This window comes from Phyllostomus discolor, chromosome 10 (genome assembly GCF_004126475.2).
Source record: "Phyllostomus discolor isolate MPI-MPIP mPhyDis1 chromosome 10, mPhyDis1.pri.v3, whole genome shotgun sequence".
In the NCBI taxonomy this organism is placed as follows: Eukaryota; Metazoa; Chordata; class Mammalia; order Chiroptera; family Phyllostomidae; genus Phyllostomus; species Phyllostomus discolor.
Window position 1 is genome coordinate 13,398,294 of NC_040912.2, and position 69,126 is coordinate 13,467,419.

At 43.4% G+C, this 69,126-nt stretch overlaps 2 protein-coding genes across 2 annotated transcripts; both read left to right on the plus strand.

Moving 5' to 3' along the window:
* Positions 1-26,417: 26,417 nt before the first annotated feature.
* Positions 26,418-56,640, plus strand: C10H7orf31 (chromosome 10 C7orf31 homolog). Its single transcript, XM_028525937.2, has 10 exons — positions 26,418-26,708; positions 27,353-27,510; positions 36,696-36,863; positions 42,772-42,843; positions 46,581-46,610; positions 48,235-48,416; positions 50,213-50,301; positions 52,061-52,235; positions 52,523-52,614; positions 55,592-56,640. The coding sequence occupies exons 2-10, from the start codon at positions 27,377-27,379 to the stop codon at positions 56,411-56,413; spliced, it is 1,764 nt and encodes a 587-aa protein (XP_028381738.1). The 5' UTR covers positions 26,418-26,708; positions 27,353-27,376; the 3' UTR covers positions 56,414-56,640.
* Positions 56,641-64,061: 7,421 nt separating this feature from the next.
* LOC114508100 (cytochrome c) lies at positions 64,062-66,327 on the plus strand. Its single transcript, XM_036010487.1, has 3 exons — positions 64,062-64,199; positions 65,295-65,471; positions 65,582-66,327. The coding sequence occupies exons 2-3, from the start codon at positions 65,303-65,305 to the stop codon at positions 65,728-65,730; spliced, it is 318 nt and encodes a 105-aa protein (XP_035866380.1). The 5' UTR covers positions 64,062-64,199; positions 65,295-65,302; the 3' UTR covers positions 65,731-66,327.
* Positions 66,328-69,126: the final 2,799 nt, after the last annotated feature.

Consider the following 69,126-nt stretch of genomic DNA (forward strand, 5'->3'; position numbering starts at 1 on the left):
TCTACATTTCTGAGTCTATAGTCATTTTCTCCCACATCATCTGGTTTTTTTTTCTTCATAGTATTTACTGCTCTCGTAAATTTCCCCTTTTTTTTTTTAACTTTGTTGATTGTCTCGCTGCCCGTAGAATGCAAAAAAGAGAATCTTATCTATCTTGTTTACTGCCTCATCCCCAGCACCTGCGATGGTGACGAGTGGGTGAAAGACGTTCAATAACTGTAGGGCAGGTAGATGACCTCTGGGTTTAGTGCCTGTTCCTCCTCACTGTGCCACGTCTGCGTCCAGTCACTTCCTGGGTGGTGGGCATGGCAGATAGCGATCAAGGCGGCAAACACGCTCCCGAGTTTTCCTCTTACAGGTAAACCGTGATTGGGTTTCCAGGACACCGGACATCTCAGTGCGGCCACTCATATAATATGTAAAAATCAAAGTAATCATTAAACATTCCCGTGCCTCAGTTGCTCCATCGAAAGGGCTCGATGACCTTTGAAAGAATGGCTTTAGTTTTCACTGTGGTCTCTGAGTCCACATAGCGCTGGGTATGTATCAATGACAGGTTTTTTTTTGTCGTTCCTTTCTGATGACATCCTTGCCTCTGGAGGGTGATGGGAGGGCAGAGGTGCATAGAGGTTGTCTTGCTTTTCTGACACTTAACTGAAGTGATTCAGAAATTCTGAAGAGTCTTGGAAGGCAACTTCTCAGCTTCTCTTTAACCAGAATTCAAACCGTTACTCCGACAAGTTTCCCAAACTCACCACTCACTCATCTGTTTTCTCAACTATAAAACAGGGCTAACAACACCTACCTCACAGGGTGGTGGTGGGAGTTAGACAACCTATACCCATGCTTCCCAAGGTGGGGTCCCTGGTCCAGCTGCACTGGCATCACCTGCCAGCTGATTAGAAATGCGAATCCTTGGGCCCCACCCCTAATGCGGAAAGGAGTTACCGCCCTGCTCCCATCTGTGGTTTAACAAGCCTTCCAGGTGGTTCTGAGGCATACTGAAGGTTCGGAGCCACTGGCAGATGAAATCACTTGACACTTGTTCGGCCCCCAAGCGTCTGCTTTTCACTTACTCATTCAGATTTATTAGCCACTTGAAGGAATCCCAGCTAAGCTGCAGAATTATTTCTCCTCCCCTGACTTGGCAGATGGGAACTGGGGCGGGAGACTGAGGAGCAGACCTGCTCCGTAACCCAAGTGTAAATGCTTGTTTTGGCGGCTGTTCCTCTTCTTCACAGTTATCACAAGTTCACTGGTCCTTTCCGCCATGTTTGCATCTTTCTCTTTCCTCTATTTCTTTGTCAAGGAGTCGCTTCAATAGACCATTTTGTACATATATGAATAGCTACGCATTTACATAGATGTATGTTATCTAAATGAAAACTATGATCGTTCTGCTTTAAACATTTTATTAAATACTTCTAACAGTATGATTTTGCTGGAATGTTCAGGGCCTATCCTTTCTTTTCAATGTAATCAAAACAAACACACTTTGTGGGAAAGCGGGACTTACTAACTAGCTTTTCGGCAAACCGTTAGAATGCCTCGATCCTGTTGAGTGAGTGATGCCAGTTTGAAAAATAAGGCTAATTTTGCTGCAGGTTTAAAGAAAGTGGAAATAACCTGTAAATAGCGGTGTGTCCGTGCTTTGCAGTAGAAGGTTCTTAGTTTATACTTAATTGAAAAGGCTGGTTGCTGCTGAATTTTGAAAATCCTGGTAGAGTTCTTTAAAGTAATTTAATGTAGCGTTTTACGGTTGCTTTTGTAGTTTGGAATTTGCGATGGATATCGAGGGATGCATATCTCTTCCGATCCCCTAGATTTAATCAGACTTCTCACTGGCTTGCCTGCATAATGGTTTACGGTACCTTTGATGATTTGCAGCCAACCTAGCACTTTTAATAATTTACTGTAAATGCATTTAATTTTTAATGGACAAGAATGGGTTCGAGGTACCTTTTACATTGGTAAGTGCTCTCCTGAAGACTGGGAAAAAGGAACAGCATATTTAAATTCCAAACATTATTGAAAAGCATGCGTCTTATTACCAAAATCGAATGCATAATTGAAGAACATACCTAACCCCAAATTACTGCTGGTGCTTTATTTAACCAGAAGATAACATTGCATTCACAAGGCTATCATGAGGACATTTTTTTTTCAAATTCTCATTTTTTTTTCTTATCTTCCATGCTGTTTTCAATATACTGCCCCACCAGATAAAGCAGACTGGCCACAGGGTGAGAATAGATGTCATTTTATTACGCCTTGCTAATCAAGAAAAGCTCAGTGAAAGAATGGCTTGCAATGTCCAGTACATAAAAGAAATAGCATCTTATGTTCATTTTCCTTAAAAGTTTTTCTAACATCTCCATATGATGTGCATACCTAGTAATGATTTCACAACTAGTCTTAAAACCATAAGGTTTTCATGTGGAAAGAAAAATGGGAAGAGGCCAGGATAAATATTGTTTAAGACTTGATGGAGGACAAAACATATCTTGCCTTCAGAGGCACATAAAAAACGTTCCAATGGCCGAATAATCCCTTTTTCAGATCTGCCATATGTAAAAAGAAGAATGGCTTCACAGGACTGCTTTCTGGGGAATCGGCTAAGAGCCTGTAGCCCTGGAAACGGCTTCTTCTGCGCTAACACTCCAGGGTGGATCGCCCCCAGGCTTAGCCTGAAATGCGCTGCAGGGAGAACACTGATGGTCAAGGGTCCAAGTGTGAGCTCCGTTTCTGAAACACCTTCGGAATGCAGACAGCAGAGCGGCCACATTCTCTCTGTTTCAGCCTTCACACGGTCTGCGTCTCAGCCCTGCTACAGACATCGGTTCCGGGGACTTTTGGTACTTAGCCAAAAAGTGTCAAAATAACCCCGCGTTAAGGTGAAAGTTAGAGCATCTAGTCACCGGTTCCACATTTGGTTTCCTGGGATGAACCTGCAGGTACATGATTTACCTGGTTAACCAGGACTGCGGGCCACCATCTTTTGGCTTCCTGGCAGGGGTTATATGTAAAACAGCTTCTTTCTCTCTTAACCAGCTTCTCGGCTCCACCCCAGCTAATGAACAGAAACTTCTAGATCTGATCAACTGTCCCCCCAGATTTGAGGAAGCAGGAACAGCTCCCGAGCAGACAAGTTCAGGGGCACCTGACGTGGGTGACCTTTACCGGCCCCATACATGTCTCTCTTTCCTCCAGCGCTCCCAAACTCTTTATCTCGCAGCACGAACATTGACATTTAGAATCCTTAGAGATCTTCCAGCAATCCATACATTTTCACATGAAGAAACGAGAGGTGAAGTGATTGCCCCAGGTTACACAGAAGCTGAAAATCTAGACTTTTCTAAACTGCGTGCTTTCCAAATAACTATTTGAAACATGCTTTCTGAATTGAGTGCTTTGCCTCCTATGTCATAGAGTTTCCCTCTCCCCTTCTTCTGTTTCTTTCTTTCTCTCCTCCCCAACTACTCTCATCCCTTTTGCTTTTGTTTTAGGTCTCCCCTTGGTACCAGGGGTGCCCAGGAGTGTCACTTAGCTATAGTGGTAGCCATCATTGCTAAAAAAAAATAATAATTAAGGAATGGGGTCAGGGGGGCAGATAGTGGGCATGCCTGGCCCCAGTCTGACCACCTTTCTGGCTTAATTCCTTTTTTCCTCCTCCTCTTCCAGGCAGGTGAGCTGCCTCTTTCTCACATTCCGACAGCACTGCCACATGAGCTGACTGAACCCTAGCTTGCTGCCAGCCTAGTCTCTATGACAGGAACATAATTAAGTTTCTTGTGCATATTAAGTCCCCTCTTTTGATGTCCTTACCAGGTCCAACTTGGAGCTTTGTGAATCCTCTTCAAAACACAATAGGAGAAAAGAGTCGATATTATCATAATAACTTTGTGTGGTAACAAATCACATTACTAGACTTACTGTGGGCATCACTTCATAAAGACTATAAATGTCCAATCACTGTGTTGTACACCTGAAACATAGAATATTGTGTACCAACGATACTTTAATTTTTAAAAAGATAGAAAATAAGGAAATACAGAAAAGAATATTGTAAATGTAGCCTTCTAGGCTTTAGCCTGGCCTGGGTCTTCACATCCCCCAAATTAATATCAACCAAATACATGAAGTGATACACCAGAGTGTTAACGCTGGCCATCCCGTGGGCATACAACCGCAGTGGGGTAGAGCCAAAGGAGGCTATTGTTATCTTTATTCTAGTACACCTTTTAAAAGATTTTTAAAAGGGGAGGAAGGAAGGAAGGAGAAAGGAAGGAGTGAGGAAGGGAAATAAGAAAAGCATATCTAAACCACAATAAAATTTATAAGTCTGAAACCTAGAGGATATCAGAAATAAATGTTTTAAGTAGTATAAACAAAAAGGCTATAAGGATAGTATAGTCAAATCTATAATTCTGCAAATCAATAATGCTAGGTTTTTCAAAGATCTACAGATTCTATTTTTCCCCATAGCAGTTAAAAAAAAAAGGAAAATTCCGAGTTGTGGGCCGATTGTGAGTATAAATGTTAAAAAGTCTCTGTTATAACTGGGTGGTAGAATTCCTCATCTATTACCGCTCCTGTCTATATGCAGACATGGTCAACCTTGTATTTTTCACAGGCTAAATGATTAACCATTTAACATCAGAGTCAATCTCAATCCCATCAACTGTGTGGAAATTAGTCTCTATAATGGAAAAAGTACTTAACTCGAAAGAGTTCATTCATTAATCACATATCAACACACCAGAAAGATAATCTTTCTGCTTAAGTTCCCAGGCTCTACTTATTCATCCATCCCTTCGGCAGATGTTTGCTGAACTCTTACAGTCAGGCCAGCACTCTGTAGGGCACTAAGAAGAAAAACACATTCCTTAAAATAAAGGAGATTGTAGATTAGAAGGGGGAAATAAAATATAAATAAATTAGCACATGATTTAAACATTAACACAGGTTCACCCCTGCACACACACCCACACACACATATACACAAATGCCAAGGAGGTAGGGAGAAAAAAGGAACAATTATATACCTGTTTTTGCATAAGTGGAAACGTCTTCACAAAGAAGTTGACACGTGAGGCAGGACTCAAGAGATAGATCGGGGTTCATCATAAAGTTTCCAATAAAAATCAAAACCTAGCCCTGGCTGGCATAGCTCAGTGGATTGAGCACAGGCTGCGAACCCAAGTGTCGCAGGTTCGATTCCCAGTCAGGGCACATGCCTGGGTTGCAGGCCACGGCCCCCAGCAACCGCACATTGATGTTTCTCTCTCTCTCTTTCTCCCTCCCTTCCCGCTCTAAAAATAAATAAATAAAATCTTTTAAAAAAATCAAAGCCTGAAAACAGAAGAGGCCAACTCCATGTAGACCCCTGTTTGGCCAGCGTTTCCCAATGTGTTCACAGTCTCATTTAGAAAGAAAAAGAAAAGAACCCCACAAGGAAATGCTGGATCCTACAACATTAAACAGCTTTATTTACAGCAGAACCTCTTAGAACCTCTGCACCCTCAGAATGTATGCCAACAAAACACATGAGATGATACCCGCAAGGGTTAACATTGGTTACTCCGAGGCTGTGGAACTGGAGTGGAGCGGAGACCACAAGCATCGGAAATCTAGAGAAAAGGGACATTGTGTGCAGTGAGTCCTGGGCCTAAAGAAAGGTCCGTTTTCTCTATAGAACGTGAGGGTCTAACTTGTCCCTGTACACCCTTTCTGTCTGTATTTATGGTCTGTCCTCATGGGTTTATTTTCATGTATATTTTACATGACGGTAAGAAAAGGTCATTGTGCGTACCTCTAAAGAATGTCCGAATCCCTGTTGGGAAAAGCAGCGGACAAGTCTTAACGTTTATTATTACTGCTGTGAACACTATAATCAGTCTCATTCCGAAGGGCTGCCATTGTCCTGTAGGATGAATTCCACAGAGGCTATGCCACCATTGTCCGATGTCAGTGTAACAAGAAGGCTGGGAAACCCAGAGTGGGGTGGCTGAACAACACACGTGCATAGGGTTGGTGGTCGTTTACTAGACAACTAAACCAAACCCTTTTCTTCTTTATATAATAATCAAGAAATAGATTAATAACCAGATCGTTCCTTCAAACTCACTGCATGTTTGTGAAATGCTATCTTTTTCTATGTGTGAAAAAAATGCAACTTAAGCGTACTTCAAAGTGTACTAAATATTAGTAAAAAGGGGAGAAGTGCAGATGGTCTAGATAACATAGTAAAAGATGAATGACTTAGTGGGCCACCACTCCTGTGAATAGAAGTTCAGAAACTACCGAGAAAGAAGGACTTCAGGCCTGTTATATGACACTATTTAAAGCAGGCGCTACCTGTATAATAGGCTGGGGAAGGGCTGCTTCAGTGGATGAAGGGTGATTTAGATCTATGACTTACATTATCATGATGAATCCTGTATTAATATTAAAGTTCTATCCATCACACTGGAAATCTCCCTGCAGAGCTTTTAACATTTCCCTCGTGGCTCCCTTAATATGTAAATCACTGCCATCCTGCAAGGCCAGTGCAGAATCTCTGCTTGTAACTTTTTCTCCATTTCATTTTTTTTCCCATTTTCTTTGTGGACACATTGAGTCCTTTTCCGTTTTAGAAAGAAGAACGTCACCCTCTCTACCGATGACCTGAGTGGGCAACACCTTCCAAAACCCCTCTCGTCCAGCTGTTCCACAGTGCTCACGCTTCCCCCCCTTTTGTCCGCTGATTCAAAAATAAACAGCAGTGAGAGGTCTGCTCTGTAGGCTTAGGAAACTGGGTCCAAGTGGTTAGTACAAGCAGTAAATGCTGGCCGGCTTATATTCTGTAGCCTGTAAAGTGTTGGATAACGTAGCTCAGATTCTTCGGTTAGTGGCCACAGTCTGCAAATGTCACATCTCCTCAACATCACTTAGGCAACTGTTGTTCGCAGGCCCATCCAAGGAGAGGGAGGGCACGAGGGTGATGCAATCAGACCACGCGCCGCAGCAGTTACGGTCTCTGGGTGCTCGTTTCAGCGCGTATTGCAAACAATGCTGCCCCAGGTTCTCCGGTGTGACAAAAATCTGAGGATCTCCTTGGCCCTAATTACAAGATGCTCCAAATTCAGTAACTTTTGGGATGGGGTGGCGGGGGTGTGGGGGTAGATGAGGAAAAAGAATAACAGGCCAAACATTATTCACTAGCCTGGTTCTCTCCTCAGTGCCAGAAAGAAAACCTGTAAGATAGCAGTTCATCTTCTACCAGCCTTCTAATTATGCCCTTCTCCCACGGCTTCTCCCTCCCGCCGCGCAATGAGCTCCGCACAACTAGCTCTAACGGAGGGCAGCAGCCAGTCACCGACATGCAGGGGCAATCTTCTGGGAGGATGACTGGGTCAGCCCTGCTGAGGGTTTGCTCCGTGTTTCCCCCAGATGAGCCGTTCGGAGCTGACCGGCCCACCGAACAGCAGACAGCGGGCACTGTGGCTGCCCTTCGGCCCGGGGCTCTGATTTGTTCCACCGTGCGGCCAACCCCCATCACTCGCCCCCACTCCAACTGTGCTCCCGACTGACCCCTCAGAAGGCTTCCCCGGGGGAGGGGAGCACGTGTCCTCTGCTCAGGCGCTACCCTGAGGAAGAGGGTCGGCACACCCCAGGGCATCCTGAAGCCCCTCTGCGAGAGGTTAGTCAGAGGAGAGGCCGTGGAGCCAAGTGGCCGGCCTCTGAGATGGTGAGCACCCATGGCTAGCGCCGGAAGGGAGAAAGGTCCCCGCAGATTTTTCATTTAAAAAACTTTATAAATTTTTAAATCTTACTCTTTCAAAATGAGCCATAAATGGGTCAAATGATATAGAATAGTGAAATGGATGTGATATGAATTCTTTATAATTATGGAAATGGCAGCTTCCTTATTGGTTACATGAGTCACGTAATATGTAATTCCCTGCCTTGGGTTATTAATAATGGATACACAGTTATCAAATTGTTTTAATGAACACTTCTAAAATACTTTCTGTCACTGAAAGCAAATATTTTATTGTAGACAGATATGCTTGCAGGACTGAACTAGGATGTCCCAGTATTACCATTTCTAATTTAATGTAAATACTGTCAAAAAATATGACAGAGAACAATGACGCTAATTACTAAAAGAATATATGCTTATATTTGGAATTGTACTCAAGAGTCCTATTTCTACCATCTCCAAAATAAACACTCCTTACTGATCTCTACCCAGTTCATTACATAATGAGAGGGAATTCTGGATTGTTTCCAGGGGAAGACTGTTCAAGTGTCAGGAACGGAACGGCAAGTCTGCCAACTTAATAAAAAAAAAACAACAAAACTTCCTTTCTCAAAAAACAACAAGCCGCTCTACTCCAGGTCACAGAACTGGCTCGACCCTAATAGACTCAGTGGGAAGAAATGAGGCAAGAGGGTATCGCCGCAGCAAAACAAAGGACGTGCGACATTCAGGAAAGAGGCCCAAGTTGAAAAAGAGGTTAGGACTATTTAGGGACCAAACCACCTGGCCTTGAAATTCTCAGGACAGCACTTCGTAACTGGTGCTGAGAATAACACTGGAAACGGGAGCACCTCCCAATGCCAGACAAAGACACCTGAGCCAGGGCTCTCACCTGCTGGGGGAGAAAGGGAGTCGTACAGGCCCTCGGAGTTGGCACTGCTTTTGATGGATACGTAGAGAAATGGCTGGGAATTGTGCCCTCAGCTGCCCCTGGGGGAGGAAGATCCAGAATTTGTTTTGTTTTGTTTTGTTTTTATCATCAAAGCCCCACATGAGCCACAAAAATATCGCTCAAGAACACCTGCTTGCAAAAACAAAGGCCCAGATGGCACAGATGAAAGCAGTGTCTGCTGCAATCGCCGGGCTAGGATGGAGACCTTCTTCAGCATCTTCAGAGAGAAACAGAGAAACGCCCGCACCGACAATAGCTAAGTGGTCCTCTGACTGCAACTCAGAACTTAGTTTTTCATCAACTTGGGAAGTGGTTTTTCTCTAAACAGGGAAATGGATTCAGGGAGAGAAGAATCCAGATTTCCCTTACATCTATCCAGCTGTACCGGACACCTTTTTGATCTTAGTCTTCCCAGTAGCATCAATGACCCCCAACTCTTTCACAGGTTTGCAATTGGATCTTATATGTTAATGCAGTTTGATTCACCTCTGGTCACCGATGATTGGTTCCGGATGGGGCACCTTATCTAGATGGGGCCAATCAGAATCCTTCCCTGGTATTTTGCATCTGTAACTGAGATAAGGCAGTTTCTTGAGGGAGGGAGGGGCTGAAATTGAAGGTTTACAAATTGATAGAGAAGTAGAAAAAATCAGGAGCAGGGGGAAATAATGAAACTGATATGCTGAGAGAAAGAATGAGAATCCAGGAGAAAGTCCCAATGGTGATCTGAATCCTAGGCTTCAGATGTTCTATAGTCTGAATCACATTCATAAGACATCCTAGTATCCTCATAATCAATTCCCCATTTTGCTTAAACACATTAGAAAATTCAGTAACGTGCAACCAAGGAGATCTGAGTAATATATCAGGTAAAGGAGAGCCTGGTTTTGCAGCTGTGCCAATATGAAAGCCACAGCTACAAAATGTTTACAAGAACAGGAAACTGCTCCAGAGGCAGGGAGGTCCAAAGTGAGCCCACAGTGAATTCTCCCCTGTTCCAGCTCTCACCATGCATCGCTCAGCCCAGGATTCTGGGGCTCCTTACCCCTGCATATTTTCATCCAGATCAGGTCAAGGTAAGATATACAGGAAGGGAAGTTTTGAAATAGTAAACTTAAACAAACGAATCAGGCCTAAGAATATGGAAACATAGGAAGGACTATTCCACCGCTCTTGACCCAGAGGTTGGCAGGTAGGGGGTGGACAGAGGTGGTGTTCACTGGAAGATCTACATGAGTCTTTCCAGTTGGATGCTTCTAGACCATGAGTCATCTGACTACTCCTATGAATGAGTCACGAACACACCCCTCTGGAGGGGGAAATAAAAGCAGTGTTGAAGAGAAGTGTAAACCCCTTCTCAGTGATGAAGCCCAGACACTGTGATCCCAATGATGCAGGAGGCCACCAGTTCAAGGTACCTGCATGAGCTCAGACCTGGAGCAGAGGGGCAGGCGGGACGACCAAAGCCGAAAGACTGGTAGCAGAACGGAGCGAAGGCCAAGTGCCAGTGTGTCAGTGCAAGGGCGCAGAGCTGGCCCTGCTCCCTGCTCACAGCCATTGCAGCTGCATGCATGGCTGCTGTGAGCCTTTGGGGAAGCTCTTAACAGCCGTCCAAGGCCCAGACACTGCAGAAGCCCCGATCCAGGAAAAAAAATCATACACATATTTCAATTAGCCCTGTTATCTTTTTTCAAGAGAGGCAGAAGAGCAACTCGCAGGGTCCGCATTAGTGATGATGCTCAGTTTTTTACGCTACCTACCCGCCCTTATTCCTGTTTGAGATGGGAAGACAGTCATCCTTTCTAAATGTCCTGCAAACCCACACTGGTGTAGCTTTAAGCAACAGATTTCCTCCCCATTGTGGCTAGGCTAAGCCTAAGGGAAAAGCCTAAGGATTCAGCTAAATTCTTCCTAAACTATTACAATTTGCAAGTTTTCTTTTATGAAAGCAAATTATTCTTTGAAGAGCATATGCCACTTTTCAGAGCAGGATCCTCCAAAACAAAGATAAAACGAAACTCAAAGAATTAAAAATTAAAAACCAAGATCTTGAAAAAGCACACACTCTGTGAGAAATTACATTATTTGGCTTAGGTTGGAATAACAAGGTGGCTGCTGGATTATTTTAAAAAATATCAAAAGCAAGACTAGCCAAAGAAAAAGAAAAAAAACCCAAGTAAAGGTCTTGGTTTCCATTACCTATATTTGTATAAAAGCTATGTGTTGTTTTAACTAAACATATGGTCTTTGTCCCTCATGTACAGAATTCTGAGTTTTCCTGACACTTTGGCAAGAGGTACCACAACCCCCTGCCAGGCCAGTAAAAATCACACATTTTTTTTTCTGCAAGGAAAAAAGTGTCAATAAAAATGAACATTAAAAAGCGTAAAAAGCTTGAGTTGGAAAGCTGTGCTGGAGAGAGGCTGCTTCCTAATCAGCCTTGCACAAGCGCTTTAACAATTTGTTACAACATTAGTGCTCCACTCCGTCTGAGAGATCTAATGCTGATACAGACAGTGTGTTCAATACGTTGTTCTAAAACACGTCCTTTAGACATAGGGACCTTGCCATTTAAACAACTTTCTAGAATAAATCACATGGATTAATTTTTATAAATATTTAATGTTTATTCTTGTATTGTACAAATTGATTCTTTAAGTTACTTCAACTAGAATTGAATTCCAACGGCTTTTAGTACATGAAGGAATGAATAATCTTTGTCTCACTTTCGTGCGGGCACCTTTCAAGGCCTTGGTATTGTAATCTGTCATCATAAAAAGCAGAGAAGTAAATACAATGCTGCTATCAAAATATGACAAGCTCATTATAACAAGCCACTCATAAATCTTGAAACAAAGGCACCACCATACATTTTACAAATAGTCATTTGATGCAATTTGCATAGGATGATTTTATTTGAAACCAAGGCAGGTATTTCTTTCTCTCTGCACACATAATGCTGAAATAAATTATACAGTAATTCCACCACCCACCTCTAAAGAGGGCCCGAAATTAGTTAACAAATGGCTGCAAAATACTTTGCAATCATGAAATGCAAAATAAAACTATAATGCCCATAAATTCTTCTGCATAGCACAACTGGATTGTGCTTAGATGGAAAGGAGGAAAGAAAAAAAATCAGTGTAAAAAGGCAGATGCCCTGGAAGTAATCTGTTGGGTCAAGGGTGAGAAGAAGGGTTCCATAATGAGCTTCCTCTGGATATTAAAATTCAGCTCCTCTCTGGGAAGTCTCACCATGGCTTCAGGAGACACAAACAAATGTGTGGAGTGAGCTGGCCCTTCTACATAAAGACTTAAATAAAAACTTGCAGCCTGTGGTGCAAAAATAATCTCTAGTTTTAAATATTTAACTAGAGCCCTAAAAAGTCTTAAACCCAACTGAAGTCAGCTCAGTCCCTGATTGGTGGAAATGATGTCCCCCTCTTCTCTACCTGCCTGCCAGAGGTTAGGATGCATCCTGTGGGCGTGGGAAAATAATCAGCAGTCAGAGAACCCTTTCCTGCCCCCAGCCAGAAGAGCCAGTGGGCCTGTGAAGTCCGCCCAATGGGAGAACCGGAAGCGTCATCACGAGGCCCTCCGTGGGGCTGTGTGGTTCCTTCCCACACCCTTCCTGCCGTTTGGGCCCATTGCAGTGGCCAGATCCATACTGAACCTAATAAGCAGTGGGTTGCACTACAATACAATAAATCTAAACACACATCCAACCTACTTACATCTGACTGTCCAGGTATGGGTCTTCGTCCTGGAAAGCCTTCGATGTGAATCCTCAACAAGAGAACATTAAGATGTTAGGATTTCAAGATAACCCAAAAAACATAAGCTCCGATAATGTGTAAGTCACAGTAAAGAGCCAAAACTGGGAAAAACAATTAACCAGCAACTTCAGTTTTAACTCCTATTTCCAATACTAATGAAAACTTTAGTCATTCGCTTAGAAATATAGTATCCTGAGCACCTATGATGACGGAAAAGCCACCACGATCTGCACACGCTAGGTCCTGCCCTCATACAGCTTCCAGAGCACCAGCGAGGGAAACAGGGAACCAAGACAGTGAGAGTGAACGGAGCGGTGATTAGGGAGGAATGAAGAGCCATTTGTCGGAGCAGGAAGCCAGGAGAGACTTCTCAAGACACATGATGCCTCAGCTGAGACTCAAACAATGACAAGGAGTGAGAGGCGGATGAATATTCCACACACAGGAAAATCACAAATAAGAGGCTTAGAGGCAAGAGATGGCACATCCGTTTGGCAGAACAGAAAAATGATTGTCATAAAGCACAGAGTTGGTAGGGTGTAGAGAGAGATAATGCTGGAGAAATAAGAGTATGAGTGATGAAAAGCTGGCTCTCTAAAGATGGCTAGAGAAGTGGGAAATCATAGAAAGGTTTTAAAGAAGAAATCATAAATATTTGTATTTTATTTTAAAAATTCTGATGGCATTGTGGAGGAAGAATTGGAGAGGACCAAGGAAAAGGTCTGGGCAGGAGAAAAATGGTAACTGCATAATGGCAATTGCTACCAAGAGACATGAACCGATGTCAAAGCTATTTAGTAGTGAGAAGAGACCAGACCCAACTGGGCAGGCTAGCACAGTGAGTTAGGTATTCAGACAGCTTGAGTTCAAACCCTGACTCTGCCACTTACAGGGAAACTTACTTAATCCTTCTGCACCTCAGTTTCCCTTTCTGTACTTCAGTTTCCCTTTCTGTAGTGTAGGAAAAATAATATTAGTACCTGCTCATGGAATTATAATGAAAGATTAGCTAATTCACAAAGTACTTAGGAGAGTTCATGGCACATTGTAAGTGCTCAAAAAAAAAATTGTCCATCGAGTGTAATGGCTCAGAACTGGAAACAGTGGTTCCTGCACTGTAGATGGGATGGGATGTGGGAGACACGAGGAGGAAGCAGTCACGGACCCACGAAGGATCTGGGCTTGGACAGAAGGGCGGACGGATGCTAACTGTGCCAGCGGCCAACCTGCTGCCTCTCCGCTCCAGGTCCGCTCTTCGTTTTCTGCTCTGAGATCCTGGAGACGGGCCCAGTAAGCACTTCTCCTTCGCAGCTGGCATTTGACTTTTTCAATAAAAGGCAAGGAAAAAAAACTTTCTCTGGTTCAGATGTGCTTCCATTTGCTGGTTTTTGCTCCTGCACACGGCTGCCTATGGTGCATGTGGGGACATCCAGGAGCACCCACCCCCACCAAACTCCAGCGGCCCAGGCCCACCGAGTCCAAGAAAACCCAGAGGTCGCCTTCCCAGCCTCGGCCCATCTGCTCCCCGGAAGGGTGTCTCCCACTGGTAACTGTGGCCAGGCGCAGCTGGGAGTCACTCAGCAAACTCCTCCGCCATCCACACCTTCTTCCACAGGGTCTGAATTCCGGGCACTTTGTCCTTTCCTTGGATGATCTCCCTTGGCCCTGGGGTATCCTTTACCCTTTTACGGCTAGTCCCTGTTATAGAGCATAATTCTTTACGTTAATCATTTCCTGGTCAAATTACTGTGTGTTTTCTGTCTCCTGATTGGACCCTGCCCAATACAGTACTCTTCACTGAAGTGGAAAGCATAGGAAGAGAGACAGGTGTTGAAAAGATAAATTCCATTTTGGACATACGGGGCTTGAGATGCTTCTTGGACACCCCGACAACACTGCCTGGTGGGAAGCCGAAGACCTGGGGGTCTAGAGCTGAGGAGATGTGTCCAAGCTAGAGACATAGGCTTAGCAGAGAATAGCTTTAAAGTCTCCAAAATCTCAGTAAATGAAGCATGGATGTAAATGCCAAGGGCCAGGGGGAATATATATTTTTAATCTTTCGTGTGCTCACATGTCTCATCAGGAGCCCCTAGATGGGCTATATAAGTGGCAGCACGTTTCATCAAAAGACTTACGGTGATTTTGCATTGCGTGTGTTAGGTAATGTGGTTTTATATCTATTAGCATTTCCAAAGCTAACTGCAAATAGGGTTGAAAACAGCCAAGCCTCATAATAACATCCCTCTAATTACACTCCCAACTTGGAAGCTTCACCCTGGTGGAGGGAGGGGAATCATCCGTCATTCAGCTACTTCGGCTCTGCAAGTGGGAAAACTGCGAGCAGCACTAGAAACGGTGAGCTGCTAAAGTGTGAGACAACTGGACACAAACGCATTTTGAAGGAGACCCCAGACCAATCCCTTCTACTGCTTCCAGAGTGTGAACTCGACGGACACAACTTGCTCCTTGCTTCTCCCATTTCTCAAAAGTTCGGAGCTCCTGGCCACAAAAAAAGGAAGTTCCATCAGCAGTTTGCAAAGAACAATTTAGAAGAGAAATGGATCAAATCCTTAGGGAAATTAAACCCAAATAATCCAATAACAGCTTTACAAAGTTAACAATAGGCTATGAATTGAATCAGTGGCCTCCTACTGTGGGGGTCCTGTGGCTACCCACGGACCAAAACAAACGCCGCTGATGGTGTCCGCTGCCTTCAGAGAGGCGGTGGGCAAGGGTGACCTGGGGGCCCCTAGAGGTTACCCACTGGTGTTTCCGGCTTGCTGGTTGATCCTGGACATCGACAGTACAGAGAAAGGTCTTCACTTCTGCCGGTTTCCGGCCTCAGACCCTGGCAGGTTAGTGAGAGAGGCCAAAGGTGGTACTACTCTTGAGACAAAACGTGCAACTTTATAACTTGCTCTTCTGTGAATTCCCCTCTAAGTGTCTGTGTCTAGAAGTAGCTCGAGTGTTGGCAATGAATCAGTGTAAGGCTCTTTTCTCCTGAGAGGGCTGAATGGACAGGTGGGAACAGGTAATGGTTTCTCTAGAACCCAGGCAGTCTAGTGGTCAGGTGGGTCTTTGGGAACACCAGGCATCTGCTCCAGAAGAGACTCAGGCAATTCAGTAAATAAGCATTTATTTCTGCAAATTCTTCTCTTATGCTCTGAGGTCTGTCTGCCCGGGGCAATGTGAGATTACTTAACAATGAGGGCCAGGGGGGCCACAAAAGCAGCCTGTGAGTGACTCACCGACCTCTGCGCGGGTTCTTAAGGGCTTTGAGGAGGAAGGTAGGACATGGCAACGCATAGAAATAAAATCCCGGTGATTTATACAGCTTTGCCACATAAGGCCCGCAGGGCAAATACAAATGGCCTTGAACCGCCTCCAGCTTCCCCGGAGACGGCTGGTTTGTCATAACGCCCGTCACACGGTCTTCTGCACACCCTTCACGTTGCCGCTGACATTTACTCCTGAAGCTTTTTAATAACCAAACAGCATTTCACAAAAAGTTAATTAAAGGCATTTTATTTGGCCATTATGTGACTCAGAATTATTTTCACATTCTTAATTTTGTTTGACATTTTGAAAACGCTATGCCTAATTCTTTTGTGTGGATAAAAAAAATTTTTTTTAACATGGTTAGCATGTACTGAATACTATTTTTTTTCTTCTCCCAAGAACTGACGCAAACACCAATATACTTTTTGTTTGAGCTTGGAGAAATAAAGCATTCTGTTTGGAATCTTAATTACCATGGCCCCAAACTGACCAAATTAGAAGCTCCCTTTTAATGAGAAAAAATGATTTTCAAAGTTAATGAATTTGTAAGCAGAAACACTGCGGGCTCCCAGAATGAATTACCCACGTTCTTCACAGGCATATTTTAGTGAAACACTCTAATTAGTATTAGTACTTAAAACATGTGGGATTGATTCCCCTGTTAAAGCAAACTCTCCTTTGTTTTTAGACCGTCTAAAAAGACCACGGTTTCCTTTCCTGGAGACACCAGGCTGCACAGAGAAACTTAATTCTAGATTTCGGACAAAATGGATGTTATTTCATCAAAACAATTCACTCTACTGACTTGAGCCACTTGGAGCTTGTTACCATCAAACATCTTTTGCAGATGAGTTCACGATGTCCAGTCTTCCCGGCAAAGAAAATTATGACGAATATTCTCAGGTAAGTTTTTTTTAACTCTCGCGTGGCTAGCACTGACTGTGCGTTTGCCCGGAGCCTGGCGCCTTCACGAAGGGCAAGGGAGCGTCCCTCGTGCTTTGTTTTCTCGTCCCGCGTCAGCCTTCCCCTGATGGTGGGTTGATGTCACGCGTCTTTTCGAGCCCAACAGCGAATAGCTTGGCCTCTCTGATGACGGCGTGCATGCAGGGTGTGACACTGAGCAAGCACGAGGTGCGTTACTGGTTTTTAGTTGGCTCCGAAGCACCCAGTTGTAATAAATCATTGCAGAATTAAGATCTGGATACATCGCAGCTGGACATCTGAACTGTCTTCAACTACAAATGAAAAATATGACATTTATACTTTCTACTTAGCAAATGCAAACTGGTAAGTTTGTGGTAAATCTGACTAAAGTGTTTATCCCTGGATGATGGAATTGCAAGTCGTGTTTATTTCCTTTATGCTTTTAAATATTCCACATTTGCTGAAACCAGTATATATTACTTTTTACAATCAGAAAGCAATCATTTAAAAATCCTTATATGGACAAACCTTCATGGTTAAACTACATGTAATTATACAATTGCTGTTTTTTACATGGTTTCTTTAGAGTTGGCATATTACTGGAGCAGTAACCCACAAACTAATTGGTGCTTTGCTGAAAATGTGATTTATATACCAGCAACAATACACTCTGTGTCTTGAGAAATGCTTTGAGGCTAGAACTCTGAATACGGACTGGTGAAAATGAAATTCCGTGGGGCGTCCTCCAACTGCACCCCAAAACCTGGCTCGCGTCTCTGTTTGCATGTACCTGCCACAGAGGGGGGAGATGAGGGACAGGAAGAAACGAGACATCAACAACGTGACTCAAAACCCAGAAGAGAGTAACTGCAGTCAAATGCACTTTTGCCTCATTTCCTACCTCATTATATTCCTGCTGCTCAAACACATTGCCGTCTTCACTCACTATATTTTATTAATATTTTATAGTTGTCTTCCAATAGTCCAGGGACAGAGCGACTAGATTGCTTTAAGAAGCTTAATGCGAATTATTTATTCAAATATTCTGTACATGAAAACACAAACTTTGTTTATAGCTCTAACAATTCTATAGATTAAAGTTTGGATTTCAGTTCATTTTGGGTTCAAGTCTATTGCTTATAATAATAATAATAAGTAATTTTAGTGATAATGTCTAATGGTAGCCTAGAGAAGACCTTACAGGGGAAAAGAAAATAAATCTGTTTTAAAGAATTAAAAGACTGGGATCCAAAAAATGTCATGAGGACGAGCACACCTGCCGCCAACAAAATGCCACACCCTGTGGCCACCCTGTCCTCGAGGTTGAGGAGGACCACGGGAGAGCGATGACCCACCCTCCCCTTTGGCTTCAGTCGCTCACCCCTGGGTGGCTCCATGGGCTTGCAACCCATGTGGTCACACGGGGTCCTGGGTCTGGTTCAATACCCTCTTGATCCTGTCTTGAAATTCTCCATAACTTTGGACAAAGGGGCCGGTATTTTTATTCTGTACTGAGCCCAACAAATGACATAGCCTGTCCTGCTCCCCCGAAACTTGGTCCCACTGGCTCCTGTGCTCCTGTTCCCAACATCCAATGCCTGTCCGTGCTTATCAACCAGAGTTCCCTACGTAAAACCCAAGGGCCAGCCTGCCGTGCAGGCCCGGCAGGTCCACTCACATCCTACAGGGAGTATAAATATAATGGTACAACTTGTGAGATGTGGTTGAAATGCAAATTTATTTTTGCATCCCACAGTCTCCCTTAAAATGTAAGGGACAAAGAGAGGGTCGTGCAGAAATCATCCCCAGCCCTGCATGGAAGCTTGGCCAGAAGCCATGAACTTCCTTCCTGCTTTTAAGTGATGTCAGAACTTTGACCTCTCTGAGTCAAAAACACACAGTCTCAACTGTACTGTAATCAGCATTTCAATGTGTTCAGCCATTCAGTCATTCATTCATTTATTCACGCATTCCCTGGTCCTCTAGTGTTCCTGAGGGAGGCCTGAGTTCAGGGACAGGAGCGTGGCCCAATTCTGTTTATTCTCTCTTCCAGCCTCACCTGGTTTCCTCACTCTCCGCTCTGCAGGACCTCACTGGGATGGAAGAGAATTCAAGACGAGAGGCAAAGATGGTACAGTTCTTACCAGGGTGCACAGATTCACTCCTGGGACCCAGAGGGTGGTACTGCCCACCACTGCAGGACCCTCTCCCTGCACTTCTTCTGTTTCCCCCTAACACCTTTCAACCCCCAGGCTGGCCTCAGCTGTCACCCAGGGGCACAGGCACCGATGCCACCCATGCCCATTTCTCTTTGGGGGTCCTCTTCGGTAAGACTCAAAACAGCCTCTCTTTCCTGAAGCCTTCCTCTGCTCGCCCCCCCACCCCTCCGCCCTGGCTCACCCTCCACATCGGAGGCCCTGTTCCATTCTGCCTCCCCGAGACACGCGTTAGCTTTCTGGCCTGGAGTCGGGCACCAGGCCTTCAGTTCTCTGAACCGCGTGGAACACGTTTCCTCATCCTGTGGAAGCCCCGCCCTGGTGAAGCGGAAGGGATGGGGGGGACCCCCAGACACCTGGGTATGTGGGAGGGGCATTCACAGCAAGGTCACAGCGCTCTTCAGAGAAATCCTCTCCTAAACCCAGATCTTGTCCTTTAATCATCTCCCAGTGGGTGAGGGAATTGAGAACTAGAGAACAACTTTCCAACCACTTCCTTCAAAACGTCTGCGACCAGGGATGTTGCTTTGGGAATCTGACATCTACTAGATGTTGGTGTTTTAGCTGGGACTTCACTTTTGACATCCTTTGCAACAAAGATAAATCGGTCCTCATGTGAATGCTTATAGCTGGTAAAAATGACAACTTCTCTGAATCATTTCACATATATGTGCATTTTTCTGGGGAGAGAGTTTGGAGTTCTGGGGTTAAATTTCTCCTTTATTTTTATTTCTTATTAATTTTGGAGAGAGAGAGAGGAAGGAAGAGAGAGAGAGAGAAACGTCGATGCATTGTTTCACTTACTGATGCATTAGTTAGTTGATTCTTGTGTGTGCCCTGATCAGGGATCAAACCCCCAACATTTGTGTGCTGGGACGACACTCTAACCATTGAGCTACCAGGCCAGGGCACTGGAGTTAAATTCTCATGGGGTTTTATAATCTCACAAAGCTAAAGAATTACTGCAATAAAAGGTTTTTATTTCTTGAATTATTTTAAATTAATATCTAATTCAATTTGTAAATGAATAGTGTTATCTGACTGGCCATTAAAATGATACGAACATAATGCCAAAATAATCAGCATCATTCAAGTGGTTTAATCCGACCCTCCTCCAAAGGCTGGCTTTTTAACAGCAGCATAAGACAGAATGAGCAGGTAATGATACTCCTCTCCTCCATGTGCTTTCCCAGGCTCACCCCCAAATACCCTCTCTTCCAACACTTCCCTTCCCCAGGGAAATCCCACCTGGATCGGTCCTGACCTGAAACCCAAGCAGCCTGTAAGGGTGAGTAGAGGGTAGGGGCTTTCAGGGGAAGCTGGGGACGACGCTGGTTATATGTCAACCACTGCCACGGAAGGCAACTACCACGTGATCTCAGACCCCCCCCTTTCATACATCATACCATGACCGTGACCTTGAGAAACACGAAAAGGGAAAAGACAGGCACCGACTCGGGGACCAATTTCTCAGCGAGAAAAATGAAAGGTCGGCGCTCACCTAAGTGTGACCAACAAATGAAATAGGTGAGGTAGGGGTGTCTGTGTGTGTGCGTGCTCCACTCCACATCGTGTGTGTGTGTGTGTGCGGGTGTGTGTGCTTTTTTCCAGAATGCAGACTTTATGGGACTCTTCTCCTTCAGGCAGCCTCAAACTACATGTTATTTCTAGAAACATGCACTTTCACATTCCTGTATCTTTGTCCATTCCAATTCCTTCACCTCAAAAGCCCCTTTTCTGTTAAACTCCTGCAAGATGCAGTTCAAAGTTGGATGCAGCTGCATATAACAGAAAACCTAAATAACCTTGTTTTAACCAAGAGAGACTTTTTTTTTCCTTGCATAAAAATATCTGGAAGGAAGCAGTGCGGGGCTGGCACGGAAAGTCCACAGTCATCCAGAGCCTGCCATCTTTCTCATCCATGGTCCTAAGCACGTGGCTCCCACCAGGCCATCAGGTCCCCTTCCAGGCAGCAGAAACAAAGGGACAGGCAAAGGGGCTCTTTTTTCCAAAGGGACCCTTAAATATCACTGTCCAACATCTTTCCTGTCATTGGCCACCCCATCCAGCAAGTGTAGCTGGGAAATGTAGTTTCTCCACTGGACGCACTGCCCGGGCCACTCTGACTGTGGCTGAAAGAGCAGGGACGTTGGATGGACAACCAGGGTCTGCCCAGCTCCATAAGCTCACTTCTTGGTTATCTAAAATGTACAATATTTCAATTTTTTTCTTTCACCAGGTCCAAGTCAGCACTATTGACACTTCCGATAACTCTTTGCTGTGGGTGGCTGCCTTGTGCCGGAGGGTATCTAACAGCACCCCCAGCCTCTACCCACTAGATGGCAGTAGCGCCAGCCCACAACTGTGGCAACAAAAAAAGTCCCCAGACATTGCCAAATGGTCCCTGCGGCTCAAAATCCTTCTTAACTAGGACCCACTGCAGTAGGCTGTCCTGCTCTTCCCCAGCTTAATACTGCAATGAGAGTGACTATTTGTCGTTATGATAACTATGTCTGTTTTACCATTTAATGCTGTTTCACCCGTTTCTGTTATACTTGTTTGTATGCATGTGGACTGAGCTCAGAAGGGACTTTCTGAAGAACCAGAGGTAACAAGGGGGCCCCACTGAGACCCATCTGCTCCACAGTCTGTGCGCTTCTCCTCCAGCCACTGCCCGTCCACAACCGCCCCCTCCGGCCTGGCCCTCAACATTTTAAACATTCAGGCTACATTTGTTAAATTCAGCTTTAAAAAGAAAACATGAGTGCCCTGGAGCCCAGGAATAGATCCAAAGTGTTTTATAACGCCATACACAGATTTCATAAAGAGGAAAGGGAGAAAGAGGAAGGGAGGGATGGAAAGAGGAAGGAAGGGAGGGAGGGAGGGAGGGAGGGAAGGAAGGAAAAAGGCCATTGATTCCTAGACAGCTTTAATAAAGTATTTATCTTTAAGAGCAGGTAAGGAGGGGACTACCTCCTTAGTAAGGCTCAGAACAAATGCTGGACCACTTTGGTCTTACTCCCTAAAGGAGCAATCAATGATTCCCCCTCCCTGAAGCACACCAAGTACTATTGTTGAAGATTCGACTCAACTGCCAATTTCTTCTTCAATGGAGAACTGAACTGCTGGAGAGCGAGCCACTGAATGTGCAGTCATTGGCAGGTGGAGAGGGGGAAAGGCGTCAGTAGACAAACTCCTGCAAGGATAGGCCTTTCCGTCTCTGGGTTATTTCCAGTCTCTTACGGGTCTCATTCGTGAATTAGGACAGAGCAGCAGAGGAATGAAAATAAATCAGAATACAATTCACCGACATGAATTGTAAGAGTGTTCCAGTTTGTAGCCACCCCTTCCTTTCCCCAGACTGAGGTTTGTTCCCAGCTGCTCTGTGGAAAAGACAATCGCTTTGCTTCCTAGAGTCAGGCTTGAATTGGGAAAATACTATGCAGCGAATGAATGTTCATCCCTCTTTACTACGTCCAATGTTTATGTTAACTTACTGTTTACTAAGTGGCCCTGAGTACCGAACATATTTATTAGGTATGGCACATTTTATTCATTATTGTTAGAAGTATTAAAAATCAGGGAGACTTCACTTGCCTTTTTTATGTATTTTTTTACTGTGGTAAAATATGCATAACATAAAATTTACCGTTTAACCATCTTTAGCGTACAATTTGGTGGCATTAATTGCATTTCGCTTCCCTTCCTATGTAGTCTGTTCTCTAATTACACTCACACTATTAATACCTAAATAACCACACCCAGCACTCCAGTGTTGTTTTGACTACAAAAAAGAATTCCTACAACAATAAGGTTAATGCTTTCAGAGGTGCCCTGACTCTGACGGATTCACATCTCTTTCAGGAGTGTCACAGTTTCCATGAATGTTAAATTTCCCCTATTTGTTTGGAGCCGGGTAATCGTTGCCTGTATCTCCCCCTGCCCCACCACCAACAGTGTGATCATCCCACCAGCTCAGACGATACTGGGTCACCTGGGGCCAGAGCCAGGGCTTCTCCGGAAGTACCTGGGACAGTCAGGCATGAGGCAGTAACAGCAATTTCATAACGGTAATGAAAATGGAAAGTTTGGTTAGTTTTATTTTCCTGAGAAATGAAGAGTGGTCAGCAAATACCCATAAGCTGTTTTCTAGCCCTTCCCTTTGAGCCTCAGTGCTCTCCCCCATTCTCCCTAACAGTTCGTTTTACCATGTGTCCTGAAGTTCTCCTCTCCTAGCATAGCATGCAGTAACGCATGTATTCCTGTGTGTAGCTTAGGAAACGGGAAGTATCATTGCCCATTATTCTCTTTCTAAGTATAGGAACTAACATATGAAAGGAGTGAAACAGGAAAGCCACAATTAGAATCAGGAGTGAAATTAAATTATGTGAGATTAATGTCAAGTTAATACTCTTCATAGAGGTAGAAAAATATTATTTAATCCTGAAGAAAATTATCTCAAAATTTATTTACTTCTTGCCAGATTTCCAGGCATTGGCATATTGTGGTTAATAAAATATAAAACTATTGTGTCTCTTAAAATATGCAACAATACTAACTAGCTACAGCAGTGCACCTACATAATTTTCAAACTGCGTTAAAAATGACGTGTAGCTTTTTTTATGTTATTGTATTTTTTTATTGTTTTTCCGTTACAAGTTGTCTTCATTTTTCCCCGCTGTTCTCCCCTTCTAACATAAAGCACTGAAATGTAACTGACACTGCAAAGCTGCTTTTAACCACTAGAGGGCAGAATATGCTCCACATTTGTACTTAACTAATTTTAAATTACTTGACCAAAATAACGAAAACCACCACCACCTCCACAACAAAAAGTCCCTGAGATCCTCTGGTTGCATACTGTATAATACACTGTATACTTAAGGCCCAGTCAACAACTTTAAAAATTTTAATTAATGTACAATTACCTACATTGAGCAGTTTACGAAAGGCAAAATTAACAATTTCACAGCCTGAGTCTAGCTGTGAGTTAAGGGTGATTGGCATTGGGCAATCAGTCCGTACTGAAGGAAAGGCAGACTTCGAACAAACAAACTGCCACTGAGAACCAGCCGTATTCTTTCTATGTTAAAATGTCTGCAATGAAATGCAAAGGTTGTATTTATCATAAAATTGAAATCGTCACTGAAATTACAAGGTGATCAAATGTGACAATACTAACATTTCACTCTTGAATTTCCATGTGTACCTTTTTTTTTTTTACCACAAACCAACTGTAGATCTAACAGTGGCCAAGATGTTTTTAGTTTCCTCTTAATGCATCTTTTGACCTAATTAACTTTTGTTTCCCTCCAAATTAGGCCATCTGCATTTCAGTAGCTAAAGCACTACTTTGTTTGATTAGAAACCACAACCTCTTCACTTTTTCACTCTCATTAATTAAAAGGCATCATGGTAAATTAAGCCGTTTGGGTTTCAGCCCAGATGGGTGACATTTTAACAACTGCCCCTTCAACCTTCTCTCGCTGTCAATCTTGGCCATGCCCCACATCACAGGACAGCGCAAAGGCAATGGCGGCAGCCTGACAGAGGAGCGGAGCAGGCAGGGACCCAGGGGCGATACATCACCGAAGTCAGCGATTTCTCAGACCCACGAGCCATTCACCTGCCAACCAAACTTGATAAGGCTTCTACCTTATAGGGTTATGCATGACCTTACCCAAAACACTAAATCATTTCTGAAATCTCATTTCTTAACCTACACAAACCTGCTCTCCCCACTTTTCAGGTCTGTGGGCCCTATTCACTCTCACACTAATAAACACAAGGGGTGTGGCTCGGAAAAGCTGGGGGACCAGACAAAGCAGCAGTGTCGCTTCTTTTGGGGCTAAGGAAAGCAATGCACTTTTAAAATCAGGGCTAGTCATAGATGAGAAAGGGTTCTGTGTTATTGCCCACTGGTGGGATTGGCAAGTTTCAAAGAAACTGCTCACAATCACAGCTGCCCTGTAACAGATCTAGCGTGAGCCAAGGAAAGCTGTGTGAGCACAGGCTGGGAGGAGGTACATGAGGAATACCGCCCATGACATTTCTGCATGGACTGTGAAGCTGTACTAATGGACTTCCAAAGCCTTATCAGTCTCCTTTTAACATTAATTCTATGTTGGAAAGAAATACATGCACCAAGTTTAAAAAGCCATAAGAATTCTACAGGGCTTATAATTAGGGTGATGGCATCCCGTTTTCCAGGAACATTTCTGATTTACCCTCATTATCGCAGTGTAGTTTTAAGAGTGCCCCCTTTCATCCTTAAAAGTGTCCCAGGTGAAGTGAAAAACTACTCTGTCAAGCCCAACCTCATCACCCCCGATTTCTATTCCCCAGGACCAACTACTCTGAATTTGTTTAGAATTTTTTTCTATATGACTTCAAATTTCTAAAACAAACAGGAAGCAAACAAAAAATTATTATATTACCTGTACTGGTTAAAAAATTGCCTTTGAATTCCAGGGGGTAGGGGATCGACTTAAATAAATAGAAAGAGATGCCTGGAAGGCACATTGTTTGAACACTTACTCCTCTAAAAATGATTCCCCCTCCTTCACACTTTGCTGAGATTTCCTACACATACAAATTCTCAACAAAATGTTAGAATTTTAGATCAACAAACTGTAGAGGCAGGGAAAGAAATGCCATTCTTCACACATGGCACCGACATCTCCCTTCAAAGTCAGATATGGTGCTGTCAGCTGTTAACATCTTACTTACTCTTTAAACTTGATCGCAGGTATGTATATATGGGAAAAACATAGTGTATACAGGGTTCAGTACTGTCCACAGTTTCGGGTATCTGCTGGGGCTCTGGAAACGTGTCCCCCCAGGATAAGGGGGTACTACTACAATGTATTTACCCTAGGCTATGTAGATGTGATGATGTAAGTCCGTATGTGTGTCGGGGGAGGTGTATGCAATTTTAAATCTTACAACACCCCTAAGAGGTAGATATTATCCTCATCTGACATGAGGAAAATAACTTAGGTTTGCCTGGAGATCAAAGCTATGCTCTTATCCCCTGTACTATCCTGATTTTCCTATCTTCCCCATGGAGAGTTCAATGTTCCCTCTTCTGTTCCACCCTTAGTGACGTGCCTCCGTACTACAGCACTAATACTGCAATCCCTATTGGTTTATGTGATTCACCTCCCTCGATCTGGCCTCATCATCCCCGATTAAAGCGAGGAGAGAGGAAGGACCGGTCGAATGCTCTCGTCTCACTAGGGTTTCCTTCCACCCCTTTTCCCTGGCCCTGCGCTCTTCCTCCGTTCAGTAGACACAAAAGAAAGCTCCATCCCAGAGACACCGCTGGAACAGGTATCCCTGCAGAGAAAGGATGTTGCCGCCAGAGGGCGCCTGTGGGCTGGTCAGTGAGCGGGGGGGCGGGGCGGGGCCTAGGGGGGCGGGTCCGGAGTCGAGGGCCTGATTGGAGGTGGATAAGCCTATTTCACCCCCGCCCCTCCCCCGACTGAACCTTCCGTCTTCTTTCCACACTTCCGGTTCCGCTTCCGATTCTCACACGTCTGGGAGCTGCTGGGCTGGTTTCCAGCGAAACTTCCTGGCGCAGCCGGCCGCCCCGCAAGAATGCATTACCTAGTGCCACGGTCATGGTCGCCGTCACAGGCACCCACGACCCCACCCCTGGCCTCCTCGCAGTCCCTCTCTCTCCCTCACCCGCACCTGCCCGCAAGCTCCCCGGGGCCGCAGGTGCGGACGGCGGCGGAATTCCACGCTCCGCGAAGGCCCGCCAGCTCTGGGGAGGGGAAGGGGAGGCGTGTGCCGCTCCCAGGCTGATGTCTCAGGTGCGTGGGAAACCCCGAGGTACCGATCGGCGGGGCCTCAGCTCCCGGGGCCCGCGGTCCTAGCCACCGCGCCTCCTTGGCGTCCCCCTTCAAGTCCCAGAGAGGGGTGGGATTTTCACCCTTTGGGGTCCAGCTCACGCTTCACCCACCTCTCTGCAAATGACTTAACCTTGTTCAGGATACTCCAAACTTAAGAAGCTGTTAATTTGGTTGGATAATGAATCTCCCTACTTTTTAGAAAGGCAGCGAGAGGCTGGGGGAAGGGGGTGGTGGCGTGATCAGCTAAGTTTTCTTGAATAGTTATGGTTAAATTTGAGGCAAGAATGAAAGGTCAGCCCATGTCTGCGAAGTAGACAGGTCTTGTGTGGACCTAGAGTACCTTGGAACATATTCCACTTCGTGGATTTGTTTCCGCTGAAATTAATTTCCACAGAACTTCAGTTGCTACTTATTACTGATGTGACATCTGGGGATCCACAGAGGAGCCCTCGGTGAGGAAGGAAGGCCCCTGATTCTCTCTCTGCAGCGTTGGGCTGAACACTTCAGCGGTACAAAGCTGGCTCCTGCCTGCTCCGAGGGAGGAGCAGTGTGACAGGGACCCAGTCAGTCCACTCCCAAATCAAGCGTGCCCTCCTCTTTTCCAGGTCGTGCCTTTTTAGCCAAGAAGCATGGAGGTCATCCACCACGGGCCCTGCTGCTGCAGGGAGCTAGAAGGAGCTGACATGCTGTCAGACACCTTTTACTCGAATGCGGTGCACACTCCGCTGCAGACGGCTACTCGCCCCACTGCCTCAGAGGACAGGTGAAACAATGGATTTATATATTTAGAGGTTTAATAGATTTATATATTTTTATATATGAGAAAAAACTCTTAGGGTTATGGGGCTCTTCTGTTTACCACACCATAGGGAAGGCATAACGTGACAATCATCTAAAATCTTAACGTGCTCACACCTGTTAGGAACTTGATAAAAAGTAAGTTGGTGTATGTTTTTAAAAGGAGACATCAGCCCTGGCTGGCGTAGCTCAGTGGATTGAGTGCGGACTGGGAACCAAAGTGTCCCAGGTTCGATTCCCAGTCAGGGTACATTCCTGGGTTGCAGGCCATAACCCCCAGCCACCGCACATTGATGTTTCTCTCTCTCTCTATCTCCCTCTCTCTTTCCCCCTCCCTTCCCTCCCTAAAAATAAAATAAATAAAATCTTTAAAAAAATTATATAAAAAAATTATTTAAAAAAAAGGAGACATCAAATTCATCCACTACAGTCTAGAATTCTAGAATGATTGGTTCCTTCATTTGATAATTAATCTGTTTAATTTTTTTTTTGTTTTATAAGACCATCTGGTTAAAAATACTCCCATAGTCTGTTGTTCATAGTTGCTGCCTGAATTTTTGCTTTACCACATTTGCTGTAGCACATTAATTACAGGTTAGGATTAAAATTGCTTCTAATATATATCTAGTCATCACTCTGTGTGGGCACTGTACCAAACGCTTTCTACAGAGTAACTCGCAATCCTCAAACAACCCGGTAAGGAAAGTATTATTATTACCCCCATTGTACGTATGCAGTAACAGGTAAAACAAACTTTCCAAGATCTTAGTGCCAGCTTTTCTGTATTCTATTTCCTCAAATCATTTTGAGGGGGGGAAAATTCTCAGAACATGTGGATGGTGAAAAACTAGCCCGTGTGGTTGTTTCCTTGTTTTTATTTTTTTAATTTCACTTTACCAGACCTCTTATTTAAGAATGATTTCTTTAAGAAACCAGACTGGGAGTCACCTAGCCTCCGTTTAAAGGCTTGCAAACAGAAACCTCACTGCCACCCAGGCAGATCCATTCCAGTTCCAAACGCTGCTGATGGTTAAGTTTCTTCCCACGGAGAACATTTTTCCTCCTTGTAAGTTCCACCTGCTGACCCTGGTTCTTCCCTCTGAAGGCATGCAAAATAAGAAAAACCAGTGATTTCCAGGACAGCAGCCCTTGCTCAGAGTTCCCTTTGCCAGGCTGAACACTGCTCTCAGCAGACATTCCGACAGCATCTTCTTTCTTCTCGCATCTGAGCTTTCACTGTCCTGATCAGACATGTGCGGGGCCTGTTCCGGTTTGTCCACATGCTCTTTACGTGAAAAAGGGAAAAGGCAGCTAGTTATAAAACTAACCCATTCCTTGTGAACAATTTAGAACTCCTGGAAATCTACAACGAAAACACATTTTTTTGACAAAAAACATTATGAAATTAAAGCACAAGGAAGAAAACCTGTACTTCCTTTGTTGACCACTGTTAACATCTCAATGTGCATTCTCTCCATTCTTTTTCACTTAAAGATCATATTCAACTTATTTTTTGGAAACTGCTGTATTCATATCTGTGGGGAAGAGGGTTCAGCTCACTTCTACTGAGTTAGTCCTTACTGCACCTGCTTTTCTACTATGACATGATTCCACAAAGTGGCTGTCGGCCCAAAATTCCTACTCAGCTCCAAGGGCTAGTAGATTACCCAGAGCTTTCCTGGAGTCGGAGGGGACCCCTTACCAGGTCATGTGTGGTCGGGGGATGAGCAGGTGACCCTGGCTCATAAGCAGCATTGTGAGGTTTTCTACTTGGCCAAAAGGGACCTGAGAAGGACTTTAGGGTGGCCGTATCTGATTGGTTCTTTATCCCCTCACAAGTCCTCATCCAGCCTGGCTGGCTGTGGCTCAGTGGGTTGAGTGCCAGCCCGAGACTCCCAGTCAGGGCACATGCCTGGGTTGCAGGCCAGGTCTTCAGTGAGGGGTGCATGAGAGGCAACCACACGCTGATGTTTCTCTCTCTGTCTTTCTCCTCCCATTCCCTCTCTCTAATAATAAATAAATAAAATCTTTAAAGAAAGTCCTCATCTAAGGCTTTTCACTGAAATTTTGATCCCTTCTGTCTAAATTGTTTTATGGTTGGTTAGTATTTGGCTCCAAAACCCTTTATTGACATGAAATCAAGAGAAGCATCTTTGAGAAAGTAATCGTTTTTCATTAACTGACTATAAAATTAAACACATGTTCAGTTACCTATAAACGACAGCAAGGTATTATTGGAAGCAATACCTACATACAGCTATGTCCTTGCTCCTAAATACTAAAACCTCCTTTCCTCCATGTGGCTTCTTTCCTTTCATCGTCCCTAAATGGCAAAGCCACATTGATCGTGTATCCTCAGAACTCCTCCTACTCGCTCCCTCTTAAGACGAGGCTGGGCAGCTTACAGAAACAGGAAGTTTGCTCGTTTTCTGAGCAGCTCTGGAAGGTGCCATCAGGAGCACTTGACTGGCATCTCTGCATATCAATGCTGACGCCGATTTCTTCAGACAGGGTTCAGGCCCAACGACTCCAGACTCAAATCTCAAAAGTGAAAAACAAAAAACCAAAAAGCTTCTGGCTTTTAGGAAGCACCCTTCATAGTGGTGAGGATGAACATGAGCCCTGGTATACTCAGCTCTCAGCAGCTTAGTCTTCTAGACATGGATGTGCTGACAGGGATGCCTTTTTTAAATATCATAATGTATTTTGAACTCAGTTAATCGTCTTAATAGCAATGCAAAAGGATCTGCTCACATCAGCCTACTTTCTTTTTTCTTTCCAGAATAGGCAACACAGTGTAGCACCATTGTTCCCCACCGCTGGGGTGCAGACAGGGTGCAGCAAAATCACCTGAGAAGCTTTCTAACGCTACAAGCTCCCAGGCTCTGTCTGCAGATATCCTAGCTCAGTAGGTTTAAAGTGGATCTAGGGAATCTGCATTTTTAGAAGTTTTTTTTTTTTTTTTTTTCAGCTTATTTAGAGAACCACTGGGCTAGTAGAAAGCACTGAAAACAGTAAGAAAACCAGGATGATGGTTCTGGCTTTCCTATGGTCCTAGGGCAAGTTAATCTTCATGCTTCGGTTACTTTCTTTGCTGGTAAATTTTGAGGTAATTACAGTAGTCACTGATATATATATTCAGTTGACTGCCTCTTAAAATATCAACAAGTAGGTGGCATTCTTTTGTATTTCTTCCACTGAAAATTTACGAATGGCAGGCACAGCTATGCAGTATCACAGATGTCCGTCTCCTTTTTCCATTTAGTTGACATCTCCTTACCTCGAGCAAGTTCTCCAGCTCATTAGGCAAACAAACATATCGGTGAAGGAATTGTCTTGAGAATTGTTTAAGAGTTCGTTATATGTTCCCATTTGGTTTCTGGATTCATTCCATTGCTTTCTGATTACCAAATATTTTTTGACTATTAGCTCTCCGCCAACTAAAAATGAGAGTATCTAATAATTACTGGCTAACTCCAGCCCCCCGAGATTGAAATGTAATGTTCAAAATTCTTTAAAGTGACAGCAAAGAGAGAACTTGGTTCACCCACGGGGAGCATATCTTTCTGAAAAACAAGTAAACACTTAATTTCGTGAGATTACAGATTGTAGCCCTAATAATCTGTTATTTTCTTTATTATGGAGACATGTATGCTTTCAGCTTTAAAATTATTCCTAAAACTTGAATATTCATTTTAATGAGTTTCTTCTATAAAATTATTATTAAGGCAAAGGGTGAAAATGGGAGACGCTAAAAGAAAAGGGAAATGTGATTTATTTTTGCTTCGCCTTTTATTTTAAATGTCTTCCTGCAACTTACTGGCTGCAGATAGCTGCCTGCCCGAACGGTTCATTAACATTTACTGGCCAGTCTCTCTAGGACAGCGTAATTTATAGGAGTCAGATGTTCAGAAATTGACTCACCTAATTTAAATATAGCTTTTAAGGACTTAGATATTAAAGCTTAGGTTGTCATTAATCAAATGCATTTAAATTGTTTCCACTTCCCCAAACCATGACTGCTGGTTGTGGTCACGGTGCTGGTGGCGGCCTCCGAGGTCTGAGAGCGGAAGGCCACCGTCCCTTCTGCAGCGCCCCACATGAAGGTCTCCCGGCTCTCCTTGACCGGCTCCTGCAGAGGTCGGCAAACTTCTTCCGTAAAGGACCGGAGAGGAGATATTTTAGGTTTGGCCATCTCTGTCAAACGGCTCAACTCTGCTCTTACAGGGCAAAGACAGCCGTAGACAATAGGCAGTACATAATGAATGCCGTGGCTGTATTCCAATAAGATCTCACTTACAAAAACAAGCAGTAGGTTGGACTGGGCCTATGGCCTGTAGTTTGCCAACCTCTATTAGTGACTTCTGAGATAAAGCATTCTATTTATAAGACAGTCATGAGTGTCAGTTCTTCATTCCCACCAGCATATTTACCTTAAGCCAAGTGCCGTCTGATACAAAGAAAGAAGGAGCTCCATGGTGCATACCTCTCTCTCTGAGCTCCTCTCCCACGCTTCTAACTGGCTCCCGCTGCCCAGACATACAATCCAAAAGGCTTATAAGGGCCCATAGGATATCATTCGTGCTTCCCCCCTTGCTTTACCTCTCACTATAGCTCTTCTCTACTGGGCCTCAAGTTCCTGGATTCTCTGTCAGCTTCACTGATTTAGAGCAAAATTGAACTCTGTTTTCTCATCTCTTAAGATCTAGATAATGTTCACTCAGATCTTTATTCCATACCGTCTGGATTTCCAAAGCCTTTCTCAAAATGTATTCTAATTCGCAGGATGGGCGTAGGGGACAGTCATTACTGACTTTGAGCTCCTGGTTTCACTTACGCTCTTTCTGTTCAACATCATTTTGACCTGGACATGAAAACCAGTCATTCTTTAGTTTCTTCCAAAGACCTCATCCACACAGAGCACTTGTGAGCCTGGTAAATGTCACTGATCAGTTAGGTGTTAGAGGAAGAATCACATCACACCACACAACGTACCTTAAAGCCCCTTACTAGCCATAACTTCCATGCTCTTCAAGTCCTTTAGCGCGGCTGTCACCAGGGTTCTCCTGCTGCTCTGTCCTGCTAGCTTCTCTCTTCCCCTCCCTTTGCTCCCCTTTTGTCTCCCTCTCACAAGAGCCAGACACCAAATCTCTCTCCCTTCTGAGCAGCGTAATGTCTGAAGTTGCTGTGTCTCTTACCAACACCCATAACTGCAGAGTCTCTGCCTCTACACCAAGTGGCCTAACAAAATATTTTATCAAACAAAGCAAGTTTTCCCTAAGGATTCTGGAGCTCACATTGTCAGGAATTTTCAGTTTTATAACTTTTCTAACATCTAGGCCTTTTCACATGTTATTCCCCCGCCTAGAATCTTCCCTCTCTTCCACCTAGATGTCCTACTCATTGTTTGGACTCATCTTAGACAAGGATTCCCCCAAGAACCCTTCCTTCAGAAAGAAATCCAATTGGTGCTGCAAGGTTCCAGGGAGTATGCTACCTATCCTAAAGTTCTTAAATCCAAGGTCAAGTGATGAGCAGATGCAGACTGTGCAGAAGAGGCTACACAGCTGGTTTACTTCTAACTCACTTTTAACATGAAAGGGTAGCCTTCTGGGGTCCCAGCTTATTTTGGAGATGGTCTCCTTTAGGTTGCTCACCTGGCTGATATCTGTACCCCCCACCCTGCAAACTTTTATTTCTGCAAAATAAAAGTTTGCCAGAAGTGACACTGCCCCAAGGGCAGAAGAGTTTTCTGTGCCCATTTCCCTCTCTGGATTCCCATTTTCACTCTTAGGACGCTCTCTCTGCTCTTCCTTTCTGACTTGTTAACAACCAGTCGCTTTTAAGAACATGTTTTATTTTTTTTTTCCTTTCAGCATTGTTTTGTTTTGTTTTCTCTAGGCCAATCAATAAGGTCAAATAGAAATAGAATTCAACTTCCCCAAGAAAATTTAACCCAAAATGCAATTGGTTCCCTTTTTAAGATTTTCATATCATTGTCCTCAAGAAAAACGACCTAGTCAATAAATACTTCTTGAGCATCACGTCTTTGCAAAACACTGAACTGTGTATCCCGGGGATTCTGCAGTGAGTGTGGCAGACACCTTGTCTGTAGTGACTTGTCCTCATTTTGCTCTGCAGTGGCAACTGTGATGAATCAATGTTCTTTATTCCCTAGACATTATACTCTTCATCTCTTGGTGATAGGTAACTATTTCATTATAAAAGGATATAACTCAGGAACAGCCAGATGGAAGCGATGCATAGGGCAAGGCATTGTGGGAAGAGGCACAGAGCGTCATGCTTGAGCACGCTACTCTCCCTACATCTCCATGTGTTCACCAACACAGAAGCTCCCTTTTCAGCCTTTTTAGTTGTTTTCAGTGGGAAGGTTGGTCCAAATAATCTAGACTGCCATTACTGGGAACCGGAAGTCATTAAATCCTTCCTAATTAGGAAGCAGATCTTTCACCATAGTCTTAAGTGTTTTGTGAGACCATCTCCCTAGCCTGAATCTTTCATTACTGTGTCATTGGCTGCATCCCCAGAGACAAATCCATCTCTTTGGTCCTTGCCCATTCACTATGTATGCACGCATTCAACACACATCCATTTAGTACCTCCTATATAACGTGGATGCAGCAGGGAACAAGGTAGGGTCCCTGCCCTTCACGTCCTTGTTAAGAAAGCAGAAAGGGTCCTCTGAACTACCAGCCCCGTTAGGAAATGTCCACGTCTCCAGCCCATGGAATGGTGCAGTTGTAAGGGGTTGGACTTCTGGAGACCTGATTTCTGGGAAAGGCAACTACTGAATAAGGAGATGTTTCTAGAACTTTAGCATGTATAGGAATTATCTGAGGGCTTGTTATAACAGGTTACTGGGTTCCACCCACAGAAATTCTGATTCCTAGGTCTGAGGTGGAGCCTGAGGATTTGTATTTCTAACAAGCTCTTAGAAAAATGCTGATGTTGCTGGTTCATGGTCCACACTTTGAGAATCACTATTGAGGAAGCTCTAGACAGAGCTTAGGAGCAAGTGTTTCTGCAACTTTATAGTACTCGCCATTTTTTAATGTAAAAATATCATCTGTAGCCAAGACCAACCAATGGGGGAAGAATAGTCTTTTCAATCAATGGTGCTGGGGCAACTGGAGATCCACACGCAAAAGGATGAGATTGCACCCTCATCTCACACCGTGCATAAAGGGAGCTCAGCACGGGTCAGAGACCTGAGCTGAAGAGCTGAAACTCAAAAACCGTCAGAGAAAAAACAGGGATAAATCTCCATGATCTTGGATTTGGTGATATATTCTTAGGTGTGACACTAAAAGCACAAGCAACAAAACAAAAAAATAGATACATTGGACTTCATTTAAATTAAAAACTTGTACTTCAAAGGAAGCTATAAAAAATGAAAAGATAACATACAGAAAAGGAGAAAATATTTGCAAATCCTATCTCTGATAAGAGACTTGTATCAAGAATATATAAAGAACTCGTACATCTCATTAATAAGACAGCCCAGTTTAAAAATGGCCAAGGATCTGTGCAGACATTTTTTCAAGGAACGTATACAAATGGCCGATAAGCACATGAAAAGATGTTCAACATCATCAGTCATTAGGAAAATGCAAATTAAAACCACAAAAAGATACCACTTCACATGCACTAGAAGGGCTTTAATTTTTTTTTTTTAATTAACAAGTGTTGGCAGGCATGTGGAGAAACTGGACCGATGAATCGATGTTCTTTATTCCCTGGACATTATACTCTCCATCTCTTGGTGATAGGTAACTATTTTATTATAAAAGGATATAACTCAGGAACAGCCAAATGGAAGAGATGCATAGGGCAAGGCATCGTGGGAAGAGGCACAGAGCGTGCCTCTGTGGAAGAGGCACTTCTTGGAAGAAACTTTCCACTGGGGAAAACAGTTGGACAGTTTTTCAAAAAACTAAACAGAATTACTGAGTGACCTAGCATTCCACTGCTAGGTATATACCCGAAAGAGTTAAAAAACAAGTATTCAAACAAAAACTTGCACATAAGTGTGTGTATTCAAACAAAAACTTGCACATAAGTGTGTGTATTCAAACAAAAACTTGCACGTAAGTGTGTGGAGCAGCTTATTAACAGTAGCCAAAAGGTAGAAACAACCCAAATGTCCATCAACAGGTGCATGGTTAAAGAAAATGTCTTATAGCCATAAATGAAATAGTATTCAGCCATTAAAAGGAATGAACTACCAATATGTGATATAGTCACAAAAGACCACATATAGATTTCATTTATGCGAAATGCCCAGATTAGGCGAATCTATAGAGATAGAAAATAGAATAGTGGTTGCTTAGGGCTGGGTTTGGGAGGGGGAAGTGGGGGGAGGATAGCTAAAGAATACAAAATTTCTTTTTGAGGTGATGAAGATGTCCTAAAATGATTGTGGTGATAGTTGTACATATATGTGAATACACTGAAAACAATTTAATTGTACGCTTTAAATGCATGGATTGTGGGCCATGTGAATTATATCTCAATAGAGACATTTAAAAGAAATAAGCATACATACTACAAATGCAAAAATAAAAACAATAATCCGTAGGCCCTCCGGAATTTAACCTCATTCCTCCAGCAATCCAATGATGCCTAAATAACCAGTATCTATCATAATCTACTTAGCACTGCAGATTCTGTCTGTGTTCTAAAGACTGTGCTATAAAAATAACTTTGAAGCTATGGGAATTTTAGTTGTTTGCCTTAGTCTATTTGGGCAACCATAACAAACACCCGCAGACTGGGTAGCTCATAAACAACGCACACCTATTTCTCAGCGTTGTGGGGGCCGGAAGTCCAGCACATGGCACCGGCGGGGGCCTGTTCCGCTGAGGGCCTTCCTCCTGGTCCGTAGCCGGCACCTCCGTGCTGTGTCCTCATGTGGTGGAAGGGGCCAGCGACCCCCCGGGGTCTCTCTTCTGAGAGTATTCGTCCCACTCATAAGGGCTCCACCTGGGTGAGCTAGCCACCGCCTAAAGGCCCCGCCTTCTCGTACCATCACTTTGGGCGTCAGGATTTCAGCACATGAATTTGGGGGGACACGAACGTTCAGACCACAGTATTCCATGCTGAAGCTATTGAAAGTCTCTTTTTTCACAGGTATCAGGACTTCAGGGAGTCGTTCCAGCAGTGTAGGCTCCCCTGGGGCGCTGACAGGGAGCACGGTGGGGTGATCCCCACTTCCTTCCCTGAGGAGCACAGGCCAAAATATCGTGTCCCAGGCAAGGGGCATCAGCACTACGGATCTGGTGCAGAAACCTGGTCAAGGTAAGTAACCCTTCTGCCTTACACATCAGTGAATTAGTATTCACTTTATTTCTATTGTGAGTCCTTTTTAACTTCCTCTGCCTCCAAACTTACTTCTTTTATTGTTTATAAGAAGACACAGATGGAAAAACTAATTATACAATTTCTAATTGTGAAGTCAGTAAAAAAAAAATCTGTGTTTATGGTAGTCTTTCTGTTCTTAGAGGTGTTCAAGTATTATGATCAGAAATTTGGATTCATTTAATTGCCTCACTAATCACATTTTATCTAAAACTAAATATGAATATTCCTGCAAGAGATTCAATTAAAAATGTGTTTGCTCGAACAAATAGCTGGTCTAATGTATGCAGAAGTTCTTGATTTGGGGGGACTTTTGATTTCTAATTTGTTCATCAATCTATAGTGATGAGAACCTGTTGGGCATTGTCTTCAATTACTAAAATATTTCAGTAATCATTTATAAATCTTAAAGTCACTCTTTCAGCAACTTTATTTAAAACACAGATTAAAACTGAAGAGAAAGGAAAAAAAAACCTAAGCAGCAAAGAAAATGTCACATTAATTATTTACTAAAAATTATGAAATTCAGTCAAAATAAAATCCATCAAACCTCCACACAGAGTCCTTATTCCTGCTTTCTCTAACAATCCCGGTTACCTAGCTTACTGACTGTCTAGTGTGGTTTGTTGTTCTAAAGCTGTCAAGAGAAATTAGGAAAGAAAAGCCACAGCTAGAGAGAGAGAGACGGTGACCAGAGGGTCACATGGCAACCGATGACCTTTGCAAAGCCTCAGTACAGCCGTCTGAAGCAGACGAAGGGGAAGGTGCTCACTTCCCACAGGGAAGACCCAGAGTCCCAGCAGGTCCTGCACCCAGCCCCAAGTCGAGGGTCTCCGTGGGACGTTCAGTCCTGATGTTCAGTTACAAACTCGTCCCAATAACCCACATGTGTGCCCTTGCTGAACCCCCAATAATACACCCTGTATGAAATAATCAGGAAAAAGGAGAAGAAAAATTAGTTAATATATTAAAGTATCCAGGACATAATAAGGAAGAAAATATGGGATGTGACTATAGTGCTTGTTTCTACAGCTGGCCTGAGGCTCTTGTTGCTGTTACAGTTTCCTTGCCCTCAGCCCGAACCTGAGCTGGTAGGAGTTCATTATCTGGGGGGCGGGGAGCGGGGGGCAACCCCAAATTCTGCTTCTGAGAGATCTAAACTTTTAGTGTGAGGTTGCCACAGTATTCCATTCACTTTATGCCCCTGGAAACAATACTAGGAGGTGTCCAAAAAACTCTTTAGGCTCTAGAAATGCTCCTTTCACACTCCCATCATTGTATATCAGCAATCCTTTGCCCTGGACTTTAAGGGTCAGTCACCCCAGCCTACCTGGTACAGTCCTTTCTTATCTGCTTTCTCCAGAGTCACAACAAGCCCCAGATTACCACATTCTCAGTTCAACTTCCGGGTCAGTGGGACCATTGTTGTGTTCTCTGATAGAAGTGTTTCGCCCTTGACCTCTAAACCAGCAAAGACCCAGGCTGTGTAGGAAGTTTACTTCTCAAGTGTAACAGAAAGTGAATGGCGAGAGGCATCATCCCCACTTTTACTCTTTGCTTTTTCAACTGTGTGTTCTGGCTTTGGGGGAAGCTGTTTATTGGTTATTGCTTCAGAGCATGTGCCACACTCAGCCATAACTGAATCTTCGATACCTATTCTGCTGTTCTGTATATCTGAAAAGACCAGTGAATCCTTAAATTCAACCACTGCCTCATTTCCTGTGTGGTAAATTACTTAAGTCGAAAGTACTATCATTTAAGTGACATGCAGTGATTAAGGCATTCAGGAGTCCACCAGTGATGTGACCGGCAGGAGTATGGCGAGAAGGGAAGGGAAATCCATGTTTGCAAGTGTCTAGTCCTGTGATGATAAATCCCCTTTCATAGTGGAAGGGTCCAGGGTGATCAGCCTCCCACTGGATGGCTGACTAGGACGCCCAGGGAGATTTTTCTATCTGCAGTATTTAGGGTTGGTGACTTCTGGCAAACTCAGATGTGGCCAGGTCTGTTTTGATGAGGGTGAAGTTCATGTTGACGAGTCCACCCAAAACGACTTCTGTCTCTGCCGCCATGCTAACTCAGTTTACGGACCCACTGAGCGAGCACTGGGGTGACCAGAGAAAGCTGGACTGATGCGCACAGAGGTGCTCGTTTTACCTACCTCGTTAATCAGAACATTCTCGATCTGGGGGTTTTCTGGGTGAGCATTCTGTGGGGTACACAAAACCCTCACGCTCTACGGTCTTTCTTAGAGGCTAAGAAAGCAAGCTTTTGGAACCTACATTGGGGGGATGAGATGTAAGGTGGGTGTTCAAAAGATAATGGGCAGCCGGCTGCAAGGGACAGTTGAGTGCTACAATCTGTTGAAACATTACAAGCACCAAGAGTGAAGGCTTCGGGCGATAACGTGTTCATGTAGGTTCATCGATTGTGACCAATAGACACTCTGGTGACAAATGTTGGCCGTGAGTGAGGCTAAGGATGTGCCAGGGTACAGTGGATATGGGAAAATCTCTCTCCCTGCCTCTCAACTTTGCTGGGAAATTAAAACTGCTCTAAAATATTACCTTTTTAAAAAAATGTACGAGGTCCAGCCTCCTTTGACCACAGCCCCACCGATCCCAATCTCTTTCCCAGAGAGAACTGCAGACACCATTTTGGTGAGTCTCCTTGAGTCACTCCTTGCATTGTGCATTTACATAATCACACAGGCACCCATTGAAAATATATTGTGTTATTTTATGTGTGGATATACTTAATATAATATATAGATGAGGCAAGTTCTTTTTACCACTATATAATATAGCCATTATAAATACAGATCTACCTCATTCTTTTTAATTTCTCATAGTATTCCACAATATGGATACGGCATAAATTTTTTAGCCATTCTCGTAGTTTTTCCCCTATTTTTGGTTTTTTGTTTTGTTTTGGTTTGGTTTTCACAGTAACTATAAGTAATGAATGAGCTCAAACAATCCTGCTTGAGCTCGTACTCAAATGTTTCTCCAGAGAAAGTCCTAAGTGGAAGTTATGGTCTTGGTAGTGGCTAAAAGTATCCGTTTCCCCATTCTCTTGGCCAACTGTATTATGGTATCAAACAGTACAATTTTTGCCTATCTAATGAGTATTTTGTTTATTAGAATGTGTTTCTCTGCTTAGGTTGAGTACTTTTTTCTTAGGTATTGCCATTTACATTTTCTTTTCTGTTCTTTTTCTTTCTCCATTTTTATTGTTTGTCTTTTAGCTGTAGATTCTTAGTTGTTCTTTATGTTCTGTGTATTAATCCTTTACATATCTTCATTGCAAGTATTTCTTCCAATCTGTGTTTTATTTGAGATTTTTATGCTGTCCTGTCTTTACATTTTTCCTTTTTTAAGTACATTTTATTGATTATACTGTTACAGTTGTCCCATTTTTTTCTCCCCTTTACCCCCCTCTGCCCTGCACACCCCCTCCCACCAGCATTCCCCCTGTTAGTTCATGTGCATGGGTTGTATATGTAAGGTCTTTGACTTCTTCATTTCCTATACTATACTTAACTTCCCTCTGTCTATTTTGTTCCTACCAGTTAGGCTTCTTATTCCCTGTACCTTTTCTCCCCATTCTCTTCCCACCCCCACTCCCCACTGATAACCCTCCTTGTGATCTCCATTTCTGTGATTCTGTTCCTACTCTAGTTGTTTGCCTAGTTTGTTTTTGTTTTTGTTTTTAGGTTTGGTTGTTGACAGTTGTGAGTTTATCATTTACTATTCATATTTTTTATCTTCTTTTTTTTTTTAGATAAATCCCTTTAACATTTCATATAGTAAGGGCTTGGTGATGATGAACTCCTTTAACTTGACCTTATCTGAAAAGCACTTTATCTGCCCTTCCATTCTAAATGATAGTTTTGCTGGATAGAATAATCTTGGATGTAGGTCCTTGCCTTTCATGACTTTGAATACTTCTTTCCAGCCCCTTCTTGTCTGCAAGTTTTCTTTTGAGAAGTCAGCTGCTAGTCTTATGGGACTTCCTTTGTAGGTAACTATCTCCTTTTCTCTTGATGCTTTTAAGATTCTCTCCTTATCTTTAATCTTGGGTAATGTAATTATGATGTGTCTTGGTGTATGCTTCCTTGGGACTCTCTGAGCTTCCTGGACTTGCATGTCTATTTCCTTTGCCGGATTGGGGAAGTTCTCCTTCATTATTTTTTCAAATAAGTTCTGAATTTATTGCTCTTCCTCTTCTCCTTCTCACACCCCTATGATTTGGATGTTGGAACCTTTAAAGTTGTCCCCAAGGTTCCTAAGCCTCTCCTCATGTTTTGAATTCTTATTTCTTCATTCTGTACCAGTTGAATATTTATTTCTTCCTTCTGTTCCAAATCTTTGATTTGAGTATCCATTTCCTTCCCTTTACTGTTGGTTCCCTGTATATTCTTTATTTCACTTGGTATAGACTTTACTTCTTCCTTTATTTTGCATCTGCACTCAATCATTTCTGTGAGCATCCTGATTACTAGTGTTTTGAACTCTGCATTTGGTATGTTGGCTACCTCCTTGTTGCTTAGTTCTTCTTTTGAAGTTTTGATCTATTCTTTTATTTGGGCCATATTTCTTTGTCTCAGTGCACCTGTTACATTGTAAGGGGCAGAGTCTTAGGTATTCACCAGGATGGGGCAACCCACAAAGCTGCATTGTGGTACACTGTACATAAGGAGAGGGGTCAGAAAGGGAACAATGCCACTTGCTTGGCTCTCACCCTGGTTTCAGTCACTTTCCTTGCTTCCCACAAGCAGATTGTGCCCTTTGAGGTGCTGATTCCTGGATGGGTGGGTTCACGTATGTTCTAGGACCCCATGGGTCTCTGCAGTAAACTCTCCTGTGAGGCTGGGAGTTTCTCCTGCTGCCTCAACCCCCACAGTTTTTTACAGCCAGAGGTTTTGAGGCTTTATTCCCTTGCACTGGAACCCTGGGTTGCATGGTCCATCTTGCTCCCCAGTTGTTCCTCCCAGCTTATCTGCACACGAATGTGGAACCACTCGGTCTGCCAGCTGCCACCCTTGCCCACCCTGGTCCTCCAGCTGCCTTTAGGGTGTCTTCCCACCGGGCTTTCCATCTCCAGCCCTCCTACCAGTCTGGATGAATGTTTCTTTAATGCCTTCATTGTCAGGCTTCCACACAGTTCGATTTTCTGGCAGTTCTGGTTGTTTTTGTTTTTAAATTGGTGGTTATCCTTATTTTGTGCAAGGAAGTGAAGCTTATCTACCTACGCCTGCATCTTGGCCAAAATCTCCTGAAACTTCACATTTTTTAAAAGAAAAATCTTATTTAAAATGTTTTTCCTACCAAGACAAAAAAAATATTCTTGTATATTTTCTTTTAATATTTGTCTGTATTGCCCAATTCTTTAGATTTTAATCCATCCAAAATTATCTTTGTGAGTAGTACAAAACAAAAATCTATTTTTTTCAAATGGCTAGTGATTTTTTCCTGCATTGTTTATATTTTCTTTTCTTTTTTATTGAATTTCTTGGGGTGATATTAGTTGATAAGATTATATAGGTTTCAGGTATACAATTCTACAACACGTAATCTATATATTGTATTGTATTCACCACCCCAAGTCAAGTATCCTTCCATCACCACTTATCCCCCCCTTTACCCTCTCCTACCTCCCTCAACTCTTCTTCCCTCTCCTGTTTATTGAAAAGTAAATCCTTCTCTGCTGATTTAAAATATCTCCTTTTCATAAGCTGAATTTCCCTATACATATAGTTGTACTAATCTATTTGTCTTTTCCTGTCTCACAGTTATACTGTATTAACTTGAAAAGATGTTCAATTTAATCTTTTCTTTCTTTTCAGAAAGCTTCCTATTGAACAATTCTATTATTTGACACAGAACAAAAAAAGTGACATCTATACAAACGATTCATTGTAAGTTTTGGGTTTATTGTCCTTATATAAGATCAAATAACATTTTTAAGTGAAAATGAATTATATTAGAAATAAAAAAGCCCCAAAATGGAAAGTTTTAGAAAATACAAAAGTGTTCCTTTTTTAAAAAATAGAGAGCATTAATAATAAAAACAAAGACCAAACATGTGACAAAAATAAAACAAATAAACCTAAAACATACTAATTGTTTGTGGTATTTAAACAAGTAAAGAGAAAAATGGATATATGGAAGAGTAATGTTTGAAGGAATTCATACAGACCATCTTGGTCATTTCCCGGCCTTTGACCTAGTTACTCAGTCTAATGGGAATATGACTTTAAGTGTTCACAGAAAATGCCCCAGTGCCCTCAACACAATGTTTAATTAGAATTTTATAAGATGTTCATTATGGTAATCTACAAATAACTTAGTAACATTATTCCCTAAGTCTCTTTTGGATAAGGAATACTTGGTCATTATTTTTTACTTATTGAAATAGTTTGTTGTATATAATATAAAAATCATACTTTTTAATATCCAGATAAAAATAAAATACTGACAATATTGAAGTAACAATGAAAATATCCCTTCTTTGCCTTTAACTATTAGAATTATTAGGAATGTTTATAGGTAAGAAGTTAGTATAGATCTTCGCCACAAGAGGGAGCCAAAAAAGACATATTTGTGGTTACCAAAACTTGTTTATCCCTTTGGGATTAGTTAACTTGGAAAGTAGATATGGAGTGTAGCAGTAAAATACTAGAATGATTCAGGTCATGGAATTGGTGTCTCTAAGCCTGTTTTCTTTTCATTCATTTTATTTCAAACTTTGAGGGTTTCTTTTTTTAGAAGCTTTCCTTTTACTTGAAAAAAAAGTTTCCACTTTGACTCAAATCAACTTTAGGCATAGACTTGTCAATATCGAAGTTAAATTTGTCACACAAAAAATTTTTGCACACTGACCTAATGTTTCATAAATAACAGCCAATCTAGTAACTCTAGATCCCTTGGATTTTTATATTCATTGTCCCACTTTCCCCAACTCAACCAGAAATATAACTAGAAGATGAAACTTTTTTTTACTTCAAAATCCATCAGCTTAGAATCCAAATAACGAAGGATATAAACATTTGTGGTTTATGTGTTAATAATATAGACTAATAAAATTTAAGGTTAATATACCATTTTCTAAACAGAGAAACATAAAAAATTAAAGAGTATATGCAATTTTACTGATCTTTACTGTCAACTGATTAACAGTTGACAGTTCTGTTCATTTTTTATGCCTGAAATATTTCAGAAATATTTGAGTAATTTGAAACTAACTGTTAGAATCCGATGGACATGGATGGCAATCCTTTCATAGTGTGGGCTTTGTTCCTGGGCAGCGTAATTAGTAAATAAATACACAGCCTTCAGATGAATGCAGAAAAGGCATACCTTTAGAAGCTTGTGGGTCTTGTCCTAGCCTCTCTGTCAACTGGGAGAGATCAGCAATCCTAGACAAAAGGTCAAAGAACATACAGTACTGATATATCTTCTCCAACCAGGCCACACTCAGGTGACTTTAGGTCACGTAATTGCACCACATGCATGGTGGCAGGCTGCCTCAGAGAACTTTCACTACCACCTGACTATGAGGGTGAATGTCAGAAAACCAGAGCTCTCTTATCCTTAGAAGCAGGCAGTTCTAACTGCATTGCAAATAAGAAATGCAGAACAGAACACCTGCTACATTAGGCCACTCACCAAGCCTGGGAGACATAGCAGCTGTACCCAGTACATAGAAACACAGGGAGGTGGCCAAAATGAGGTGACAAGAACCATATCCTGAATGAAATAACTGAACAAAAAGCCAGGAAAAAAATGGAGACAAGTAATCTACTCGATACAGAGTTCAAAACACTGGTTATAAGACTCAAGGAACCTAGTGAGGACCTCAACAGCATAACAAAGGACCAGTCAGAAATAAAGGATACACTAACTGAAATGAGGAATAATTTATAGGGAATCAACAGTAGAGTAGATGAAGCTGAAAATCAAACCACCAATTTGGAACATAAGAAGCAAAAACACCCAATCAGAAGAGCAAAAACAAAAAAGAATCCAAAAATATGAGGATAGTGTAAGAAGCCATCTAGGACAACCTCAAGCATACCAACATTCACATCATGGAGATGCCAGAAGTAGAAGAGATACAGCAAGAAATTGAAAACCTATTGAAAAAATAATAACAGAAACCTTCCCTAACCTGGTGAAGGAAATAGACATACAAGTCCAGGAAGCACAGAGAGTCCCAAACAAGATGAACCCAAAAAAGGCCCATACCAAGATACATCATAAATAAAATATTGGGTTGGCCAAATATTTCAGTTTTTCCATAAGATGGCTCTAGTTGTGCTTAGTTGTCTTTAACTTCATTTAAAACAATTTTGTTAGATTGTATTGTGACAGCTGTCATATCAGCATGCATTTAAAACATCTTATCAAAATTGATAAGTTTTTGTGTAGCCATTTTAATATTGAAGATGGAAGAAAATGAACAACATTTTCAGCATATTATGCTTTATTATTTCAAGAAAGGTAAAAACACAACTGAAACACAACAAAAGGTTTGTGCAGTGTATGGAGAAGGTGCTGTGACTGATCAGACACGTCAGAAGTGGTTTGCAAAGTTTCATGCCAGAGATTTTTTGCTGGACAGTGCTCTGTAGTCCAGTAGAAGTTGATAGTGATCCAATCAAGCCATTAATTGAGGACAACCAACATTATACCATGCAGGAGATAACCGACATACCCAAAACATACAAATCAATAAAGTTATTGGTGAAAATGAAAAATATATCTTTCATTTTTTCACAAAAGCTAAACAGACTTTCTGACCAACACAATAAAAAAGGTTGAAGACAGAATGAATCTTAAAAGCAGCAATAGAAAAATAGTTGGCTGTCTACAAAGGTGCTCCCATAAGACTGTCAGCTGATTTCTCAACAGAAACTTTTCAGGCCAGAGGGGATTGGCAAAAAATATTCAAAGTCATGAAAAGCAGGGACATACAGCCAAGACTGCTCTACTCAGCAAAGCTATCATTTAGAATTGATGCAGATAAAGAGCTTCCAAAACAAGAAAAAACTAAAGGAGTTCACCATGACCAACCCATTATTACATGACATGTTAAAGGGACTTATTTAAGAAAAAGAAGCATAAAACTATGAATAATGAAAGTGATAATAAATACATATCTATCAACAATTGAATCTAAGAAACAAACTAAGCAAACAAGAAGAACAAAGACAAAATCATGGATACAGATAGCGTTTTGATGGTTGCCAGATTGGAGGGGGATGGGGGGGGAGTGGGTGAAGAGGCGAGGGGGTTAAGAAGTACAAATAGGTAGTTACTGAATAGCCATGGAGATGTAAAGTACAGTGTAGGAAATGGAGTGGCCAAAGGACTTATACACATGACCCATGGACATGAACAATGGTATAAGGATTGCCTGAGGGAGTGGGGTGTACTGGGTGGACGGGACAAAGGGAGAAAATTTGAGACAATTGTAATACCATAATCAGTAAAATGTAATTTAAAGAAACGATTTGATACAGTTGATATTATCTTAGAGACACTGTAGTTGGAAAATGGATATTTTTCTATTCCTATGCAAGTTTCTAATAGGAATGTAAGCTTTAAAAAGTCCTTAATAAAAATTAGGATTTGTTTCTTCTTTTTATTCTAGGATGCCCAAACCACCTAATTCAATGGTACGGTAAGTATGCAATGTGTATTTTCCTTCCCAGTTCTGTTCAAGAAAACAGTGTTGGCAATCTGCAGGTCTTAGTGTGAGGACAAATGAGACTTTTCATGAAAGGTTTTTTAACAAGTGGCAGGAGAGGCTGGCAGAAGTCCAAAGTAACATTACTCTTTTCCTCCAATTATATCCCTTGCTATTCTTTTTTTTTAAATCCTCATTGAGGATATGTTTATTTTTATTCATTTAAGAGAGAGAGGAGGTGGGGGGGAGAAAAACAATGATGTGAGAAATTTTCACTGGTTGCCTCCCACATGTGCCCTGACCAGGGACCAAACCTGCACCCTAGGTGCATGCCCTGACCGCAGATGAACCCACACCCTTTTGCCATACGGGACAATGCCCCAACCAACTCAGCCACCCGGCCAGGGCACTAATCTCACCTTTTACTCTCGTTTTCTAGTAATATATAAATGTTTTTCTATTCCATGTACTTCCTAATCTCCATTTTCTTCTAACTTAGATAGCTCTCCCAGGTTTTTTAAACCTCTGCTAGTTTGTCAAATGATAGGAAAATTATATCCCTATGGTCTTTTTGACTTGTTGAATTTTCTTTCTTTCAGTGTACTAGCTACCTTTGGCTTTGTGATTTCTGAACAGCACTGTGTACACGTACAGGCAGTATATATTGTTGATTGATTGCTTAAAGAAACAGATGGCCTGCCCTAACCAGTATGGCTCAAAGGGTTGAGCACCATCCCCAAAACCAAAAGGTCGCTGGTTCGATTCCCAGTCAGGGCACATTCACAGGTTGCAAGCCAGGTCTCTGCTCGGGGGGGCGTGAGTGGAAACCAATTGGTGTTTCTCTCCTACATCAATGTTTCTTTCCCTCTCTTTCTCCCTCCCTCCTCCTCTCTCTAAAAATAAATAAAATCTTAGAAAAAGGAAAAAAAGAAGAAACGGATGGCCTGTGTTGACAGTTCAATCCAAGATGGTCAGAGATCACTTTGTGTACTGAAGCTAAATGCTCCAAATGATGCCATAAAATAAAGTACTAGAATCCTCTTAAAACAAGAGACAAGAATTAAAAGCAACTAGAAATTCTAAAAACTATAATATTCATGTATCTTCTGCTTCATATTTGTATGTCAGCTGTGAAAGTTATTCACTGATAAAGAATTCATTATCATTTACTTAAAAATTATGGTAAATTTATTTATTTATTTGTGTAGCACAATTAAGAAAATTTCAGCCCTGGCTGGTGTGGTTCATTGGATTGAGCTCTGGCCTGCAAACCAAAGGGTCGCTAGTTCAATTCACAGTCTAGGGCACATGCCTGGGTTGGGGGCCAGTTCCCCAGTAGGGGGAGCACAAGAGGCAACCACATGCTGATGTTTCTCTCCCTTTTTCTCCCTCCCTTCCCCTCTCTCTAAAAATAAATAAACACAATCTTTTTTAAAATGTTCATATCTCTTATGGTATATATTCCACCAGAATGCTAACTACATGAGTATAGGGACTTGGGCTCACCATCATGTCCCCAGGGATTAGACCAGTCCCTGCCACAAAGAAGGGTTCCAATGAACACTTAATTAGTTTTTTTAAAGTGCACTTCTGTTTTGTTTGCTCAACTACATCTCAGCAAAATCTGCTCCCCGTACCCGATTGAACACCCCTACCACACGCACATCTGCCGCGGGGCCATGTTCCCGACCTTCACGTCCCCCGAGGACCTCTACGCCGGCATCAAAGCCCGGAGCCAGCAGCCGTTCCCACCCACCATGCCAGCGAAGGGTTATGATACGGTGGTTCTGAAGACAAGAGGTAAAACATGATTTAAAAGCAGAACGGTATTGATTCTTCTTGAATTTGGAGTTTATTCGACAATAAAATTAAAGAAAGTGGGGCAAAGGACTCGAGTCACAGAAGTGTGACCCAGCAGATAGAAAAGTCATTCTCAGCTGTGGCAGCACTTTCAACTCAGCCGGGTCCTCACCACCCGCCCGTGTCATTCAGATTCTTTGCAGGCGCTCTGAACCCTTCCTCTCTGTACACAGCCTCCCGTGGTGGAATCAGAAACAAACATTGTAGTGTTGGTTGTTTGCATTCTACCTACATTTCGTTTTTATTTCCTTTTTGTTCCTTTGGTTTAGCTTTTAAAAATTCTGTCCCAGCTCAGGCGATCAGCCCAAGGGACCATGGTGGGTTCAGAGCCTCAGGGCCTGGACGTGATGAAGCAGCCATGAGGGAAAGGAAAGGCCCTCAGTGAAATGAGACTCAGAAAGTGGTGGGAGCGGTTCGTTCAGCTCCTCCTAACGCCTGGGAGCAGTTTATCTCAGAGGCGAGCATGGGGGGCATCCCAGATAGGTTTTATTACAAAGGAGAGTGCGCCCTTACACTGATCACCAGGTCTCTCCCGCACTGGACACCTCACGACAGAGAAGAAACTGTGGCAAAAGAGTGCAGGCAGCTGCACGGTAGGAGCACGGTAGGAGCAGAAAAGGAGCACGGTAGGCAGAGATAAAGGTCTGTTGGGTGTATGTGGTCTGTGAGGAAGGCAAGACCCAAGAACTGTCCATGAATGCCGCTCCTCTGTACACGGACAGTTGGACCCAGCTGTAGGAACAGACACCGCCGTCCTCACTGGCAGCCTCAGTGCCGAGTTCGGAGGCAGAAAGGTTTTCAGAGACGTCACGTGGACAGTTTAAGCGCGTGGGCTGCGGAGTCGGGCTGCAGGGCTAGAACTGTGGCTCTGCCACTCTCTCACCACGGACTGTGGGCAAGTTTCTTCACTTCTGTGCCTCCACTTCCCGATCTGTAAAAAGGGAAATAGTAGTACTACCTCATGGAAAATAGAGATAAGTGTTAGCAGTTACTGTTGTTATTATTTACCCATAGGTCAACTGTGATCTGAAAATATTAAATGGAAAATTCTAAAACTAAACAATTCATAAGCTTTAAACTGCACACCACTCTGAGTAGTGTGATGAAATCTCCCAGTGTCCCGCTCTGCCCCACCCCGACGTAAGTCATCCCTCTGTCCTGCGTGTCCACGCTGTGTGCACTGCCTGCCCCTGAGTCACTGAGGAGGCCTCTGGGTCATCGGACTGAAAAAGCAGAGGGTGTGTAGGGTCCAGCACTATCCTCGGTTCCTGGCATCCCCTGCACATAAGAACACTAACCACCAGTGCCGAGGACACTGCATTCGTTAAGATGGTCTCTTTCAATGCCTTTTTAGTGAGCAAGTACTAACTCCATTTCTTGATATATGGGCAGGAAAAAGTCAAAACAGGTAGTTTAGAATTATACTTTCTGATCCAGAAAGACTTATAATTTACCTAAAAGTTCCTTCCATTAACAAGAAAGGTGGAGGACCAGCCCTCCTGCCGCCGGAGCACTGGGGCTGGCGAGTGGACCTCAGTGCAGGCGGCCCTCACGCCGCGCCTGCAGGGGGCGAGGGCGAGAAGTCAGCCAGTTGTAACTGTGAAGCTGCGATGCGCGCCTGCGGTCCCCTCTGCCTCGTATGTGTTCTCGTTTCCGTGTATCGCACCCACAGCTCCGTCAGCTAGAAGGCCCTCCCCGTGCACTCAGGGTAACAGTGCTCTCCCTGGAAATTTCAGGTCACCCTTACAGATACGAGCTGCTTGACTATCCCATGGACTCAAAGAAGAAAGGCTTGATTTGGCCGGGCCAGGGGGTGTATTATGATGTAAGTATCTTTTTACGTGTGTTTAAAACAAAGTAAAAAAATGTTTTTACATGTTTATAAAAATCCAAAAGACGGATTGTTTTTATATTCTCTCTGGGGGAAAATTTTGAGGTTTTGACCAGGATTCACTTTTTTTGTCCTGTTTTGTTTTCTTAGCTGATTTCCGATACTTTTGGCAGTTATGTAACATTTCCAGTTACAAAAAGAAAAAAAGAGGTTCCTCCAGGGACAAGGAGGAAAGGGCTGCATTTCACTGACAGTGTGCCCCGCAACTCTCTCCTCAGGGTCCATAACATAGCAGATAACTCCACACACGCATGGAGGAAATGGGAGACTTTTTCAGAAAGATTCGCACTTTATTGTGCTAACCGTTATATTTGTATAGAATCAAACATAAATCAGTAGCCACTGTTTATGAAGAAGTTGCCACCCATGCTAACCACCCGAGACCACCTCATGTCCAGCACCTACAACAAGGCCCCGCCGGTCGGGATCGGCATCCCCGTTTCACGGACGAGGAAGCCAGGGCCCAGAAACTCTGTGACTGTGCTGGTATCTCAGCACTCAGGCTTGTGAGGCTTCAGTCTCTGCCCTTAACCTCCATGCCATGACTCCACATGGATAAAAAAAGAAATAAAAATCGAGAGTATGGTTTTCATAGCTGGGGACAGTGGAACAAGGAAGGACCAGGAGATAGAAGGGACGCAAGAAGGGACGAGAGCGAGCCGAGGCGGGGCTGCTGTCGGCTCGCTGGAGAGTCCGAGAAAAGGGGGCCCTGGAGACAGGTTCAGGGGGTGAGCCCCGGAGAGCTGCCGCTGCCCGTGGCCCCCTGGCTGCAGGTCTCGTGGGGACCCTTAGAACTGAGGGGGAAAGAGCATGCCTATGAGAGAAAGGGGGAAGAAAGACGTGGGCATGCTCCTGGGAAGGAGTGCGCCAAAAAAGAAAATTTTAAATCCTAAAGGAAAACATCTAGAAACTTGAAAATAGTACGAGTTACCACTCATTGGCCAGCGAGTTTGTGAGGGGCAGTGTTTTCCATGTGGCATCTCCTGGCACCTAGCAGTCCGTGAGGTGGGCAGGAAACCCCCGTGGAAGGCTGGGGACCTTTGATTTCTGTTTGGAAAGACCAGCGCAGCAGGCCACAGTGCGGTCCCGGCAATGCTACCTAGTTGTTATGAAGTAAGCAATTGCCTGCCTTTGTTTCTAAAGTTGTACATCAAGAAAAGTCCTTACAGAATCATCTGTTTTACTGGATCTCTTTCATCCTCTCAAGCAAAATCCAAGTGACCCAGAAATACGAGAAGTTACTCTGGAGATCATCCTGTCATTACACATTCTTAGAGCCCAAGTTTCCGTCTCGGGAGTTTAGTTTCTTCTTTCAGTTCCCCCATTTCCACCTGCCCTTTAAAGTGACGCTTTCCCCGTGTCCCACCCCTTTGCAACAGCCTCGGTTGGCTCCCCGTCACCCAAGCGTGGATGCCAGAGCTCAGCTACGAAGACACTTCAGGGTCTTCTCCCTTCCTACACCTGGCTCGGCGTGCTTGTCGCCGGACAGGTTCATGGCCGTCTCCTGTTTCTGAATACCCTCCTTTCGTGGCCTCTCGCCTCCCTAAAACTTGCTCACTCTTCAAAGCTCGGCTCCACTCTCAGTTCGCCTGCTGCCTGGAATTCCTTTGCCCCCACCCTGGTGAGAGAGCGGGTCAGCTCTTGTCCTACTAGATGACATTAGTAGCAATAATCTTGTATGTTCATATTCTAGTTTCCTAAATCTGCTGAGAAAAACAAGCAAGTATTCTACCCCAAACCTCCTAAAACCTTTGCTCCTAACACTTGTTTAAATTCCTGGGATCACGTTAACTCTCTGAAAGAAGCCAACATACGAAGGAATCTTGAGAAGTCCCAGTGGATCACCTCCTATGCTCAGGATTTCACAGGTGGGAGCTCCCTTTCGCCCAGATAAAAAGAACAAAATTAGAGAGTTGAAGAATGCTGTTCCAAGCTTTCATCTTCTTATATCTCTCCTTGTTTCTTAATCTAAATACTAATAGAAATTAAGGTGGGTGGTATGTTTCTCTTAGCAGGCAACTGGGAGGTTAAGTTGGTTTTCCTTTTATTGGTCCTAATTATATTCCAAAGGGGATTGGGTATGTTTTTCTCCCAAGAGTCATTTACGTGCCAGTTTTCATGTAACCAAATGACAAGGTGTGATGTTTCTGTTAAGGTCTGGGGCCCATGAACCCCCTGGAACTGGACGATTACCATGAAAAGGAGGTGGCAGAGTTAACCGGACATCTGGGATTCGACCCCAAGCCTGTGAGTCGTTGCAGTCAGCGCTCAGTGGTTCCGGGGGGACTGTCCACGCGTCGGTCTCTCTCTTGCTTTGCCCGCTTCTTTTTGAGTGTTGGTGACTCAACTAGGAAGAGGAAAATGTAACTCATTTTAGAAGTTAATTCTGAATTGATTTGAACTGGTTTGAATGCCTTTCTCCACTATTTTGAGGGACAAGCAAGATTTCCTTTTTTTCTTTGTGATACTGGTGGTGTTGTTTTGTTTTTTTAGCAGATTTTATACTGTGTTACTATTGCTAAAATTGACAAAGGAATTGATTTACAAAAGCTTACCTAGTAATTTAATGAGATTATTAAATTCTGTGAATCTTTGCTTATTAGTATATCTTGTACATTATCACTCCTCTCGAAAAGATAAAGCCTTCTTCCCGAAATCCACAGTAATTGAGAGTTGGCTGAATTACAATCAAAAGCCAATTCTCTGTAAATATCAGATTTCTTAACTGATTGTGTAAAATGGTCTTAAAGTAATGATCATGCCCTTCAGTGACAGAAGCTATAAACTGTCGGCTTAATTATGCAAATGAAATAAAATGACTTAATAGTACTCATTTATTGTTTTATTTGGGTCTAAATTTTATCCTCTAAAACTACAAAATTTTGAAAACAAAATTAATACTTTCAAAGATAGAAATTATGGAAAAACACATTAAAAAACAACTATAAGCTATTTCAATATTAACTCTTTTTATGCTGAACTGAATACTTTTTTTTTCCATCAGCTTCAGTATTTCCCAAAGCGATCTAGAATCATTAACACCAGAAGTAGTGCCATAGACTGTGCGTAGATGTATCATTCACTGAAGGGTTGTTCATTGTCTTTATTTCTCACTTGCAACAAGCGTTCTCTGAGGCTAGGAGAGATGAGACACACGTTCTGACATCAGCAGGTGTGTTCAGCAACTGTCCAGATTTCCACAGGTTTGACCCTGTGTGGTCTGGCCCCTCAGGAAGCAGCTTTATCATTTTTATGAAATACACATACAAGTTATACAAAGGATGCTTGTCGAGTACATTACATGCAAAATTGCTGTGCAAGTAAATCAGCACCTAAGTTTTTATTAATAACATGGTAAAATATGCCCAAAGTAGTTGGAATTTTCAGTGAATCCTGCTGGTTTCTGACTAAAGCATAAATAACAGATCTGGGAAGGCATGTTTTAGTGGTAATAAATATGCGTATGAAATATTTTTCTGTAGTGGAATAAAATAATGGTATTAAAAACTGCTTCTTGCATTAAAGGATACTGTCAACGTACGATATGATACACTCTATACTTTTAGTTTATGGAAAATTAAACAAAGCATTTCAAAGAGCTGGGGTTTTTTTTCCCCTTTTTTTTGACAGTGTCTACTCAAACCTGATAAGTTAAAGCTTATAAACAGATTTGTTAATAACGGTATGGAAATTTCTCGAACTATGAACAAAGTAGGTTCCAAAAGGATGTTCCCAAGTCCATTTTTTCTAAGTCCAAACTACTGTCACTTTCTCAACATTCTCATTTTTATCTCTGCTACCTATTTCATCACCGTCATATATCCATTGTTTTTCACTTTTTTCTTCAACGTATAAAAATTTTCAAACACAGGGAAGTTTAAATAATTTTACTATTAACATGCATGTGCCCGTCACCTAGACTCTACAATTGGCATTTTACTATGCTTAGCACATAATTCATCTTTCCATCCCTCCAACCACTCCATCAATACACTTATTATTTTTTTTTCAAGATTTTATTTATGTATTTTTAGAGAGAGGGGAAGGGAGGGAGAAAGAAAGGAGGAGAAACATCAATGTGTGGTTGCCTCTCACATGCTTCCAACTGGGGACCTGGCCCACAACCCCAGGCATGTGCCCTGACTGGGAATCAAACCGGCAACCTTTTGGTTTGCAGGCCAGCGCTCAGTCCACTGAGCCACACCAGCCAGAGCAATACACTTATTATTTTTATACATTTCAGAATAAATTGAAGACATTAGTATACTTCACCCCTACACATCGGTATGCATATCATTAGTCAGAGTTCAATTTGTTTGAAGTTTCTTCTTTTAGATAAAATAAACATTCAATGATTTATACAAATCTTTAGTGTACACTCAATGAGTTTTGCAAATGCACAGGCCTCCGTAACCCAAACCTCCATCAATAATATATTGAAAATGACCATCATCCCACAAAGTTCCCTCGTGCCCCTTCCAAGCCGACTCCCCCCCTCGCCCTCCTGCCCGCAGACCTGCACCTGTCACCAGCCCTTCCAGTGCACTCACCACTCGCGCAGTTGTGGACATGACCGAGTTCACAATTTGTATAAAACATCTCAAAAACCAAAAACAGATATGACTAGCTCCTCTCAGACCTGCGTTTCTCAAGTGTCCGTAGCCGCAGCATCACCGAGGTGCTTGTTAAAAAAGCAGGTCCCCGAGCCCCGCTGCGGCGGACCTTCTGACTCACAGCCTCGGGGGATCAAGCTTAGGACCTCATTTTCCGCCAGCTCCAAAGCCCATTCTGACTCCACCGAGGTTCAAGGACTCTTGCCTTGGCCTAGTAAAGAAGACTTTGGCAGAGACTTAAATAACTGCCCCAAACTGTTAACATCACCTGCTGCTGACGGGCAGAAGTTTTGTTCCAGGGATTCTTTTATGTTTTTGAAAGTCTGAAAGCCAAAGGCTCCTACATAGAGGAATTTCTATATCGCCAAGTAAAAATACACCCTTTCCATATTAGCAAAAATGGGTAGAGGAGAAAAATGTGCTTATTAGGACCCAAACAAATCTCACCGTCTTTAAATGTCAAAGGGCAGTGGAATGCGTACTGGCACACCCACCCTGTGCTCCCTGACAGCGGGAACGGGCGCGACTCTTGACTTGCCACCGTGGCAACACCCTCACCATGCCGTGCTTACTAATGCATTGCTTTTCTCCTTTTTATCCCACCACTCCAGCCAGAGAAATCCCACCCCGTCTTAAAAACTGCCAGACCCTTGGAAGGCCGGCTTGCTCGGCTGCTTCAGAACCGACGTCCTCTGGAGGCTGCTGTCCAACCAAGGCCACCCTCCTGCCCCGACTGCACCCCTCGAGTGTTGTGCAATTTCCATACCTTCATACCCAGTTCTACAGAAATGATGGCACTCGGTGATAACACACCAGCGGGCGTGACCAATAAATACCAGGAAATTGAAGAGAAGATTAAGGAAGAACAAAGGTTCCTGTCTCCCTACGCATACCAACCTTGTTACCCGACGAAAGATCTGACCGACATTTACGGCATACAGCCATTTCCAAAGATCACGGACACGCAGAAGACAGAGGATCTGTACTGGAGACAGCTGTCCTCCAAGCCCCAGCCGAGACCTTACAGCAGCCCGGACCCGTACATTCCATACGAACAATTTAAATCTGCCTTCCATGACCCATATGCCATATGTCAAAATCCTGGAAGCCTCGGTAAGCCTAGTATTCTACAAAATAAACTGGACTCGGCAGCTTTGGACCTAGAACGCTTTTTAGGTAAGCCAAAAGAACAGCTGACCATCAGTACGGAACACGATGAGGAAACGAGATCACTTCTGGGTTGGATTCCTAAAGTCGGAGAGGCCAAGACGCAGACCGACCTGCTGGAGCTCAAGAACTCTTTCTCAAAAAGCAGTGCACAGAAACGTTTCCATCAGTCGGTTCTGGAAGGCCATAAGGACCTCAGGGATAAGGTGCATTCCGGGATGAGACACCAATTCTATGGTCACAATTCGTATTATTTCTATAACTGAGATAATCATCCTTCCCTTCAAAACCCAGCCTCTTGCTAGTAAAGAAACTATAACAGAATTTCCTCCCTGTTGTTGGATTCTGTTTTTTTAGAGGAGCCATAATGACCTTGTTAATGAGGTTTATGTTTTCAGGAGTTTAAGTTAGGATCTGGTCAGAGGAACCCAGAGAAGGTGATGTTTTGACTTCTTGAAAAGTTTAACAATTTGACAATAAAATATTAGTACCAGAAAAATGTAAGTCTTTCGTCTCATTTTCAAATTATACTCCAAGGAATTTTTCTAAAACCACAAAAAACAATGTGTATGACAAAGTTTATATTATTGTTTTTAAAACATGAATATTTAAAAAACTCAAATGCCCAATAACTGACAGATGTCTGTACAATTTATATTAGCTTAATAAAGTAAATATGTGAACGCTGTCCCTTTAGGTAAATGTTGGTACAAAGTAACATTAGGTACGAAAGGCCGAACTCAAATGCCCAGTTAACTGAGGGATGAACACCCTACTACAAACTATTACCTTCATAAATAAGTGTGTGAGTCCTCTTTTTTTATGTAAACGTGGACAAAATAAGTCAGTAGAGAAAGATGAAACCCAAAATGCTCTGCATGCACGCACTCTAAGCTGGATGTTTCTTTTCCTTTAACCTTATGGTAGAGAAACAACCATTTTTTTAATGCAGGAGAAAAGGGATTGCAGTGTGAAGAGCTTTAATTAGTAACTGGTGAGTTCCCATTGTGGTAAGAAAGAATGGTGTCAGTCCATTATGTAACAAAATACCATATACCAGGTGGCTTATAAACAATCAACTTTTATTTCTCACGGTTCTGGAGGCTGGAAAGGTCCAAGGTCATGGCCCTAGCACTTCCAGTGTCTGGTGAGGTTCTCACTGTCACTTCACATGGTGGAAGGGGTGAAGGACCTCCCTGGGAACCCTTTTATGAGGGCACTAATCCCATTCCTGAGGGTTCTGCCTTCAGGGCGAATTAGTTCCTAAGGCCCCATCCTCATAAACAACGTTAGGGGGTTAGGATTTCAACATACGAATTTTAGGGTACACAAACATTTAGACCAAACAAATGGCTTAATATCAATTACCCTAAAGCCAAATGCCATCATTTTCGGAAGGTGTCCACAAGAGTTTGGCTAACTAACCCCAGATGTAGGTCAATTCATTTAATGTGCCAATGCTACAGGGGAGATCTGGCGAGATGGCTGGGGAGGGGGAGGAAAACAGCGGTGTGGGAGTCTGCCTTCCCTCGACAAGGGAGGGGTCGGGAAGTGCCAATACCCTCCGCCCCCGTAAGGATAAACGAACTATCTTGGCTTGTAACAGCAGGAGGAAGCTTGCAGAGAGTGTACACGGAAGGAAAGTTTTGCAGCACACCTGTACTGCGGAGGTTCACCTGGTGGCAAGAGGAGACATCCTCACTGAGCATGCGTCAGGGCAGAGCAAAGTTTGGGCAGAGGAAAAGGCCCTCCTACTTCCTTCTGGAGCGCCTAGGATTGGGGGTGGAGATTTTTTAAGAGGGCTGGCGGTGACTCTCCTTTTTCTCCCTTCTGGTTCTCCTCAGGGGCCCAAGCCTTCCCGGCCAGCGGGCCCTGGAAGCCCCTGGTCTGGGAGGGTTTCCCAGGCCCCTCCTGGTGGAAGAAGCAGCCGCGGCACAGACAGCTAGCACTGCGCTGTGCAGCCCTGCTCTGCCCGGTGCACGGACGCGCTGCCGGGCTGGGGGCCTGAGGGATGGGGCCCGGGCGTTGGGCCGGCGGGCAGGAGCGGAGAAAAGGGCAGCGCGCCACAAGGAGGACTCCAGCGAGCGCCAGACTCCAGAAAGGTGCCTGAACCCGGACGGTGACCCGGAACCAGCCAGGCCTCCTGGAGGATCGTGCTGCAGCTGCCCGCGTTTCCCAAGGATGGGATTTTAAATGGGAAAGGGAATTCCAGGTGCAGCCTTGAACTAATGTGGCGAGGGGTGGCGGGATTGTCTTTGGGTGTTCTAGAGGGAATGCGCTCTGAGGCAGAAGCCCGCCAGTCTTCCAAAATCGTGTAACTTTTGAATAAACAACCCCTCTCCGTTTTCACCAAATCTCTGCCTTTAGAGTTTGCCTGTTGGGCAGCGGGCAGTAGAACCCCACTTGCTGTTGGGTAACACCAAGAGCTTTATTTTAGACATAGTTTAACATGGAAAGTTCATAAGGAATTTCTCGGAGGGTTTCGTTGAGTTTCTTTTAATTTTTGTTTTTGTCTCATGGCCAACGTGTCCATTGGTTACACCCACTTAACTCTTCTGGGCAAAAAAATAGATTTTTTTCTGCTAAATTCTTGTCTATAGTACTAGTTATATTAGATACATTATGGAAAGCAAAATATTACATGGTAAAGTAATATTGGAGAAAACTGGGGGCAACAAAGCCAGTCATGTGACTTTACCACAGGATTCTCCAAGCCTTTCATACATATTTGGGAATGTCCAAGGTGAAGGGGATGGAGTGGACACATTTCTCAAATTAATGTGACCCTTTTATCATAAAGCATGTCACTGGATTAGAATTCCAAAGAGCAAACTTGGGGAGATGCAACTCTGCAGAACAGGAACTGGGCGTTTCGGTTGCACATTCCCCCGAGGTTGCAGGGGCAGAGAACTGCATTCTGACTATGGGTCTTCACTCCACCCACCTCTGTGTCAGCAGCGGTGCAGCTTCTCTTCAGAGGACTTTCCTCCTCATCCTCGGTGCTGGTAAGCTGGCAAGCCCTACTCCTAACTCTGTTGGTTGTTAAGGCTAATGGATCTGGTAGGTGTTAGGTGACTCATAATACCTACACTCCAGTTATGCTCATCAATTTTGAAACAAGTTTATGGACGTATCCAGATTAAGATAGATTCAATCCATTCATCTAATTTCACTTACTCTAAAAAGTCCATGAGTCCTGGCTGGTGTGGCTCAGTGAATTGAACACTGGTCTGCAAACCAAAAGGTCGCTGGTTCGATTCCCAGTCAGGACACATGCCTGGGTTGTGGGCCAGGTCCCCAGATGGGGGAGTGCAAGAGGCATGTGATTGATGTTTCTCTCACACTTTGATGTTTCTTTCCTCTCTTCCTCCCTCCCGCTCTCTTAAATAAAAAAAATACCTTTTAAAAATAAGCTAAGAGTCATGAAAACTTCAGTAAAGCTTCTGGTTTTGTTTTTTTATTGAATTTTATTTTTGTTTTATCCTGTATACAAAGGCATAAACCAGCTAGGTCAATAGGGGAAATAGGAGCTGAGATATTAGAAGCATTTTGGAAATGAGATGGACAAAAAAGGTGGCTCCTAACTGAAGACACTAGAACCCACTGACATCGGGGAAACAGCCCAGTTCGCACATCACAATCCTCAAAAGGCTCAGGAACTCGGTACCAGGACTGTGTGGGGCAGGGGTGGAGTGAGGGTGCGGGGTCGCTATATCAAGGGAGATTGAGTGAAAAAGAAGACAGTTGGCTACCTAAATCCTCTCCCTACCCGACTCCACATCCTGACAGAGTCCCGAGGATTATTTTCAGAAGAAAGGTGCAGCCGGGTTTCTGGCATGGAGAACACCAGGCAAAGCTGAGGACTGGGTAGTATTCCGAAAGTGGGAAATGAGCACTATTACCAATAAGGGCCCTGGCAGGAAACAGACCCCCGAAGGCTTCCACTGAGGGCCATTTAGTGCAGGGACTAGTTACGAAGATGTGAGTAGGACTATGGAAACTTCAATAGTGGGGCACCTAGGAACTGGCGATAGCAAGAAGCCTCACCACTCCCAACCCTCCAGGAAAGAGAAGGGCCTAGCTTTACGGTGCCTCCCACTGGTGAGCCCAACCAGGAGTCAAGAGCAACGGGATTCGGGATATACTGTCCTACCCTTGTCCTACGGCCAACAAAGGGTGGGAAATGGATCTAGAGAGGCAAGAAGAGAATGACCAGCACAGTGATGTTACAGATACTGCCTCCTCAGTCTGAGAGGTGTGGCCCCCTTCCCCACCTGGCTACAGAAAACTGACAGACATCGACTTTCCAGGAGGGTGAGTTCCCCTCTGAAGCTGAACATCGCCACGTTCTGCTTTCTTTTTTCAGTTCTCACACTGTAAACAAAGTGTCCTTGTTGTTATCTGCTTCATGCAACATCTTTCAAATGTTTTGTCTTTCGTTGGGGATTTTGCTGTTTCAAATGGCCCCCACGCATAGTGCTAAAGTGCTAGCTAGTGTTGCCACGTGCAAGAAGTGCGTGCTGTGCATTACAGGGAAAGTGTTTGTTAGATGTGCCTCATTCAGACGTAAGTTCTTAGGCTTGGCACTAAACTGTGACCCATAAAAGAAAAAGGATAAATTTGCCTTCGTCATAATTTAAAACTCTTGCTGTGCAAAAGATCCTGGTAAGATGATGAAAAGCTATGCTACAGACTGGGAGAAAATATCTTGCAAAGCACATATCTAACAGAGAAATAATATCCAGAATACATTAACAACTCTAAAAATTCAGCAATAAAATAACAAACAATTCAATTGGAAAATGGGCAAAAGACATTAAAATATCATGTTACCAGAGACACATACATGGCCCATAAGCACAACGGAAGATCTGCAACATCATTAGTCATTAGGGAAGTACAAATTACAACCACAATGAGTATCCATTCTGAATCTTCACTTAGCCTTTCACAAAGGGATCCAAGTGGTAACTATGCCCTGCAGAAAGGGGAATACCCATTTATTTCAAGGCGATTAAGCACTGGTTCTTAGCTAACACTAATCTCTCGGGAGCCAGAAGACCACTATGAGAGCGGCTTAACAGGTTTTACCCCGATGTGCCCCTTGGTGAAGCCAATAGGAACACGGACATGCTGCGGTTACTCCCCCAGTTCTTGACTGTGTCACTGGAATAGATACACTTGGCAATTGGCAGAATCCTGCATTGGCTCCCTAACCCGTAAAGCAAGAAAAGGCCCAGAAGAAGTCTCTGAATACCTCTCCTCCCTGCACCTACCCAGCCCTCAAAATACTCAGTACCACATCTTGACAAAGGGGGTGAAGAGAATACACACGTTATTAATTAGACCATCAAAGACTTGAAAAACGCAGGGGTGATTATTCTTGTCACATCTTATTTCAATCACCTATTCTATCTACTCACAAGATATATAGATTTGAGAGAATGAGAATATATTAAATTTAATACAGTGATGATGTTCATTGAAGCTTCTATTCCATATGTAGTAAGAGTATATACTCTCTGTCCTATGGAAAATTTATTGAAGTTACTGAGATGATTTTTTCCTTAAATTCTTGGTATAATTTATCAATGGAGCCCTCTGAGCCTCGTTTTCTGTGTGGGAAAGCTTTAAATTATGGACTAATTTCTTCAAAAGTTATATTATTATTCAAGTTTGCTCTTTATTCTTATGTTTTGATAAATTGTATTTTTCAAAAAATTTTTAATTTGATCTTAATTTTTCAGTAAAATAATAATTGTCATTTCAAGGTCTATAAGATTTGTTGTTTTTCATGCCTTTTTCTTTGATTTTTCTTACCAGGTGTTTTTCTGTTGTTATTAGTTCATTCTTTTACTTTCAAACCTTTTGTAATCTTATGTTGTAGATGCATTTTTCTGTTAAAAGCAAATATTCCAGTTTTTGAAATACCCTAATTTTAAAATATTTGATAACTACAAAATTTAGTTTATTTATTGTAATAACTGATCTACTTGGGTTTTAAACTACCATCTTGCAATGTGTGTGGGGGGGGGTGTATTTTTACTGCCTGCTTATTTTTCCCTCTTTTGCCTTTCAAAAAAAATATTTATCGTCATTCCATTTTTTCTCTTTGGAAAATATACACAGCTTTTCTATTATTTTATTAGCTTCTCTAGAATCTAAAATATACCCTCTTCCTGGAAAATGAAAGGACCTTAGAATACTTTAACAACCTTAGAATACTTCAACACTATTTTCCTACTGGCTTATATGCCATTGTTATTCCTTTCATTATATATATAGCTACAACATACACATATGTGTGTGTGTATATACACAAACATACACACACATATGGCCTAGTTTTGCTTGTCCTCAAACTTTGTAAAAACCTCTTACTAAATGCAGTTTATTTCAATGGTTATAATTTTCATTTCTAGAAGTTACTTTTAGCCCCTTTGAAAATCTGCCTGGTAAACAGAATCAGGACTTCAAAGCACTGGCCGGATGTGCAAGGTGTTGCTAAGCTTGCTTTTTTACTAATTCGGATAGTTAGTCAAATGAGCCTACTTCAGTAGTACCCCTAAATGCTCGTTATGTTGGTCCCTTCCAAAGCCACAAGAGGTCTTGAGTAGTATGACTTCTGCCGTTTTATAGCACACTTCCGTGGCAACAGTGTGCGAGCTTAGAGAGAGAACTGGAAGTCAGTACACAGTCTCAGAGGAAATCGGGTGGTCTGGAGCAGAAATCAAAGGCCCAGCGGTTTGAAGGGATCTAAGGTAATCTAGCTCGACCTCCTAGTATCTGTTGCTGAACTTGAGGGCAGGAGGAAGGTTGCTAGAATGGAAGTGTGATGAGAAAAAGCCCTCGATGGTTTACTCTAGGAATTGCACATAGTATGTATTCAGTAAACACTTGACGGAATGAATACAGCAGTGCTGGATAGAATATGGGGGAAAATTCAGTACAATTCGGGAGCTGAATTTGAAGGGACAAGGGAGTCAAGAAGAAACTTTTCAATAACCTAACTGAGCAGGAAGGGGGACCAAGTTCAGAAGAAAAAACTGGAAGACAAAAAAAAAAAAAAACAGAAAAAACTGAATACAACTGGAAGCTGTGGTAATCCAACCTGTACTCTAATATGACCCCAACCACATTAGCTTACTTGAACGTGACCTTCACCTAGGTTAGATGGGATGCAAATCCAGTCTAGATTTCCAAGAACTTTCTAACCACGTAACAATGTTGCTTTCTAAATGTCCCTTACACACCCTCCGGGTTCTTTCTGCACACCAACGCGAGGGACAAACTGGTGTTGGCAGAAAGGCCAGCAAGTAAAGGGCCAGAACTGTAGTCCGGTCTGCAGCACCATGCCCAGTCCTGGGGCGGCCATCCAGGGGAGCTTTGGAAGATGACTTCAAGGAACAGGGTGGAGGAAGAACAAGGTCAAGTGCACGTGTCCAACTCCTAAAACTCCCGATTCCAGCTATCAGTCTGGGGGCAGCTGGCGCTAGCCCTGGAAGTATGACCTAGTACGGACAAAGGTCGCGAGCTGAAGAAAAGGTAGGCAGACGTCTCTCTCCCGGGCTGGCAAAACGCCGTCCGGAAACGCTTTACGGCACAAAGCACAAGCAGAGCTACCTCCGCGGGATAACGCCCTCAATCCACCAGGGCAGGGCACACCACTCCGCAGTCCCCGTCGGCACACGCACGCACGCACACAGATGCCGCAGGGACGTAACCTCCGTACGGCTCAACCAGCAGACTGTCGTAACTGCCAGGCAAGTGAGGCTTGAAGAGGAAGGGCACCCGCCCGCGACACACCCTACCCTGCTAGCCGGCATGCGCGCGCAGGTCGCTGACGCAGGCCCTGGCGATTAAAGCCAATAGGATATGGTAACGTCACTGCGCACGAGTCGACTCCGCCGCACGGCGAGCCGCAAAAAGGCGGAGCGAGTTCGGTTGCACCAACACCGGTACTTAGGCGCGGACCAGCGTGTCCTTGGAATTAGAGAGCGGGACGTCCGGCTTGCGAGCAGAGACTTCTGTGTTTCGCGCACCGAAAGAGCGGTGAGCGTAGGGTACCGAGTACACAGCAGGCGGAGGCTTAGCCTTGGGGGGCGCACCGCGGCCTGGGGGACGCGCGGGCTGTTGGAGGCCTGCGCCTGGGATCTCCGGGCGGAGCCCGCGCGGGCAGGCCGGGCGGGGAGTTAGGACCCCGGACTTGGGCCAGGCCGAACCCGGCGGGCTACGGCTTGAGGTGGGGTGGAACAACCCCACTCCCCGAAACTAGGTCAAGGCCCTAAAATCCCTGACACAGTTGGAAGTAGAGGAGTCTGAACGCGGCCTTCCTGTTGTCGGGGCTGAGTAGCGGTGGAAGTGGTAGACAGGACTTCCCGGGGTCAGGGAGAACGGGAGGACGGTGCGCTGCGCTTCGCGTTCTCCTTCAAAGAGGGTAAAAACTGTTGCTTCTCTGATGAGGGGTAATTTTTTTCCCCCGATCACTTACCGCTTCTCCCCTGAGCTGCTCAGGCATCTCAGGAAGTCAAAATCACGGTCTCCCTGAGACCAGCCCACAGGGTTGACCTCGTGGTCGGCCCCCAGGGATCCCGGAGGTGGAGAACGCGGCTCATTGGGAGACCTCGGCTCGTTGGGAGACCTCGCAGCCCGCCGCTGACCTCTCCCCCGCAGCAAGGCCGTTTAGAGTGACCTGAGCAAGCTGACTCAACCATGATCTCTTAACGTACTTTGCCCATTGTCAGACGGAGATGGTTTAAGTTATTGTGTGAATAACTAGGCATTCTTAGTCGAAGTTTCGGTGGTTTTGGCTTAATGCACTAACCTTGAAACTTAATCGGATTTCGTGACTTTCTGTGACCTTGACCTCATCTTTTGAAACAGTTTCGAACTAGGTTCCCAGTTTGCTTACTTGGGCTTTAACGGTCCTCATCTGAACACACGCTGATAAGTTTTTAAGGAAGTTCTTCCAAATAGTGTTGGCGGTATTAAAGTGTCTGTTGCAAGTGTACTAAGTAAAACCAGATTGAGCCTGGTACTTAATGTCACGGATTTACAATGGTTCAGTCGTTAAGTAGTCATGAATTGGTTACCACCGTGTTTTTTACTTGGAGGGAAAACTTAATAAACTGAGTCTTTCGTTTTTAGATTCTAAAATGGGTGATGTTGAGAAAGGCAAGAAGATTTTTGTTCAGAAGTGTGCCCAGTGCCATACTGTGGAAAAGGGAGGCAAGCACAAGACTGGGCCAAACCTCCATGGTCTGTTTGGGCGAAAGACGGGTCAGGCCCCTGGATTTTCTTACACGGATGCCAACAAGAACAAAGGTAAGAGGGAGGCAGTGAAATAACAGAAGCACCCATTGCGAGGTTGTAACCTGTGGTAAACCCTTTATCTGGAGTGTATCATACTTAACAGCACATCTCTTCTCGTTTAGGGATCACCTGGGGAGAGGCTACACTGATGGAGTATTTGGAGAATCCCAAGAAGTACATCCCTGGGACAAAAATGATCTTCGCTGGCATTAAGAAGAGTTCAGAAAGGGCAGATTTGATAGCTTATCTCAAAAAAGCTACTAATGAGTAATAGTTGGCCACTGCCTTATTTATTACAAATGTCTTGTGACTTTTTTATGTCTACCATATTTAAATTGATCTCATATACCAGAATTCAGATCATGAATGGCTGATAGAGCATTTCTTTGGGGCAGTTCTGATTTAAATAATATTGGCCTGTGGTTAAATGATTACAATCAGCTTTTTGAACTTGGATGGTAATTTCGGTTCAGCAACTGCTATCATTATTTTCCCCTTCTAAAAATAGGATTGGACTTGGTAATATTCACCCTTTCACAGAGATGGTGAAGGCTGTTTCAAAACCTGTAGGGGATTGGTTTTTTATTTAGATTTATGTAACTGCTAATATGAACATTTTAAACACTGAGAAAATCCCTTCACTGTTTATTAGAAAAGCAAGACTTGCTTGTGTTTCAAATTGTGTTCATTAGCCTGTTGAAAGGCAAGGGCTGAAGAAAAGCTGGCAGTGTCCATTTTATCTTTTTGGTTCTAACTATGCCAATTTAAAAAAAATACCCTGTATCTGAACTGTTGCCTTTAACTCACTGAAAGGCATTTTAGTGTGGTTTGTGTATAATATCAAATAAAGAATATTTAACACTTCTCACATTTTGTAAATGATCTGTAAGGTCAGTGGCTCTGATGAAATGAAGTAGCACACTTTGAATTTTTTAAGTCAGACTAAGTTATAATTCAGGATTTTCTTGAACAGCCATTGAGAAATGACCGTAGGGTTACTACATGTGTGTGATTGATGACGGTGCTTTTGCCAGCTCACTAGAAGGGTTAGAGTAGAAGAGAATAGATGGACACAGATTGCACATTGTGTGGTTATAAGGCTTAGGATAATTAAAAACAGAATCACAGATCATGGTTTTTCTAACATGATTGATTTATGCCTGATGCCCAAATTTTAATGGTTGAAAAGAACAATAGTCCTAAATATCGATGCAGTGGTGTTATTAGTTATATTACTAGATGGTATTTACTTGGTCTTCTGGAAGAGCCTGGACTAGAACAACACTTAAATAATGCATCCTTCCAGGTCTTTGGCCAGTGTGACCACTGTAGCATTTATGCCAAACGTGGATGAAAGAATGTACTTCTGGTCACGTATTATTTATGTACTAAATCATTTCACCGACAGTCTGTACCATACATTTAGAGTAGTTCCTGGAAATTTTAGGGAAATTTTAGTGGGAGAAGCTAAGTCCTAGTCTGAGTGGTAGGAAATTTAAAAAATGCATCCTGGAAATCATTCAGCGGTAAAGCCTTTGTGACAGGCCTTGGTAAGCAAGCATAAGTTGGTGTTCAGGGACAGTATAGAAGTTTAGCTTGTAAGAGATGATCTAAACCCAGGTGGAAGGGGAGTTGATCTGTTTCTGTGCCTCCTACACCAACCAAGGCCAAGGTTGGCAGAGATCGTCACCGAGCAGCTGCTGTGTTCTAGGCCAGTTACACTCAGTAAGGGCCTCTGGTTATTTACAGTGTGAGTGATCCTGGTAAGTTCAACAGGAGGGCTGTTTCCTGCCTGTGAGGACCATATGCTCTTAGAAATAAATGAGATAGGCCCTGGCTAAGTAGTTAAGTCTAAAACCAATTTTAAAAATCCTTGGTAAGGACTTAAGGAAGAAAGGACAACAGTCAAGCACTGTATTGCCCATGTGTAAGGACTGTGTCTCCCAGGTGCCCCCTGCACCTGGGTTTTGTGTTCGGTTTTAATCCACAGGGTTACGCTGCACAAGTGGGTAGTGTGTTGACAGTGTACATCAACGAATAGAGCCTGTGATCTGTAACAAAAGTGCTTCCCTGGGCTTTCTATTTCCCTAATTTAGGATTCTTGCAGGTCCATGGTCGTGCCCTTACCCCTGACCCCAATTCCTGTTTCTAAATCCGATGTGCCCGCCTCTGTGTTTTACCAGTTCCAGTTTTAAATGGAATTGGCAGTTTATTTTAGGTAGGCGGCTTTCTGGTAGAAATGCACCTTCGGAGCATCCTTTTCCTGCATTTTTGTCGAGTTTCTTTATAGACAGTGTACGTGTCTTTTTTTGCTTTAACCATGGAAGATCATAGTAAATTGAAAAGCCTGTGTTGGAGGTCACGGGCTGCCTAGGAAGAGGCCTCACGGCGGCTGGCCTCCCCATGCACCAGACTCACGCTGTTTCGCATCAGGCTCAGACAATGGTAACCCAAAGCCAGTTTTCATGCGATGGGGAGTGTTGGTGTCCAATGATGGGGTCTTTGGCTCCCATTGACTTTCACCGTACTTTGAAAGCCAATTAAGACGCTGCTGAGCATGGAATAAGAGTGGCTAATTAAGGAATAGTTCATACAAGCAAGGCGGCTACCTGACGGGTCTGCAGTGACCCGAAGCATGTTTCCCAGGTGACTACGGTGGGCAGCTCTGAGGCGCACACTGAACTGCGTCCTTGGCTACGTTACTGGAGCACCGGACTGACCGTTGTCCTGGTGTTCACGTGCTTAGAGTATAATAATAAAAACACTAGGTTTCCACTTGCTTAGTAACAGTTGGGTTCTGGGTACCCTGAGTTGGAGCTTATGGTATTTGGAAACTGGTCATGCTCTCAGACTGTCTTGGTTCACTCAGAAGGCTAAAGAGCTTTGCTCTATTTCTCAAAGAATAGATATATCCAGACTCTTTAAAGGAACTTAACTGGTCTCCCTATATGTCACCAACAAAGTATAGCTTTCTATACATAGAAATGCACAATGGCAAGAAGACATGTATAGTCATTGATAAATCACTGGCAGGTTTTAGAAATGGTAAGAGATGGACTGACTTAACTAGAGCTTTGGTAAAGTGGGATATTTTAATCAAGACAGGTGCCAGAATACTGGAACTGGAAGAGATCTTTTCTTACAGATTTGATTTTCAGAGAGTGGGGAAGGGAGGGAGAGAAACATCAGTTGGCAGCTTTTTGCACGCCCTCAACCAGGGACCTGAGTTGCAGCCCTGCGTGTGTCCTGGGAATCCAACCAGCAACCTTTGGTTCATAGGCCAGCACTCAGTCCACTGAGCCACGCCAGCCAGGATGAGCTCTTAAGAGCTTTTTACAATGGGGCCGTGCCTCTACACAGGTGAGAGGTGAAACCAACCTGAACCAGACTCAGGGAACTATGGGAACTGCTTGCTTTGTGTTGGGCTGGGCCACCAATAGGGTGTGGCAGTCCAATCTACCTAATCACTGGGAAGAGGCAAACGGGCACAAGGTAGATAGATCCTGGGTGTGGAGAGGGGTAGGGCTAGCCCAGTCCCTTGACATCCTGATCCTGACTGCACAGCCTTCCTCTTGAGAGGGGTGAGGTAAGGGGTGAACAGAAGTTAGGTGGCCTGGGGTGGAACATATCCTGTACCCCTTCCCGCATGCTGTAAAAAGCCCTTCTG

Bases quoted from the DNA above. Each gene is read 5' to 3' on its own strand.
- C10H7orf31 (XM_028525937.2), top strand. From the start codon at position 27,377: ATGGAGGTCATCCACCACGGGCCCTGCTGCTGCAGGGAGCTAGAAGGA. The intron at 46,611-48,234 runs GTAAGTATGCAA...ACTACATCTCAG, and splicing joins CCACCTAATTCAATGGTACG to CAAAATCTGCTCCCCGTACC. The intron at 50,302-52,060 runs GTAAGTATCTTT...TTCATATTCTAG, and splicing joins GCCAGGGGGTGTATTATGAT to TTTCCTAAATCTGCTGAGAA.
- LOC114508100 (XM_036010487.1), top strand. From the start codon at position 65,303: ATGGGTGATGTTGAGAAAGGCAAGAAGATTTTTGTTCAGAAGTGTGCC. The intron at 65,472-65,581 runs GTAAGAGGGAGG...CTTCTCGTTTAG, and splicing joins GGATGCCAACAAGAACAAAG to GGATCACCTGGGGAGAGGCT.